The sequence below is a fragment of the Aythya marila genome (assembly GCF_965140915.1).
Source record: "Aythya marila genome assembly, chromosome: 1".
In the NCBI taxonomy this organism is placed as follows: Eukaryota; Metazoa; Chordata; class Aves; order Anseriformes; family Anatidae; genus Aythya; species Aythya marila.
The window spans coordinates 33,248,542-33,320,630 of NC_139042.1; positions in this window are offsets into that span (position 1 = coordinate 33,248,542).

Sequence of the window (72,089 nt, forward strand, 5' to 3'; positions counted from 1 at the left end):
TGTTGTAGACTGTCTCTATTTTGTCTGTCTCCCAAACTAAATTGACGGATATAACAGGACCTCTTTATCTTTTCATGAAAAAAAAATAAAATAAAATTTAAAAGTTAAAGTTTTTTTTTTTTCTTTTTTTTTCTTTTGTAAATACTGATACTACATGACATTTTCATCTGGTTTGGTCCAGTCACAGTAATTTATGTTGTAACACAGAGTAAGTTAACTTCATGAAATGTGATATATTTCTGCATGAAAAATTTAAAACATATACTCTCTGCATGAAAATTTTAAAACAAAATGTAAAAGAACAGAAAAATAATTAATTTCATCCTTAAATCTGTGTTATATATCTCTACTTTTTTTGTAATGGACAGAATGGACAAGTGTCCCTATGTTCTCAGAGTCTGTAGCTGGTACTAAAAAAAAAAAACTATTTGAATGTCTATCTCATTCAAATGCCACTTACTTTTTTCTTGTAATGGGTTTTGACAAGAAAATGTTCATGCTGTGTAACTTTGAAAATGCCCTTTTCTGGCAGGCAGCCTTTCTGCCAGTGCTACTGTTTGCTGGCTTTAACAACAGGAACAGAGGCCAATTTAAAGTCCAGGAATCAACCAATTTGAGATGCACAGCCTCCCCATGAAGCAATTATTCCCTTGGATGGGCATACTGTCTTCATTATTCCATAAATTTTGCAGAACTTAAATATTCAGCCACTGATGTACAGTCTTTGCACTGTTGGTAACATATGTGGTGTGATTGTCCAAAAAAAAATAAAACACATTTCTGTCTCTGAATGCATAGTGTGATATTTCGGCCCACAGGGATGGGAGTGGAGAAAACATACATAGATACTAGGATTAAATTATGTCCTGTGGATATGAGCTAGACAGGTTTAAAAGAAAGAAAGAGAAGTTTTCAATAGTCTTTGAACAGAGTAGTCTAAAGATTTGAGTATATGCTCTATTCATCTCTTGTTCAAAATATGGTGATTCATTCTCTACCTCTTTTGAAGTATTTTCATATTTTTTACCCTCGCCACTTGCAAGTAGCTTGTTTTTATTCATATGAATGATTGGGTAACCTCAGTACCTCTTTACCAAGAATCTTGCTTAAGTGTGCTAGCAATTTTTCTTATCTTTCAAATATACTCCTTTTAATTGCTATTATTATTATTATTTTAACTATAAGGGAGCAATAGAAGACCATGAAAAAAAAAATAAAGAAAAAGAAAATAAGATTTGTGTTGTATTATTTTTGTGTTTTATAAAATCTGTGGAATTATTCCAACCTTAATCATTCTATGATTCTAAGAAATTCCTTGGGGGAAAAAGTAGTTTTTGTTTGTTTGTTTGTTTTTTAATTGTAAATCCTTTCTACTTTCTAATTTATTTCTTTCCTGAGTTTCTGGTATCAATACACACTCACCCTATAAAGTGAGGATCTAGTAACTGGTACCTGAAATTTCTGAAAATGTAATCTCTAAGTGTTAACAGAATTTGTATCTGAACCTGTTTTCCCATACAGACTTGTCTTGCATGCACTCCATTTCTTTTGAACATGGATGTAAATTAAACTGCAGAGGTCTCTGAGATGGGAGAGTCCTTGCCGCTTTATCAACTCTAATTTGTGCTGTTAAAGTAGACTTTAAAGCACAAGTAGAATCATGGAAAGTATGTCATCCATCAGCACAGCCAAAGTGCAGCTCTTGCAAAAAGACTGAAAGAAACCTTGAATTCCATCTACATCCCATCAACAAAATATGTGAAAACTTCTGGTTGATGAGGACCCAGAATTTTTGTACACTCTTACAGATTAGAAATTTCCAAAGAGTTAGAATGTGTTAATATAACTGTGGATATCAAATTTTAATACACTGTTGGGATTATACTTTGACCTATTTTGTCAAGTATAGAAATAAGATGGACACTTGAGGGTAAGTCAAATAGGGAATGCAAATGTGTATGACAATATAAAACTATTTTTGTTGGACAAAAGACATAGTTTCTAGTGACTACCATGCTAGACTCTACAGAGATTTTCATTAAACAGAAGGAGAGAAGGAGAAAGAGATACAGACTGATGATCTGATAAGTCTGCCAACTGCTTCCTCAGTTCTTTTAATAACACCTAAAAGTAACAATCTGCTGTCTAGCTAGCACTATACAGTTGCATTCTGTCACTTCCTCTACTGGTGTGTTGTGTCATATTAAAATAATTAGATGTAAATCTGTGGTCTTGATGATCTGTGCTTGATCTAAAAAAAAATAAAAATAAAAATCTGCAGTACTGACTTGCTCAGGATAGTTCCTAGTAAATCATTTATGGAATCAGAGACCACAGAGCTAGTGAAGGAGTAGAAATAAACTAGCTTTACCAAGAAATGAGTCATAGTATATTGGTTCGACATATTGCTACACTATATTTCAGGTTCTGATATCACAGTATCACAGAATGGTTGAGGTTGAAAGGGATCTCTGGAGGTCATCTGGTCCAACTCAAGAAGCAGACTGTCCTGGACCGTGTCAAGATGGTTTGAGTATCTCTAAGAAGGGATACTCCATAACATCTCTGGGAAATCTGTTCTAGTGCTCTGTCACCAACATGGAAAAAAAATAAATAATAATAATCCTTATGTTCAGAATGATACTCCTGTACTTAAGTTTGTGCCTATTGCTTTTTGTCCAGTCACTGGACAACAGTGAAAAGATCCTAGCTCCATCCTCATTGTATATTCTTTTCAGGTACTTCCACACATTGATTAAATAACCCTGGACCTTCTTTTCTCTATACTAAAGAGTTCCATCTCTCTCAGATTGTCCTCATAGCAGCTTTGCTGCAGTTTCTTAATCATCGTGGTGGCTGTTTGCTGGTCTCTCTCCAGTATGCTCAAGTTTCTCTTGTTTTAGGGGGACTAGAACTGTACATAGTGCTCCTAGTGTGGCCTTACCAGTTTTGAGTGGAAAGGAGAATGTGATTATATTCAGAAAGGAGAATTGAATTATATTTGGACTTCCAACATGGAAGGAGAATGTGATGCTAAAATGTTTTTGACAAAACAATGAACTTAAAGCTTACGTGGCAACTTCAACAGTTCAATGACTTCCATTATATAGTGTAAATGTGCTCAATTTTCCTTAGCGGTTTTTATTGTTGCCAAACAGTGCATTTTCTTTTCTAACCATAGCATGCATATCCAGCCTGCCAAACAGATTATTTCTACATGCTTAAAATTTGACTTGATATTGTAGATTTTTTTTTTTTTTTTTTTTTTTTTTTGCTTACTGTATTTTGGTCTGAAGCATCCAGATAGCTCTCCAGACAAAAGCCATGTGATTTTCTAGTGTTCAGAACCACACATACTCACATTCAGAACAGCTTCTAACACATGATAAATGCATTGATCTGCATTTGCCTCTCTCTACCCTATACAGTCCTTCAACAGAATCTCAGAGCTTTGAAATTTCAGATATGTCTACATTTTACACCTTCAGACATGAACTAAATAATGTAGCTTCATTAGAACATGAGTTTGGTGGGATAGAACACATCCTTGCATTCTTTCAAGCATTTGAAACCACAATAAAACTTCCATGTAGGTGCCACTACGCATATGCCACTATGTGTGTTCCTATATGCATAACCATGTGATTGTATGTCTGCCTCCAGTAAATCACTTAATGACCGGGATAATTTCAGCTAAGCTAAAGGGTGAGGGGTTAAGCTATGGAACAAATATATTACTCATGAAAATTGTCTCTTAGTTATAACAGAAACTGTTAAATCTCCATTTTGTCTTCATTAATTAAAAGGCTGAAATCTGAGCTTTATTCCACTTACACTCAAAGTGATCTACAAAACAAAGTGAGACATTAGAAACTCCCTGGCTGTAGCAACATTTTTCTTTTTAAAACATCAAAGGATGAAGGAATGAAATGCATGAAATCCACTGGTAAATAGCTTAAATCATTTTACTGCTTCTTTACTTATTACTTTGAATTCTCTAAAGGAAGAGAGTGAGATGCTTTTTCACATCTCTTCATTGACTGATCTCTTGCTGGTGGTTTGTACCACCAGAATACACATATATTTGTGATAATGGTTGGTTTGTTCAAGGTTTCAAAAGTTTCAGCAAGTCTGAGGTCACCAACTGTTCAGCAGCTGTCAATTTGTATTAATTAGTTGTTTCTAATCTTTATCTATAATCAGTAGAGAATTATAGTCACCCACCAGAAAGAGATTTTACCTAAAATATTTTGGGAAGTCCAGTGGTTTGCTACAGTTTCTAAAGGTTTCTTTTTTGTAGAATGAGCCTTCTTAAATTGTTTAATTTGTTATTTTTTGGACAGTTGAAAGATTTTTTGGTTATGATGGAAGTAATATGAATCTCATTTTTGCTGCTTCAGTGTATCTTGCTTACTACAGTTATGTACAAAGACAAAACTCTGGGAGAGGTTTTCAGGCTACTTTATTTTTTTTTTAAATAAAAATATGGAATACATCCTAACAATTCAATGGGCTTTAGATTCTGTTAATATTAATATTTCTTCTATAACCCTTATTGCTTATTCTCAGTTTTGGATAGCAAAGACTGGAACTTTATTATTATTATTATTATTATTATTATTATTATTATTATTATTATTATTATTATTATTATTTAATCTAAAATTATTATTTGCATTCCTCTCCAGCAAATAACTTAGGAGAAAAAATTATATGTGATAAGGTTTTATTTATTTATTTATTTATTTATTTTGTGGTGATCATAATATACACATTGACAGTGAGAAATTAAATGTAAAATGGAAAGAAATACTTTCTTTAATAGGATAAACAATTAGAGACTCACAAATAACCCTTTAGGTTAGAAATTTTTCACTGGTACTCAAAAATTTACTGATTTACTGATTGATTAGAAGCATTATATACTACCCATGTGTACTTCAAGTACATAAAGGTCTGGCTGGTAATGCTGTAGCTAAGATAGTGTTATATCTGCTGAAAAAAATCTTTTTAAATAAAGATCTTCTCCTATAATCTGTTTGTTTTCACACAAAAAAGAAATTGAGCCAATAGTTTCTTGAATATATATATATATTTACCACAATTGAAACAGAGTCATGGTTACAGAATTGAATTATATTTGGACTCCATTATTTCTTCACACAAATTTGGAAGTGAAAAAACAAGACATTTTGGCATGATTTGAAATTCTGCTGCTCATCTGATAAAGTGCTCATAGCACTCCCACTGAAATCCAGTTATGTTGCTCAGCCTAATTACAGATCAGTCTTTAATGTTTTAATCGTTTTTCCCAAGCTATTGGGAAAGTACGACACTTTTTAATAGATGAAAAGGGGAATTGCTTTGCTTTGTTAAGATTTTATTCATAAAAATCTGTTAAGGTTTCTTTTTTAAAGAAAGAGAAAATGAGTTATAGATATGATGATGAGTTATAGATATTAAGATGTAATGGAAAAAAAAAAAAAAAAAAAAAAAAAAAAAGTTGATAGTAATTTCCCTGAGCAAAAGGAAAATAAAGTGTGAACTGACATAAAATATTCCAAAATGCCTAAAACCTAAAACTGGTATCTAAAAGTGTCTAAATATCTTAGATTCTACATATCTGGAAAACAAGAATTCTTACTTGTTTTTGGTCTCTTAATAGTCATTCTGGATTCCCTGAATGGGATTCATCTCATCTTCATTAAACATCTACATTGAAACTGAATTAATCAAGCAGGACTCCCTTTATAGTTGGTAGAAAATAGCCATTCTCAGGGCGCAACTCATCTGACCTACTTCAGATACCTATTTTAGCATAAGAGGAATTGTGACCTAGAAGTGCCTGTTTCTCCTTTGACTACTAGTGAGCCTAAAATGATTAGCTCAGGTACAGGCATTCACACTCCCAATGTATACATTTAGCAAAATGGATTCCACTTCCACTCTGTGTTTTATATCTTAGGGAATTTTCCACACCAGAACTCATGTAAATAATTTTACCTGTTTTTACTTCTTGAAAAACTTGTATCCATGCAAAGTATTTTTTTATGTTAGCACTTGTGTTAATGCTTGAGCTTTCAATTGCTTACCAGGACTATGCTTAGTTTGTAAATAAAGAAAATATAGCTATATACTTATCTATTTCTTCCAGTAATCAAAAACTCTTAAAATATAATAAGATATGAGATCTCAAAGACAACGTGACTTTATAAGTTAACATTAATGCAAATGGACTAAGCACCCAGGTGAAGGTTTACCTGGTGGGAATAATGAAGAATTAGTTCTTCATCCAACTCCCCATTATCTTTCTTAGATCTAGTTCCTGAAAGTCACGTGCCAAAGGCAATATTAAGAGGAAATCCCATAAAACAAAGAAAGAGGAAGTATCCATATTGCAGGGAACTCAACTTGCATGTTTTCCACATGTCAAGCAACACGACAGAGTCATGCTGTGGCTGATATAGGAGGATTGGGACCTCTGGAAAATGAAAAGAAAACAAACAAACAAGCAAACAAAAGAACAGGAGACAATGGAGGTGAGTGTTGTTTCAGTGAAGAACTAAAAGTTATTATTGACTTTTTGTGCCTTTTCTTATACGCGTAACAATATTTACCTCCTGCTTTTTACTGTTCAACCTGCTTTTAAAAAAAAACTATTTACATGTGACATGAGAGAAGTAAATGACAAAAGCAGACACAATAATGAACTTAGGTAGAATGCATCATGTTGTACAACACATTTTATCAATTAATTTAACCACTTTTACAACTGACTAACTGTGCTGAGGATGAGATCTGACAGGACTTTGCATATAGGGTTTTGTAAGTTTCAAAACACTACTATTTGGTCAATATCCCAGTTCAAAGATGGCTATTAATTTAAAAAGCAAGCAGACCTAGTAGACTTGTATAACTGAGCAAGTTTATTTCAAAGATTTTAAAAGATGGTAGCCTGCTTTTATGAGCTTTTATCTTTTCAAATGATTTTTATTTGTTTATTTATTTACTTATATCTTTTAATTTTTGTGTGTCTCTCTCCCTCCTCTCCTTTCCAGTTTCTTTCCTTGTGCTCAGTTCCATTTGCTTGCTGGAAGGAGAAGGGTATGCTTGTCTGTATTATTCTCATGACTTACTGATTCATGATTATATATTGAGAGGGATCATGGCACAGGATGATCTCAACCCTGCCCTGTTTCCATGAAAAAGAGAGCGTGGCATGTGAGCTGAATGGGAACCTTGGTACTCTCCAACAGTTCAGTCTACAACTCAGCCTTTCAGCAACGCACGTGACTAGTTAAATAAAACAAGCAGAGAACAGTCTGTACCTCCTTCCAAGACGAAAATTATTTTGGCAATTTCCTACTAATTCATTGTTTGCAGCTAATCCTCCTCAGACTCTTCAGGCCATTTAGTTGCAATACAAATCAGTATTTAATTTTTATTTTGAAAGAACTTGCTACATCCAGTCATAACTTGTTTGGGAAAAGTAATTGCAGCATTTTTATTATTATTATTATTTTTTTTTTTTAAATTACCTACCCTGGAAAGAAATAGGATAAGCATTTATGTGCTTTATTCTTTCCTAATATAAATGTATTTATTGTAAAATGTTATACTATTTTAATCATTGATACAAGAGTAAAATTAAAAAATATATTTGTTATTCATAATAGAACATATGCACATGCATCATTTTGGTAAATTTTGCTGTGATCATAAATTTTATACAAAGGTCAAGAGACTCTGTCTGGTAAAGGTAACTAACATGAATCTGAAGTTTAAGATTTATTCTTCCCTGAAATGATTAATAATAATTTTTAAATATAGTACAGGATTCTCATATGCATTTATATAATAATAGTATCTATTTAGAAAAAAAAAAAAAATTAAAAGCATTTCTTAAATATAAATTGGTAACCAAAACCCAAAATGTTAGTTGAAAAGGCTTATTAAGCCTAGTCATTCCATTACATTAATCCTTAGTAAATTCTTTTAATGAAGTAATTATTGCTGTTATAAACTGAGGAAAAAAATCTGTGCAAAGTTGGAGACAATATAATCAATAATGAAACCCTGCATCCTGCTTTCTTTTATTTTTTTTAATCAATGTTGAAACTCAAGGGAAAGATTAAAACAGCATTGGTAACCATATATCAAATGCACTGCTAACTACCATTATTCCTAGCCCAACACATGCTGCTGCTTTTCTATTTAGATATTTGTTTTATGACTAATTGGACAGCCAGGTTAACATCTTTATAAATGAGATAATTTAGGATGTCTTCTTACTGCTTAGAATCAATAAAAAATAAAAACAGTTTTTTTCTTTTAATTGAACTAATTAAATACCTCTTGATTTTACCTGAAATGCTTAATAAACAGAATATTTTAAAGGATAATTTCCTATATTATCCTTTTGTATTTTGATTGTAATTAGTAATTTATGAATTACTAACTTATATATTAAGCCATAAGTATTTCCATTGTATTTCTATTTTATATTTCTTAGCAGCTTCTTTGCAACGTCATCAGTCTTTTAAAAAGATATTGTGTTTGGCAAACATTGCAGTTTTTCTCAGTGAAGAAGTAACATCCAGTTTCTGTACCATTGCATACAATTATTTTATTCCAAATAACTGTGTGACTTTACATTTTCCTTTATTAAATTTCCTAATGTTTTTGTTAGTCCGTTTTTGCAACTTTTCCAGGTCCCTCTGAATAGCCTTGCTTCCCCTGTATGAACTGCTCCCCTAAATTTGGCAGCCCCTCCTTGGAGGAGGGATGAGTACACTCATCCCATCCTACAAATCATTAATAAAGACATTAGAGAGTACTGCATCCAGTATCAGTCCCTGAGGGAAACCACTGTTAACTTGTCACCAGTTGGATTTCATATATACTGATTATTGCCCATCACTAATGATTGTCCAGCCAGCCTTATCCATGCCACCAGAAATCTCACCATGGTAGGTAACAGGTAGCTGAAGCACAATTTCTTCTTGGTAAATCCATGCTGACTGTTCCCAGACACCTTCAGGTGTCTGGCAATGGCTTTTAGGAGGGTTTGCTCTATCCTTTTTCCAAGAACTGAAGTAAGGCTATCTACCTGTAGATATGGGACTAGGATGCTTACCTTTTTTGAATCATCACAAACATCCCCTAATGACTCTGTTATTTCAGAGATCATTACCTCTGAAAACAGTCCCAATGACTTTGGCCAGCTTACTTAACAGCTTTGGGTACATCCCCTCTGGTCCCAGGGATGTCTATATTTTCAGCTGTTGTAAATGTTGTCTGATGGTATCTTGTTCTTATACAAGCAATGCTACATTCCCACAGACCCTTCTAGCAATCTTTGGAAGCTGGAAGGCCAGATGGCAGAACTTAACTGTGAAAATCAAAGCAAAAACTACAATAAAAGCATTAAGCATCTCATCCTTTACCATATCCTTGGTCACAAAGTTCCATACCCCATAACCACTGGATCCACATTTTTCTTAGACTTTGTTTTTCTGCCAGTGCATTTGGAGAAACCTTTTTTTATTGTTGGCCTTCACATTCATTGTTGATTACAGCTCCAGGTGAGCATTGGCTTTCCTAACTCTAACTCATTTCCACATTTTGTGTATTTCCTTTCTGTGTTTGAACTCAGTTATGAGGTCTCTGTTCATCCAGTCTCTTTTTCTGCCATGCTCATTTGATTTTCTGTCCACTGGAAGAGAGACTGCTTTTCTGATTTGAGAATAATGTCCTTGACAAATAACAAAGTTTTGCAGGCCTTTTGCCCTCCAGGACAGTCTCCCATGGAATAATGCTAAGAAGATCCCTGACTGTTTAGAGCTCATTATCAGGCTCGTTTATCTCATGATCTTAAACTTGATTATCTTGTCACTGAAGACAAGGCTTTCCTCAGCTTTCATGTGTATAGCCAGTCTGTCCTGCCTAGCCATGTTGCCCTTTCAACACATATCAAGATGCTTGAAGTCTTCCGTATTTACTAGGCCTGTTTACTGAAATTTTCCTCTGAGGCATCTAAAGAAGGCTTCATGTACTCTGAAGCTTTACTCTTCATCCTCCCTGATGTTATGTAGCCTTCTTGCTTCCTTCTTCAGCTTTTTTTGGCCCAGGATTTAGTGTCTCAGCCAGATCATACTTCCTACAAGTGAGGCTGCCACAATTCCCAGCCCCAGGGAGAAGCAAGAGGCAATCTTTGCAGCTCAAAACCCAGACAGTAGCAGCACCTCCCGTTTGTCTGAATCTAGGTCTTTTTAACAGGCCAGGAATAACTGTTATAGGAGACTATGCACTGGAGTTCCTCACTGCAGAGATTATAAATATCTTTACACCCCTAATAAGACACCTGCAGTGTATAAGGTGCATCTGTTTGCTACAGAGTGAGGGCTGAGCTCCTGCTTATTGTTAATATTAATCCCTCCCACACACTAGTTGAACAGGTGTTCAGTACTTTCTGTTCGACAATCTATTGTAGATAATTTATGTCAACATCCCCTTATCAGGAAATTGCCAATAGCGTATGGCTGTGAGAGCTGGCAGAAGCAAAAGCCTACAGAAGATTTTAGGATATAACCATTCCCAGAAGCAACTGGTCCCACGAATTTCCCCGAAGAAGATTCCTGAAGATCCTTGAAGAAATCATCCAATGAATCACCCTGAAAACTGTTGTGACAACTGATGATATCTCTCCATCTGAAATCTCTAACATATTAAATCTGGCTTCCACCTGCCAGTCCAAATGAATATGTTTCCAGTGTGACACATATATCAGATACACAGGAACACCTCAAACATCAACAATACATGTTGCAGTGGGTTTATGTGCCACCAAATTTTTTTATTTTTTTTTTGGGGGGGTGGGGGATTGGCAACAGGGAGGGGCTACAGGGGTGGCTTCTGTGAGAAGCGTTCAGAAGCTTCCCCATGTTACATAAAAGCCAGTTACAAATGGCTCAAGAAGTTAGCAGCTTCTGGCCAGACCTGGGGCAGTGAATGATGCTAGTTGTTGTGATAACACATTTCAGAAACAGTAAAAAACACTGCAGCAGCAGCTTGGAGAGAAGGAAGAGAAGCAAATCTGCAGACACCAAAGTCAGTGAAGAAGGAAGGGGAGGAGGTGCTACAGGCACCAGAGCAGAGATTCTCAGTTAGCTCCTGGAGAGGACCATGGTAAAGTAGATTGTCCTCTTTGAGCCCATGGAAGCCCACATCAGAGAAGATAGAACCATATAATCATTAAGGTTGGAAAAGACCTTCAAGACCATCTGGTCCAACCATCACCCTACTACCAATATCACCCACTAAACCATATCCCTAAGCACAGCCCTTGGAGGACTCCACACCACAGCAGGTGGATACTGAAGCCCATGAAGAGAAGCCCACACTGGAGCAGGTTTTCTGTTAGGAGCTACAGCCCCTGGGGAACCCATGATGGAACAGTCAATTCCTGAAATATGAAACTTATGGTATGGAACCATGTTGGAGCAGTTCTTCAAGAACTGCTGTCTGTGGGAAGCCCACACTGGATCAGTTTGAGAAGAACCGAATTGTGTTTGAGAAGAAACAAATCCTGTGGGAAGGATGCTGGAGCAAAAGAAGAGTATGAGGAGGAAGGATTGGCAGAGACAAGGCATTATGAACTGACCACAGCTTCCATTCCTCACACCCCTGAACCATTCAGGATGAGGAGGTCAAAGAGGGGTGGGGGAAAGGTGTTTTCAGCTTGATTTTAGTTCTCATTGGCAATAAATTAAATTAATCTTTCTCAAGCTTAGTCTGTCTTGCCCATGATGCAAATTGGTGAGTCATCTCCCTCAATCTGTGAGTTGTGTAATCATATTTTCTTCTACTGTGAGGAGGGCGAGTAAGAAAACAATGTGATGGACACCTGGTGGCCAGCCAAGCTCAACCCACCACATAGGTATATCTGATGATAACTGAAATTGGGCTTGGATGTATAGTATTTTATTTTCTATGCTTTATTAATTACGTTCCTTAACTTTTCAGTTTACTGTCATGGAATCATTTTATCCTAGACATTAATTCATTTATAGTCTTCACTATCTAAAGACCTTAAAACTATGTATCATATTATAGAAACAAATTTTATCCAAGATCATAGTTGATATCTATCCATGCATATGCTGAACATCCCAACCATAGCAAGAGACAATTAGGCACTCTTTCATCTACCTGTTTTAGACATTTACATCAGGAGGAGATGAACTTCATCAGAATGAGAAGTGCACCTCTTTCAATTACAAAGTTATAAAGATAATTATTTAACTAGTTTAGATATGCATGGCCATATTGTACATGTGTAAATATAGGTAAGATTAATACAACAATGACGTGTTCACAAACACCTGATTTTGTAGCAAATCCATAACCTGAGTCCTGAGTATTTGACTATGCCAGTGGCTCATCTTGTCAGATTGGTTTACCCATCTGAGATTTCTGACAACTCAGCCTGGCACTTTTCAGACTAAATTTACACCAGTAGTTTTCATGTTTTAGTCACATTTTCTCTGAGTAAAGAAGGTAACATTGAACACATTTCTGTACCTTAAAGTTTAAGTGAGAAGTAAACAGACTATGAGAGATTGAACTATGCTATATGAGATGGTAGTCACTTGATCTCGGCTGATATAACAAAATTATCAGAGAAAAGAAAAGAAGAAAAGAAAAGAAACTAACAAAGTCTTTGGACAGAGAATAGATTAAGATAGAGGCCAAAACCTTCACTGTAGAAGAAAAACTGCTACCAAAAGTCCAACTCTGGATATGGGGAAAGCAGACTTCAGGCTGCTCAGGGAAATAGTAAGGTCCTCTGAGAAACTGCTTTTGGTGGTGATAGGGTCCATCAGTACTGATCACTTTTTAAGCACCACTTCTTAACAGCACAAGAGCAGGCAATTTCAAAATGTCAGAGGTCAATCAAGTGGGGCAGAAGGCCCTCTTGGGAGAGCAGGGATATTTTTTTCTAGAGATTAGGCAAAACAGAAAATGTATGGCCACCTGAAGTGAGGTCAAGCAACATGAGAGGACTACAGTGATGTTGTTCACCATTTATGAGAGAAAATCTGTGTGGCCAATTAGTATTGAAGCTGGCCAATATCATGGGGGACAATAAAATGAATTTTTGAAATATATTTTAACAACAAAAGGAGGACCAGAGAACATCGGCCTGTTACTTGATGAGGGATCATCAAGTTTACATCCCTCACAAATAGGGATGTAAACAAAGCAGACATCCAATGCCTTCTCCACCTCTGTCTTCAACACTGATTATAGGCGTTGGGTCCCCTGGAGTCCTGAGTTTGAGGACCATGATGGCAGGAATGATAAACTACCAGACAAGTCTGAGTTTATGAGGGATTTGCAGCTCCAGCTAAATGCATGTAAATCTACGGGGCTCGATGGGATCCCAGAGTACTCACAGAGTTGGCTTATGTCTTCAGAAGACATTTCTCAATTATTTTCCAGTGGCCTTGGAAAACTTAACAGAAAGTTGGCAAATATTTCCCCAGTTTTTGAAGAAGGGCAAGAAAGAAGACTCTGGCATTACAGGTTACTCAGTCTCACTTCAAGTGCCCAGTAAAATTATGAAGATTATTCTGAGAGTTACTAAAAAACATTTGAAAGGCAATGCCGTCATTGGTCATAGCCAACACAGATTCATGAGGTGAAAGTCTTGTTTAATGAAATTAATTTTATTTTATAGCAAGGTTATCTACTTAGTTGACCAAGGGAAAACAGTGGATGTAATCTGTATATCAGCAAAGCTTTCGATAGTGTTTCTTACAGTATCATTGTAGACAAAACGTCCATCATACAATTAGACAAATACACAATACAGTGCATCCACGGTGCAACAACTGGCTGACTGTTCAGGCTCAAAGGGTTATAGTAAATGGGGTTACATCAAGCTGGCAGTCATTCATTAGTGATGTTCTGCAAGGTTCCATTTTAGGGCCAGTTCTCTTCAATGTTTTCATAAATGACCTGGATATAGGACTTGGAGGTATACTAAGTAAGTTTGTGGATGGCACTAAATTGGGAGAGATTATGACAAATTAGAGGGTTGGACAATCACTAACCACATGATATTTAACAAAAGTGCTAGATTCTGCCACATGATATTTAACAAAAGTAAGTGCTAGATTCTGCACTTCAGACAGGGTAACCCTAGATAGACATGTATGTACAGACTGGGGGACGATAGGTTGGAGAACAGCCCCATGGAAAGGAATTCAGTGGTTCTGGTCAACAACAAGTTAAGCATGAGTCAACAAGTATGCACTGGTAGCCAAAGGGACAACCATATCCTGGAGTGCATGAAGCATAGCATTGGTAACTAGTCAAGAGAAGTGAATGTCCTGCTCTGCACTGATGTGGCCTCATCTCAAGTACTGTGTACAGATTTTGGCACCATGATATAAGAGACAAAAAAACTATTAGAGACTGTCTGGTACAAAGGAGAACTATGATGATAAAGAAGGTTCTAGAGAGGAGCAGCTGAAGTTATGTGGCTTGTTCAGGCTAGAGAAGAGGACACTGAGGAATGACCTAATTGAAGCCTACAGATTCCTCAGAAGGGGGAGAAGAAGGGCAGGCACAGATCTCTTCTCTCTGGTGACCAGTGAGAGGACCCAAGGGAGTGATATGAAGACATTGACGGGGAGGTTCAGGTTGGATATTAAGAAAAGGTTCTTCATGAAGAGGGTAGCTGGGAACTGGACCAGGCTCCTCAGGGAAGAGGTCATGGCACAAAGCCTTCTGGAGTTCAAGAAATGTTTGGATAATGCTCTCGGAAATGTGGTTTGAGTTTTTGGTAGTCCTATGTGAAGCCAGGAGTTGGAGTTGTGGGTCCCTTCTAACTTAGGATAGTCTGTGATTCTGTAATTCAGCATGACTGATACATTTAAATTTGGAGTTCTGCAGCTGCAGTCTAATGTATATCCAAGTTAAATCAGGCTGGAGGACTATGCTAAGAATTAGAGTAGTGAATTGTTATGGAGAAAGTTTTGCCAGAATGTCGATGATATGTTAGCTATTCAGTGCAGTGGCAGTGGCATCACTTTAGCAGAAGAAAATCTAGTCAGTGCTCATCACTTAAGACAAAATATCCACAGGTGAGCAAGTGAGACTGAGCCATCTAATTTATTGGTTAACACAATCTATGGCATATTCCTTTATAGTTGCATGAAGACATATATAGATATATATGGAAAATGTATGTCTATGATAAAATGTTCTATACTTATATTAAAAAAAAAAAAAAAAAGTAAGAGTAGGAGAGTATTCTTTTTTTTTATATATATATATGTATTTACTTTTGTTTCAGCTGATTTTGTTGTTGTTGTTGCAAATATTTGATATCTTTATGAAAACAAAACAAAAAAAAAAAAAAAAAGAAGACCAGTCTCCATTAAAGTTGATCAGTTGTGAATACACATCTCTGACAGAAAGTGGTTAACTAGGTGTTTTTACCTACATACCATCTGTGGTGTACTATGTTGGAAGAATCAGGAATATAAATTAAAAAAGAAATTATCTGCAAAATCAGCTGATAAAACAAACATACAGTTTTAGCTGGCGGATCAAAGGCCTCTTTCATGACAAATAAAATTCTGCAAAGAAATGTATAGAGAATAGAAGAGAGAGGTTTTTCTACAGTTGGAAGAATTCCAAACTGATATACTACTTCATTTTCAATACCCAACTTAGATTATGTTTGCCATAATCCTCAGAAGAAAAAGATACTTCAGAGATATGGTGAAAGAAAAATGACAATGGAACTTTGAGAAAAGGAAAGGAAAGGAAAGGAAAGGAAAGGAAAGGAAAGGAAAGGAAAGGAAAGGAAAGGAAAGGAAAGGAAAGGAAAGGAAAGGAAAGGAAAGGAAAGGAAAGGAAAGGAAAGGAAAGGAAAGGAAAGGAAAGGAAAGGAAAGGAAAGGAAAGGAAAGGAAAGGAAAGGAAAGGAAAGGAAAGGAAAGGAAAGGAAAGGAAAGGAAAGGAAAGGAAAGGAAAGGAAAGGAAAGGAAAGGAAAGGAAGAAAGGAAAAAAGAAAAGAAAAGAAAAGAAAAGAAAAGAAAAGAAAAGAAAAGAAAAGAAAAGAAAAGAAAAGAAAAGAAAAGAAAAGAAAAGAAAAGAAAAGAAAAGAAAAGAAAAAAGAAAAGAAAAGGACAAAGCAAATCAAAATTACTAATATGGAGCAGGTATTTAACAGCCTTTTTGTCTGAATACTGAAGTTTATCAAAACATCAGGCTAAGTAGATGAGGAAAGTATTACAGAGAGGGGATCAAACTCTTCCTATGTGTACCTTCTCTCCTGGATATAGCACTAGTTACAGATTTAGCCTATAAACTTTAGGATTACATATGAATAAAGAAAATGAAGTTAGAACAGCTTGTAGATGCAGATAGAAAGTTTTGTGACATCTGAAATTTGAATAATGGATGATCTGATTGAGTGAAGAACTTTGAAGGAGATTGAGCAAAGTGAGTGATTAAAAATTAACACTAAAATATCTTGAAAAATGTTTGGAGGAATTAAAGTCAACAGGAAAAATAACTCTGGAAGTCTGATTTTAAGTTCTGCTACTGTTTTTAAACAAATTTCATAAATTTATGTTCTGAGATATCAGCCTGAACAAATGATATTCTCCTTCTGACCATGATCAATACCAGTTTTCAATCCCCAAACTACTCAGAAATTAGTTTACTTAGCTAGTATTTGGTTCAAACTCAGAGCTAAACCAAAATGAAAATTAAAGTAAGAAAAGGTGTTTAATAGAACAAATTAATTAAAATGATCATGCCTACCAGAATATTTAAAGAGAAAAACAAACAAACAAAAAAAACAACAACCAACCAACAAAAAAAAAAAAAAAAAAAAAAAAGTAAAGAAAGCCTTTGAGCTACTTTGCCCCTGTGTTTGGTAACTGGATTTTATGGGGCTGAGAATTGCAAATAACTTGAAAAATCTGTTAGTTTTTCCAGAAGGAAGAAAGATAAAAGCTATTTAGTCAGTTTTAATGTGCACTTAATGTGTCATTTCTTATTTTTTATTTGTTGCTTGTTTTAGAATTTATGTATTTTAGATACTGGATTTTATTCTGGGCTTAAGGTAGGATTCAGATGAACCAATTTTGCTTAGCTTACAGTTATAAACTTATATCACAATTGTACAAAATTAAATAGAATTTTCTCAAATGTCAGCTGAAATTGAAAAACAACAAAAAAAAGTCTAAAAGTCTTTGGATAAAGTAGTTTTTGTTGTTGTTGTTTGTTTGTTTGTTTGTTTTAGTGTAACCACATATAACATCATTTTCCAAGTTTCAGAACTATTGTTTTGCAAGTATCTGTTCGTCAATAGTTTTAACAGTGTGGTTGAATTTAAGTGAATAAAGCATGAAAACACTTCAGCATAGAGAGCTTTTTTTTTTCCAGAAAGTAAAAATGCATGGATGTAACCCATATGTCCAACAACATTAGAGGGAAACAGAGAAATTGTCATGCTAGTCAGGTCAACAGGAGGAAGAAATTTCTAAAAAACTTGGGAAGAAACACAATGTAATAAGGAAGAAGTTACCCTGGAAAAAGGTGAAAGAACAAGGACAGGACAAGACATGTAGACTCACAGAAATGTGTTAGAAATTTGAGAAGCTTACGGAGAACACATAAGTTTTGTGTTCTACAGTCCATCAAAAACAAAACAAAACAAAACAAATTTGAAAAATAAAAAAGCATATTATTACAAATTGAAGTATGCTAGATTTAGTATTACTATAACCAGAATCATTACTAGCATGGCTATCAATAATTAAATAAAATGGATATATTACCTCCCTCATCAGAGCATCATTTTTAAGACATATTGCAGCTAATACCTTTTTTTTTCTACCTAGTACTAAACTGCATTATATTTCAGTACAAATATTGTCACTTTCATTGGGCACTCACTGTTCCTCCATAAGCCTGTAATTTTCAAGGAATTCTGAAGTGGAATGGATTTCTGTTACAAGTGTCAGGAATATGCTTTTGGCATATGCAAGGCACGAGATGCAGAAACAGTGAAGTGACTTTTCAGTATGGTTTTCTTTTCAGTAGATAAAGTGTTTTTGTTGTTGTTTCTTGTTTATTTATTTAATTAATTAATTAATTAATTAATTATAGATTAGTTTGCAAGATGGTAGTTAAACAAAACACCTAAGGTAACTTCCAAACTTTCAAAAATAAAAGTTGGTACAGTTTTGTTTGGTTGTTTTTTATTATGTTCTATGAAATAGAGTTGAAATTTACAGTCAGAGCTCTTTTAAAGAGTGACATTACTTTCTGAGTAAAAATTTATATGTTTAAAAAAATCCACTCTAGAACTGTCTTAATATAAAGCAGAACTATTGAAATGGGGGCAAGTGGAGGCTAGTAACTAGCAGAGTACCCATATCCAACGGGTCAATATTGGGTCCAGTCCTATTTAATATTTTTTCTAATGATCAGGATGATGGGGTAGAGTGCACCCTCAGCAAGTTTGTGGATGACGCAAATAGCAAAATCACCAGAGAGCCATGCTGTCATCCAAACGGATCTTGACAGACTGGAGAGGAGGGCTGACTGCAATCTCATGAAGTTTTACAAGGATAAGTGCAAAGTCCTGCAACTGGGGAGGAACAACCAGTACATGCTGGGAGCCAACCAGCTGTACAGCAGCTCTGCAGAAAAGGACCTAGGAGTCTTGATATGCACTAAGGTGAATGTGAATCATCAGTGTGTTCTTGCGGCAAAGGAGGTTAACATTGGCTACATTAGGCAAAGTATCACCAGCGGGTTGAGGGAGGTGATCCTTGGGGATAGAGAAGGAAAGGAGCACCACTCCTTTGAGGAAAGGCTGAGAGAGATGGGACTACTTGGCTTAGAAAAGAGGAGGCTCAGGGGGGATCTCATCAATGTAAACCTGAAAGAAGGGTGTAGTGAAGACAGAGCCAGACTCTTTTCAATGGTGTTCAGTAATGAGACAAGAAGCAGAGGGCACAAACTAGAACACAAGAGGTTCCTTCTGAACATCAGGAAACACTTCTTCACTGTGCTGGTCACTGAGTACTGGCACAGACTGACCAGAGACATTGTATAGTCTCTGTCCTTGGTAATATTAAAAAGCTGCCTTAACATAGTCAAGTCAAATTCCACCTTACAGACAAGTGGCTGTAGGTGTCCCTGGCTGAGCAGAGAAGTTGGACCACATGACTTCCATAACTCTTTTCCAAACTGAGCCATTCTCTGAGTTCTGTGAAAATTGATTTCCAAATATAGACAATATTTAAATTACTATACACTTGAACTTTATGGTAACTAACTATAACTGAGTGAAATTAAAAACCTCCATTCTAAAAGTAAGGATTACTGTATCTCTTTCTTGATCAAGTTTTTCTATTTAATTGGAGCTCTGAGAAAGAATTATTTCCACAGAAAGTCAGTTTGTATCTTGTATCTCATATTGTGTTTTTATTCCACTATAAACAAGGATTTAAATACAAATCACTAAGTAAACCCAGATGACCAACTTTCAGGAGTTTAGGGCCAAACACTGGCCCTAAAACTATGGCCCTAAACTAAAACTATGGGAGATGGCAGACATGTTTCTTGTCTACAAGAAATAACATCTAAGGGCTTTCAGAGGTAATTTTTGTACTCACCCACCTGAACATGCTGAAACCCAGCTAATGTTGCAAAACTGATGTGACTGCTACTTCTGCAGACCAGTATAAACAGGGTCGGAAGAATAATTATGCTTTTAGAAAAAAATTAGCAAGATTTGATTTTGTTTCCCTCTTTCAGTCCTGTATACTGATGCCAACAAAGAATTGACTTGTATATCAACTATCTAGTGGTGATGCCATGCCAGCTAGAGTCAAAAGTTGTGTCTCTTCAGCCATTTGCCATTTACTTATCCTGTTCTCGGATCAAAGAACATGGCTATGTGAACTATCAAAACAAATCTGTATTCACTGTATATTTGTAAGCTCCCCAAAGAGCTTACATGAAGAGTCATGTTCTGACTGTCTTGGCTGGAAACATATTTTTCATTATGTGAAACTTTGAAAAGGTTTGTGGGAAAAAAGAAAATATGGGAAGAGCAAAGGGCTGAACAGGAACATCTTTCTTGTCTTGTGCTATAACAAACTCACTTCCAAAAAGAATGTTTATCATCTCAGTGAGCCATGTAGCAAAAAATGTTTTGTTTTACAGTTAGTGTTTCACTATCACTGAAGTTGTAGTGCTGTCAGAGAACTGTATGTTTATACAAAAGATATTTTTTTATTTTTTATTTTGATTTGATTTGATTTTTTTTTCTTTCTGTTTCCTCAGTTTTAAAGTTCTTCCATGTTCATGGTTCAAAAGTGTTCTATTAAGCAATAAGAAAAGGCAGAATTTGGGGTCTTTACAAGGTACAAAACTCTAGACAAAACTCTAAAACAGGTGTAAGAGGTTACTAACCATATACAGTTTTTGTATAATCATCTGCTTACATTAGTAGAACCTTGTAAAAAAAAAAAAGGTAAAAGTGTACAGATTCATTGGTTCTATACTCCTACAAAGGAAGCAGAAAGCTGTAGTAAGTGAAAAATAGAAATTTCCTTTATGTGTAGAAAAAGAAAATTACTTTACGGGTAAGGACATGTGTTTCCAGTCTCCTTAAATCCTTATTTCAATGATTTTTTTTTTTTTCTTTTTTTTTGGTAAAACATTGTCAGTACTGGCAAGAACAATGTCCGGCTGAATTTTCTGCTTTGAAAATATCACCCAGACAAATTAATTTTACCTTAAGGACTAGCCTTACCTGGGCATCTAGATTTGTTGTTGTTGTTGTTTGTTTGTTGTTGTTGTTGTTGTTCCTTTTCCCTTCCTGAATTCCCTTCTTTTGTTCAGGTGACACATTCTGTTTCTGTATTTTCTCTGCTACTTTCATTTTTTATCTTAATGCTTGTGATTGTTACATGGAAAGAGGTCTAAGAGATGTGTATATTATTATTATTTTTATTATTATTATCATTATTATTATTATTAATTATATAATGTACTACAACAATAACAGTAACAATGAAAGTAATATACATTCTCAACTTCCATTACCCTCATTTAAGTTTTCCCTTTAATGCACTTGACCTCATGACATATCTGTGAAACATGAGACATTGAAATCACAAACTTACAAATGTGAAATTTATGCACAATGACTATGAATGTATCAACAGATCCCTAGGAACACAGCAGCGATTACATGCTTCATGGTTGCCTCTTAACTCCACAACTCTTAGTGAGAGAGATGCATTCTTATTCCCTTCACCCAGCTATATGAGCAGAAAGTTTCCATTAAATCTTTAAAATAATTGAAACTCAAATTTCAGTTAGGCCAAAAATATACATTAAGTAGGGGGAAGATGTATGTGCATTAAAGCTTTCAGTCAAAGTTGTGTCACAACATGACACATAGGACTGTCAAAAAGAGGGTAAAGACCATGCCAGTTTTTTGTGGTTTAACCCAATAGGCACCTAAGCACCACACAGCCATATTGGTGTATTGAGTTTGTGTGGCAAGGCTTTGGTGGCAGGGAGGCTTCAGGGGTGGCTTCTGTGAGAAAAGCTCAGAAGGTGCCACATGTTAGATAAGGGCCAATTCCAGCCAGCTCCAAAATGGACCTGCTGCTGGCTAAAGGGAGATGCTGACAATGGGAGATGCTGGTTGTGCCTTTGTGAGGGAAAGAAAAGGGGCTGGGGGTGGAGGGGGGGGTTGGGGGGGGAGGTGCAGCATTAATGTACAGTCGCAGCTGGGAGATAGAGGAATGAGAACTAGCCCTGCAGACCCCAATTTTTTTTTCAGTGCAGGAAGGAGGTCAGTGCAGGAGGAGGGCAGGAGGTACTCCAGGCATGCAGCAGAAGCTCTCCTGCAGCCTGTGGAGAGGCCCCTGGTGGAGCAGGCTGTCCCCCTGCAGCCCATGGGTCCCACATGGAGCAGATCTCCAAGCTGCACCAGTTTAGATCATAGCACATGTATCCGTTACCTAGTGGTGTGCCTACTTTTGGCTTATCTGCCTTTTTCTGGGCCATCTGTAACATATACCGATAATTTCAAAGTTGTCTGAGGTAATGGAGGGTGATGCACCAGGGGAAGTTTCTAAAGCAGGAAAGTCCTGTATATACATGTACAAACTTCACACAGAACAGATGTTCAATGCCTGGCAGAGTGAAAGGACAGATTTATGATTCCTGAAAGGAAATATCATTAGGGCTGGAAGATGATTCAGGAAGAATAATGTATTTAATAAAATTGTTCTCTTTTTGCACATAAGAAATTATGTACCCTTTATTTGTTGGTTGAAGTTACCTGTGGGGATTTTTCCAGTTAGTAACTCCTTGACTATAGCTAGGAACTTTCTAATTGTACATATTTCAGATACAGGTTAAGAATAACCAAACTGAAATTTACAAATGATACATTCATTGTTCCTGACCTCTGGAAAATTAATTGCAATTTTTGAAATTTATCACCAATAACATGAAACTGAAACTATGTGTTTTCTTAACATAAAATTCAAATTTTTATTCAAATTGAATCTCTTAATTTTGACTTTTTTTTTTTTTGGCAGAAGATTATATTTGCTGTATACAATTTTATATGAATCTCCTAACTAAAGCAATTTTTTTTCAGTAAAGGAATGCAAATAATTTAACATGGAGAATGTATAATTGAAGAGAATCTTATTTACAGAGTACAAGTCACCTACTGATGCCCATTATGATGTCATGTTCTCTTTGAGGAGATAAGAGAGAAAAGCATGAAGAACAAATCTGAAAACAGTTTGTTAGGATAGTCATTTAAGGAAGGGAGCTGTGTGGAGAAGAGTCTGAAGTGTCTGTTACATTTGTAGTACTTGATCCAGGTTTGGAGCTCCCAGCACAAGAAGGATGTTGACCTGTTAGAGCAGGTCCAGAGGAGGGCTACAAAGATGATCAGAGGGCTGGAGAACCTCTCTTATGAAGAAAGGTTGAGAGAGCTGGGGATGTTCAGCCTGGAGGCCTGAAGGCTCCAGGGAGACTACATTGCAACCTTTCAATACTTAAGAGGAGAAGAACTCTTTACTCATATAGATAAACATAGAACAAGGGGGAGCGGTCTTAAACTAAAAGAGGATAGATTTAGACTAGACATTAGGAGGAAATTCTTCACTGTAAAGGTTGTGAGGCACTGGAACAGGTTGCTCAGAGAAGCTGTTGATGCCCCATCCCTGGAGGTGTTCAAGGCCAGGCTGGATGGGGCCTTGGCCAGCCTGATCTAGTGGGTGGCATCCTTGCCTATGGCAGGGGGATTGGAGTTAAATGATATTTAAGGTTCCTTCAAACCCAAGCCATTCTATGATTCTATGACAGAATAAGGAAGGTAGAAGCCAGAGCAACTAGGAAAAAAAATTACTTGGCAAGAAAGTAGAGAATAATGGGAAGAAGGACAAAACAAACAAACAAACAAACAAACAAACAAACAAAAAACAGGGGACGTAAAACAGGGAATGTTAAACGTAAAACAGGGGAAAATGTTAAAAAATATATTTTGGAAATTATTTAACTTTGATAATGTATGATATGAAATTATAACTAAGAATGCCTTCATCTGACAGAAGACATGTCTTGGTTTACTGCATTAGCTGAGTATCCACAATGAATGCTGTATATCATATATATATATATAACACATATATATATATAAAATATGAACAATATACATTATATATAATATGTATGTATAATATATATACATTATATAATATATATATTTTATATACATACATACATATATATATATATATAGATTAAGCTATAAAATGCAATTCTTAATGAAGAGAATTTAAGTATGAGAGCCCTCAGTTATAGGTCTGTGGATTTTATTGAATAAATAATTTCAGTAGGGAAATCATGCAAATGTATCCAGCTTTGTTCGTTACAGATAAGTATAATTTGCTATATTTGGAAGAAAGATTTGTTTAAATGTTTTATGGAAGGTTTCACTTCGGAATCTATGGAAACTGAAAAATGATGAATTCTAGAGATGGGTTTAATGTTTCTGCCTGATGAAATGCATTAACCACAGTCATAAATGTCACCATTTATGTTGCTTAAATTTTATAAAGTCTGCTTTTCATGTTGTCTATAGATCACGTTCAGCCTCTCTAAATCAAAGGTATTCTTACTAACAAAAAAAAATAATAATAACTCTGTGTCATTTTCTGCAGATGGTTCTGCTGTGGAATTAGGAAACATTCTGAGTGCAAAGATTAGGGGAAATACTGGGACCCAAAAGGGCAAAATTTTTTTACAAGAAGAAATCTTCTTACTAGACCTTTTGTGATTCTTCTGATGAGATGCCTCGTGTAAGATCTGAATCTGTATTGCAATGGATGATAAAATTTAGATGTAGTGTCAGGAATGTTATTTTTTTTCCTATAATTTTTATCAGTATTTTTTTCTTCTGGATTTTTTCAAGTATTCTACCAGGCTAGAAAAAAATCATCCCATTCATAAATTTACCTTTCTGAGGCCAAAGCCACTTAATATCCAATGTTCTGGATAACCAAGGACAATACAGTTGTATTGTAAGCCTCACACTGTTAAGCTACATAATTTTCTGAGCCTGAAGCGTGGGCACACTGCAATGTTATGTTTCACTGTGTGAGGTGAGTTTCTGCCCTTTTTTAACTTAAACCTCACCCATTTAGCTGTCCTTATAAGTCTCAGAGAAAGAAATTTTAACTCAAATAGAAAAACAAAACACACCGCCAACCAAACAAACAAAAAACTGTGTAAGTTACAAGAGAATGTCAAAAAGCAGTCAGAGGTAGTTCACCACCTATTCTATTCTACTGTACACCACTTAAAGGGAAAGTTTGTATTCATGGGCAGCCTTCTTCATATCTCAGGTGAATAGACTTTGAGTTTAAATTATGGATTCTCCCAGACCTTCAAAGTTAAGAAATATCTACGTATATAAATGAAAAGCAACTACCATCTCTTATAATTCTTTGAAATATTCCAATTTTAATTATAAAGATTCTGAGGTATTTTTTAATGTGGGTTATAATAGATGAATTAGACATATATAACTAGAGCAGAGGGATCAAAATTTATGTGTGATAAATTAAAAAAAAAAAAAAAGATTTAAATTTCAAATTATACCACATGTTACATACAAAAGATGGAAAGATGGTATTAGAGCATAGCAGACAAACTAAATTCACTTTTTCTGTTCCTTCTCTGTCTCATTCTTTTTGAAACTCACAGTAATAAACATATACATGTGCCTATGTTAAATCCTCAGAATGTTTTCAGGACTTTTATTTATTTATGTATTTTTTCCTCCTATAGCTTCCCAGTTCATTTCAAACAGAAAAGGGCCAATTCACATTTTACAATCAGATAACTTTGTTCATTAGTTGAGTATTTTGCAATTAAATCAGTAAATGAAGTGGTTATTCTGTATAAACCATGGACACACCCTCTTTGGCATTGGGAAAACAAACAAACATACAAAAAAATAACAACAGCAAATTTTCTAGAATTAATTTTTTCAGATATTTTCCTTTCAATATAAGATTGCACAGACAATTTTAGTCATTCCTTGCTTCCCAGTTTTCTTGTTTTCTTGCTTATTTCCTTTTTTGCTTTCTCTTCTGTATATCTGTGTTAGGAAAGGAGGATTATTTTGGGAAAACAAGTTCAGCATTGTTCTGGCCTTCCTTGCATCCTTTTTTATGAGTGATTGGTCTAGAAAAGATGATTATTTTTATGTGGTTACTTACAGAACCATCATCAGTACAACAGCTTGGCATTAATAATTTTAGCCTATCTCAAAAGAAAATGTATTTGAAGCAAAGTAGTCTAGAATGTATGCCCTTTCCTTACCCTAGATTTTTAGAATCTCTTTACTGGTTATTGTCTACAAATAAACCAGTAAGGATATATGCTTAGCATCTACTTTATGCTGCAAACAAATATGTTTCTACTTGATGTATATTTATTTGCTGAAGTGCATTTGATTTATATATTATTTTATGAATCATTGAAATGTCTTATTTCCTTTCACACTAGCCTGTCACATATCTCTAGTCTACTGATGTAAGCTATGCACTGACCTATATAATTAGTACTACATCACTGAATAGTTAGAGACATTAAGATTAGGATCTAAGGCGCTTCTCTAGATATGCCAACATGTCCTGAAGAGCTATTAGTTGTGATGGGACTGTTCACATGCAGCTTTAAATTGCTGAAATTCCACTTGCTCAAGGAAATTAAAAAGAAAAGACAGTGATTGCAGAGCTGTCAGCATGGGATCCTACAAAGTTCCTAGATCAATATTGATTTAAAATCTACAGAGAAGCACACAGACACTTGAAAACTAAGAGTGGTCATTGTAGAAAAAATATTTTCCAGATTTATATCCTGTTCCTCTGGTCCATATATTTCTTTTACACTAGATATAGAATATGTATATACACACACATATTCAAATGTACCATACTAGATAACACATCATCTCCTGTATACATGTTCCTCACCTTAAACATATCACCATAAGAGTGAAGTCAAAGTCTATCAAGAGATGACAGAAATTGTGTGTACCTCTTTTAGAAGAGCCAAATAGCACTTAAATACATGCAAATTATTTTATTAAGGAAAGATTAAATAATGTGTAGAGGACATGAGATTTGAGTGTGATTTCTTTTTAACTATTATTTTTTCTTAATTGTAGAGGAGAGTGTAAGTGAGTCAGAAAACAAAATTAAAACTTTGAATAAAAAAGTTTTACTAATATTTTTGATCTAAACATATGATCTAAAGACATGAGGCTCTGGGTGTGTCAGATGAGGGATGTGAAAAAAGAGAAGAAGAGGCATCCATGCAAGTTCTTCCTCTAAGGTCAAATAATCATGGGGTTTATAATCATGGAAGAGTTTCTGGTCTTCTGGGGCCAGACAGGACTCACCTGTCTCAATGGATGAAACATTTATTGGCCCACAACCTGGTAAGACTGATTGAGAGGGCTTTAAACTAGGATCAGTTGGGGAGAAGGAACACTGTTAGGAACACTAAGGTTATGTCAATGGATGGTGCAGTGCGGTCTGAGGGTGGCAAGCCTAATGGGAGCATCTGTGCCACTCCAGGGAGTTCTGCAATTTCAAGTATTGTACATCTAAAATACTTACATATTGATGCATGCAGTATGTGCACAGAACAAACTAGAAGCCTTGGTCCTTTCCCAGAGTTTTAATATCATTGCTATTAGTGAAATTTGCTAGGACAAGTACTACAACAGGAACGCTGGAATGGAGGCCTATTGGCTGTTTAGGAGAGACAGACAGGGCATGCTAGGTGGAGGTGTTGCACTGTGCATAAGAAAGCAATTAAACTGTATGGCCATTGTGATGATTCAGTAAAGACGGTCGAGGTGAGGATTAAGGAGATGCACAGCAAAGCAGATGTTGCTATGGGTGTCTACTATCAACTGTCCACCCATGACAGTGGCACGAATGAACTATTCTACAGTCAGTTGGGGAAAACCTCAGGATCAGGTGCCCTTGCCCTTATGAGACACTTCAACTTCCCAGACATAGACTGGAAATATCATATTGACACTATCAAGTCTGGAAATTTCTAAAACATGTTGAAGATAACTTCCTGTCATAAGTACTGAATGAGCCAAATAAGAAAGGAACCCTCCTGGATCTGATGTTTGAGAATAAGGAAGGCCTTGTGGGAGAGGTAACAGTAGGTGGCTGTCTTGGCCAAAGTGGCCATGAAATAGATGAGTCAAAATGTTTGGTGTAAGGAGAAAAAAAGGTGAGAAAAGCTGCCACTATGGGCTTTAAGAGGGAAAAAAAATAAGATTTTCAGGGAGCTTGTTAGCAGTGTCCCTGGGAATCAGCTCTAAAGGGTTTAGGGGCCCCATGAGATCCAGATACTTTTCATGAATCATCTTTAAAAAGCCCAAGAGCAGGCAATCCCATTGTGCCACAAGTCAAGTAAGTGGGGCAGAAGACCAGCCTTGCTGAACAGGGAACTCCCCTTGGAACTAGGGCATCAAAATAAAATACAAAACTTCTGGCTTCACAGGGAGAGTACAGAGCTGCAGTTCACACCTGCAGGAAGAAAACAAGAAAAGGCAAAGCCCAGCTTGAGTTGGCAGTGGTCACTGTGGAGTCAGACAACAAAACATGCTTTTTCAATTATGTCAACAGCAAGAGGAGCTCAAAGGAAAACATTGGACTTATACTTGGACTGGATGGTCACATAACAAGTAAGGAGGAGAAAACAGTCGAGGCATTTAATGCCTTTTCACCTCAGTTTTTAAGAGTAATGACAGATCTTGGGCTGCCTGAACCCTAAAGTTGGAGGACCATGACTAGGGGAGCAATGACTTTCCATCTGCAGCCACTAAAATTATAAAGGAACAGTTGCATCAGTTCAACATTCATAAGTCCATGGGACCTGATGGGGCTTACCTCAGAGAGCTGAGGGAGTTAGCAGATGTTATAGCTGGAACCCTCTCAATGAGTTTCCAAAAGTCATGTGATTCTGGAAAGGTCCCTGATGATGGGAAGACAGTCAATGTTATACCCATTTACAAAAAAGGCATGAGAGAAGACGCAGGAAAATGCAGACCTATTAGTCTAACCTCAGTACCTGGAAAAGTTATGTAGATGATTGTGGGGGATATTAAAGAACATTCAAAGAATAAAACTGTTATCTACCATTGTCAATATGGGTTCATCAAGGGAAAGCCCTGCCTCAGTGATTTGATCTCCTTCTATGATAAGGTTTTTCTCTTGTTGGATGAAGGGGAGGCAGCAGATATAATCTTTCTGGATTTTAGTGAGGCCTTTGGTATTGTCCTTTACTACCTCGTTTTGGACAGATTGTCCAGCTGTGAGATAAATAGGTTCACACTACACTGGGTGATGAACTGACTCAATAGGACTCAAAAGGACTGTAGTAAATGGGGATACATCTGGATGGCAGCCTGTCAAAAACCGTGTTCCACAGGGCTCGATTCTAGAGCCACTTCTTTTCAACATTTTTATCAGTGGTCTGGAGATCTGGATGCAGGAGTGGAAAGCATCTTCAGCACGTTTGCTAATGTTACTATACTGGGACGTGTTATGACTCCCTGGAGGGATGAGAGACCTTGAAGAGGAATCTAGATAGACTGTAGCACTGGGACATTAGCAATGGCATGAAGTTCGACAGTGGAAAATACTGGGTTCTGCACCTGGGACAGAATAATGCCAGATACAAGTACAGACTAGGAGATAAGCGACTAGAAAGCATCTTAACAGAAAGGAAGATAGTTAACAAAAAGCTCAACATGAGTCAACAGCACGCCCTGACAGCCAAGAAGGCAAACTGCATATCAGGATGCATTAAACACAGTGTAGCCACCCAGTGAAAAGAGGTGATTTTCCCACTATATTTATGTTTGCTGCAGCCTCACCTTAAGTATTGTGTGAAATTCTGATCTCCACAACCATAAAAAGGATGTTAAGGTACCTCACTTTCTTACCACTTCATGCAGCTTTTCTTGGATTTTGTGTTCTAGAAACTGCTACTCTAACTGTGAGTCTTATATTGGAGGCTATGTTTTTATACTGTATTTTTGTACCACTTTTTTAGAAGTATTAGTAAAGAGTTTGCTAAATGTATATAAACTTGAAAACATCCAGAGGAGGGCAAGAAAGCTGGTAAAAAGTCTGGAAGGCATGTCCTATGAGTACTAGACAACATTTGAGTTGTCTAGTATGTGGAAAAGAAGGCTAAGAGGTAACCTCATTGCTGTGTACAACTTCCTGAGGAAGGGAAATCACAGAATCACAGAATCACAGAATTTTCTAGGTTGGAAGAGACCTCAAGGTCATCGAGTCCAACCTCTGACCTAACGCTAACAGTCCCCACTAAACCATTTCCCTAAGCTCTACATCTAAACGTCTTTTGAAGACCTCCAGGGATGGTGACTCCACCACTTCCCTGGGCAGCCTGTTCCAGTGCCTCACAACCCTTTCAGTGAAGAAGTTCTTCCTAACATCTAACCTAAAACTCCCCTGGCTCAACTTAAGCCCATTCCCCCTCGTCCTGTCACCAGGCACATGGGAGAACAGGCCAACCCCCACCTCGCTACAGCCTCCCTTGAGGTACCCATAGAGGGCGATAAGGTCGCCCCTGAGCCTCCTTTTCTCCAGGCTGAACAAGCCCAGCTTCCTCAGCCGCTCCTTGTAGGACTTGTTCTCCAGGCCCCTCACCAGCTGGAGAGGGATTTCCTGATCTCTTCTCCCTGGTAACTGATCTGCACTTGGGGAGGTTCTGATGAGATATAAGGAAAAAATTCTTTATTGTAAGGGTGGTCAAACACTGGAATAGGCTTTCTAGAAAGGTGGTTGATACCTCATGTCTGCCAGTGTTCAAAAGACAGTTGGACAATGTTTTCAATAATATGTTATAACATTTGGTTAGCCGTGAAGAAGCCAGACATTGGACCACATGGTCTTTGAAGATCCTTTCAACACCTTAACTATTCTATATATTCTTTAAATTACATATTTTATTAAACTGATTATTTTCTTACTTCAATTACAATTTAAGGACATCACAGTTTTCAAGGCGACGATTTGTATCAGTATCTGTAATGTACCTAATTGGGAAGACTGGTTCTTACTACTGTACGAAGGGATGGCATATTTGTTACTGAGTGTAGCCAAAGTTGCCTTGACAAGATATGCAGACAACAAGTCATAGAACCTAGTGCATAGATAAAACATATTCTAGCCTACCACAGTCTGAGCACATACATGTATTGGTATTTATTGAGACTTAGAACTGGATAAAATTTGCTCATTGATATCTTAAGTAATGCAGACTACCATAATGAAACAGATGGAAATAATAATAATAATAATAAAAAAGCTCTAGATGGCTCCGCCATGAAAAATATCCGGATACTTTTTGTTATATGTCTTATTTCCTTTCTTTCAAAATATTTTTTTGATGTTTTTTAATATTAGTAAGCAATGGAATAACTTTAAACCCAAGATAAACATACACTCTACATTGTATTTGATAATACTGTGGTACAAATGGTATTTGCTTTCCTGCCTTACATGATCTGTTTGAGGTGTACATAGAGTACATGTGCTGTATGGCACAAAAATACAGAGTTTGACAGCTTGATACAGGGTGTAATCAAAACATGCAAGATGTCTATTAAATGATTATTATTTTTTAATTCTCTGTTGTGGAGAGAAAAGAATGCTTCCTTATTAACAAGAGCAGGGCTATTTTTATATTTAAGGCATGCACATAAAATCATGAGCTTTGTTAATGCACATTGCTGTTTAAATGTGCAACTGTAGTGTAGCTAATGTAGACAATTATAACTTCTCTTGAAGGCACTCAGCTCAGACACTACTAGCAGTTAACAAGAATAGCTGCCTTGTCTTCTCAATTCCTTTGAACAGTAACTTTTGCACTTCGGGATTACAATACATTAGACATTATCCTCTGAATTCTTACCCAGTATTCTACAGATCACTCACTTTGCCATCTGTGTCATCATGGCCAGAATGTCAAAAGTATCAGAGTTAGTTAGTCTTTTTCTCGTATGTTTACATGAACCTCAGTTGCACCTTTGAACTGCAATAGACATAACTTTAGAAAATAAGTAAAAACCTGCAGTCTGGAATAATACCAATCTTTTTTTTTTTTTTTTTTTTCTTTTTCTGAAGTAATGTTGGACCTATCTTAATTTCAGAGGCTGTGGAATTCTGTTGCCATATAATTAGTTTTTGAAAATGTAATTAGTTTTCATAACAGTATGGGATTAAACGCTAAATGCAGCATTAAAATATCAAAGGTCATTGGGTTTTGCATTGTAAATCAGGATATTTGACTATTCCTACACCACACAATGCAATACCATACAGGGGATGTCCAAACAACTTTGTATGTATAAAGAGAACTATGAAGCATTATATAGAAATATACACTTGGGTCTTGGCATTAGGATAGCCTCCTAACAGGATTAATTAGCTCTGGCACAGCACAATGTTGGCACAGCAGTGTTAATTCTAGTTCCAGATTTTACTTGTCTTCCAGTAGCTTGAATATCTCTGTATTGAACTTAACGATGCAGTGTAGATGTCACTTCTGAATCTCTACAGTTCATGTAACTATTCTTGATTTGTTTACGTGAAGGTACATGTACTAGAAGTGATTTACTGGTATACTGTTGTACTGTACATGACTATAACATAATTCTGTATATATAATTAAATGATTCATCACATGGTGGCTCATAATAAGCTTTTAGCAGAAACCTCTGGGAGAAGATCTTTCATTATAACACCTAAATGTTAACATCATTATATGTTTCAGCAGAATGAGTGAACACATAATTTTCTAAGAGTAGCCTAAATGGCGATGAGTGGATACCTCATTTACTTAAAAATAAGAACAAAATAAGAACAGATTTTTTTCAATACATTGTCAAATTCTTAACTATGATATCCTCCTTTTTTAATTATTTTTGGGGTAGGAACTAATTAACTGTTTTCACTCTTTCCATCCCTCCAACAACCCCTCCCCACCTTCCACACACCTAGAACAGCTGGAAAGTAGTGTCAATATTGAAAAAATAACTAAGGGATAGTAAAGAAAAGATAAAAGATAAAAAGACAATACAAAAATTTCTAACATAACAACATACATACCATTTTACTGCAGTGGTAAAGAAAACATAAACCAAAGCTAAATACTGTGAAAAATATGGACATATAAAGAAGATATTTTAAATCTGTCTGTGTAGTTAATTAAAACAAGTAGCATGTTAGTTACCTAACTACTCTGTAACAACCTCCAGATGTATTCTTTACCATTTTTAAATATGAGCTAAGTGGTATGGAAATATAGATGAATAAGCTGTATCACAGTTGCTATGTAGTAGGATCTGTCTTTAACTTCCTGTATTTGTAATCAGATATATTATAACACATAGTTTAAATCCTATTAACTCACACCTTGCTTGTCTTATGTTGTTAGAGTAGATGCATGGTAGCAGTCAGACCTTGACTAGACCTTCACACAAGATTTTGCAGTCTATTCCTAGTTATCTGATTGACTGACCATTAGGTTTGGATCAATCATCATAAATGTCATTATGCTGTTTTAGAATGGTGAATAAAAAGAATTTGAAACTTTCCCAAGTACACAGTGTTGGATAGAGGAACAGAGCTTTGTCTGTTCTTAGTTATTAAATTCCACAAAGGTCTAGTAGTTACACCACAACTCAGTGGCTGTGCAGCTAATGAAATTAAGTCTTTTTAAACTCAAGATTTCTGGCAACTGTTGACAATGACCTTTATGCAAAGGATTAAAACAAACCTTTGTTATGATCAATAACCTCTAAACTAACTTTTTCATAGTTGCAAGTGTTTATCGTGAAATATAAAATAATGCAGCTGTATAAGTTAGCATGAGTACATGAGGCAGTTGATCTTGTAATTGTGTATTTTACACATGTTGCTGAATCTATTGGAACTAATAGCTTTGCTTGTCATTTATCCATTTTGGAGGCAGTGGAATACAATTTGAAATGTGATGTGCACACAGTTCTGTTAACAGATAAAACCTGCCTCACTATCGACAATAAATTGTTTAATTCTTATTTTAAAAGAAGGCATTCTTTTCAGATCTTTTTCCTATCCTTTGTTCTTTCAATAGTTGTTGAAACTGTAAGAGCCTCATGGCAGAGAAAGTCTAACAACAAGCTTGTAAAAGAGGTTTAAAAGTGGTTACTCTCTTTTGGATCTCTATGTTATTTAGGCTATTACTGGCATTTAGTATCCAGCATCTGTCATAATTTTTTTTACACTTTTCATACAGTGTCCAAAGGAGGGCAACAGTGGAGAAAACGTAAGAGGAGCAACTGAAGTCACTTGGTTAGTTCAGCTTAGAGAAGAGGAGACTGAGGGGAGACCTCATCATGGTCTACAGCTTCTTTACAAGAAGAAGTGGAGAGGGAGGTGCTACTTTCTTCTCTTTCTTTACCATCAATAGGACCCAATGGAAGTTGTGTCAGGGGAGCTTCAGATTGAATATTAGGAAAAGGTTCTTCACCGAGAGGGTGGTTGGGCACTGGAACAGACTCCCCAGGGAAGTGGTGTGGTGGTTTTACCGTGCTGGGCAGCTAAACCCCACAACCGCTCTCTCACTCCCCGTCCTTTAGATGAGGAGGGGGAGAAGTAAAGCAACGAACAACTCACGGGTTGAGATAAGGATAATTTAATTAAAGGGAAATAATTATAATAATTAAATAAAGACTACCATGAACTAAACAATTTAACTAAGGGGAAATAAAAAGGGAAAGGGGAAAAGGGAGGAAAACAAACAAACAAAATAAATGAAAGCTATATGGAAGTGCAGAGGAAAGAAATTACTCTCTACTTCCCACAAATGAGCGATGATTGACCACGTCCTTGAAGCAAGGCCTCAACGCACGCAGCCGGTGTTTGAGAGGAGGACTGACATCTTCTCAACAAGAGCCCACCCCTCCCCTCTTCTTCCTGTTTCCACCTTTTATTGCTGAGTGTGACATCACATGGTATGGAATATCCCTTTGATTGGTTTAGGTCAGCTGCCATAGTGATGTTTCTCTCCTCACTTTTTGCCCACCCCCTAGGAGGGTTAGAGAAAGGCCCAATGCTGTGCCACTGCTGCTCAGCAGTAGACACAACACTGGTGTGATAACACTGCTGTTCCAGCTACAAGGACAGAGTACGGTACTGTATGGGCTGCTGCCGGGAAAGTTAACATTCCAGCCAGACCCAGTACAAGTGGTCATGACAACAAGTCTTCTGGAGTTCTAGAAGCATTCGGACAATTCCCCCAGACATATGGTTTGATTTTTGAGTATTCCTATGTGGAGCCAGGAGTTGGACTTGATGATCTTCATCGATGATCTGGACGAGGGCATCGACTTCATCGATGATCTGGACGAGGGCATTGAGTGCACCCTCAGTAAGTTCGCAGATGACATCAAGTTAGGTGCGTGTGTCGATCTGTGTGAGGCTAGGAAAGCTCTGCAGGAGGATCTGGGTAGGCTGCACCAATGGGCTGAGGTCAACTGCATGAAGTTCAACAAGGCCAAGTGCCGGGTCCTGCACCTGGGGCGCAATAACCCCAAGCAGAGCTACAGGCTGGGAGAGGAATGGTTGGAGAGCTGCCAGGCAGAGAAGGACCTGGGAGTGATGGTGGATAGTCGGCTGAATATGAGCCAGCAGTGTGCTCAGGTGGCCAAGAAGGCCAACGGCATCATGGCTTGTATCAGAAACAGTGTGGCCAGCAGGGCTAGGTAGGTGATCGTCCCCCTGTACTCAGCTCTGGTGAGGCCACACCTTGAGTACTGTGTTCAGTTTTGGGCCCCTCGCTACAAGAAGGACATCGAGGTGCTTGAGCGGGTGCAGAGAAGGGCGACGAAGCTGGTGAGGGGCCTGGAGAACAAGTCCTACGAGGAGCAGCTGAGGGAGCTGGGCTTGTTCAGCCTAGAGAAAAGGAGGCTCAGGGGCGACCTTATTGCTCTCTACAGATAACTCAAAGGAGGCTGTAGTGAGGTGGGGGTTGGTCTGTTCTCCCACGTGCCTGGTGACAGGACGAGGGGGAATGGGCTAAAGTTGCGCCAGGGGAGTTTTAGGTTAGATGTTAGGAAGAACTTCTTTACCGAAAGGGTTGTTAGACATTGGAACAGGTTGCCCAGGGAAGTGGTGGAGTCACCATCCCTGGAAGTCTTTAAAAGACATTTAGATGTAGAGCTTAGTGATATGGTTTAGTGGGGACTGTTAGTGTTAGGTCAGAGGTTGGACTCGATGATCTTGAGGTCTCTTCCAACCTAGAAATTCTGTGATTCTGTGATCCCTGTGGGTATCTTCCAACTCGGTGTAACCTATGATTCTATGATTCTAATTTCATTTCTATTCAGCAGCAAGATAGGATTGCTTTACTATTTTGGTGCTTTTGCCTGTTTTGTTGCTGCTGTGTGTGCTATAAATTACATCAGTGGCAAATATCTAGTAAGAGAACTATAGCATGGTATACTGTACTCTGGAATGATACAGTGTTAATTTAATACAAATAATCCTTCTGGTGTTAAGAAATCAAACAAATCAAAATTATGTTGCTATCTTGAAGGCCTCTCAACAAGCACTCTTTAACCTTTCTTAAGTGTCTTGTGTTTACCATGCATCAGCTTTAAAGATCTAGATAAATGAATTAATTCACCTTTATCCCCTTGAGAATCAGTATTGATTTTTATGAAAATGAATTAAACATTCACTATCAATTAAGTTCTGTGTTTGCTTTTTTTTTTAGAAGAGCTATCTCCTCACGGAATGAGAAATTTACCTGCCAGCAAATCCAATAGACTGTTGTACTGTCCACATATTGGCATACATATTGGATAAACAAAACACAATTACATTCCTGCTTATACTGCATCAAGATTACACATTATGTTTAGACTTCTTTTGCAAAGAGCAGTGCCCAACTAAACTTCATCACTTATCCTAGTTTTCTTTGTTGCTTAAACATGTAGAAAAATGAAGTTATTAAGAAGCTTGGTCTGGAAAAATAAATAAATAAATAAATAAATAAATAAATAAATAAATAAATAAATAAATAAACCCCCCCCACACACACTATCAATCAACATTTTTGGCTAGATGGAGTTTATATTTTATTTTTTCCTACCAACCACACCAATTTGCCTTTTTTTTTAATTTATTTTCTGTGACAAGTAGCTTATTTGGATTTTACATCTTTTTCTTTTTCTTTTTCTTTTTCTTTTTCTTTTTCTTTTTCTTTTTCTTTTTCTTTTTCTTTTTTGTTTTCTTTTTCTTTTTTTTTTCTTTTTCATTTTCTCTTTCTTTTTCTTTTTCTTTTTCTTTTTCTTTTTCTTTTTCTTTTTCTTTTTCTTTTTCTTTTTCTTTTTCTTTTTCTTTTTCTCTTTCGTTTTCTTTTTCTTTATTTTTATTTTTGTTTTTGTTTTTGTTTTTGTTTTTGTTTTTATTTTTATTTTTTTCTTCTTTTTCTTCTTTTTCTTCTTCTTTTACTTTTCCTTTTTTCCTTTTTTCCTCCTCCCCTCTCTCCCCCCCCCCAAAGGATACATAAGTACTTCCTTTTTTTTTTTTTTTCTCTTCTTTAATTTACACTATTAAATTTGATCTTACATGTCTCTTTTACTCATTATTGTGCATGAAGTAACAGAGGTTAGAAGTCTGGATGCAAAACACAAAAATAATATCAGCTTTAAAAGCCAGTGATTAATATAAAAATGTTGACTGGAACGAAAGAAAATATTTTCTGAGACTGAAATAAATGCATAAATTACTAGGGCTATGAAGATGATGAAAGGTCTAGAGGGCAAGACAAAGGAGAAGCTGAAGTCACTTGGTTCAATACATAGAAGAGGAGACCAAGAGGAGGCCTCTTGGTGGTCTGAGGCTTCCTCATGAGGAGAAGAATACAGGCAGACACTGCTCTCTGCTCTCTGCTTGGGTCCCACAACAGGACCAAAGTATGAAGGGCATGTGACAGGGGAGATTCAGACTGGATATTAGGAAAAGGCCCACGCAGAACGTGGTTGGGCACTGGAACAGGCTCCTTAGGGAAGTGGTCACAACACCAACCCTGCTGGAGCTCAAGAAACATTTGGACAATACCCTCAGAAATGTGGTTCAAGTCTTGTATGGAGCCAGGAGTTGGGCTTCATGATCCTTGAATGTAGGATATTCTATGATTCTAAATTAGAAAGAAATCACCAAAGCTCTAAACACACAAATCCTGTAGTAGATCATAATTTGTTGATGTAACCTCAATATGTGATACATGAAAAGAACAGAAAAAAATAAAATCCCACGGGATGAGTATGTACTGGTCATGGACACCATTACCATAGTTTTTTTCAGAGCTACTGAGTTTTGCAAGCTAATCTTTCAGTAAGTAACTTATATAATTCTATAATATAACTTATATAATTCTATAATTCTTATATTATTCTACTTTGACGTGTCCTGAACAATCATATTTTCCCATCTATTATCATCATTTAATGCTTTTGTATCTTACTTTATTCTACTAATATTTTCATATTGTGTCCATTGTTCTTTTAAAATTTTCCATTAATGCACAAAGCAGAAGAATTTATAGGGTTTTACTTCTTAACTATTCACTTTTCAATGTTCAGAAGCGTATCTCAGTAAAGAAATTTGATTTTTATACTTTTTTTGTTCATTTGTTTTTAGGTTCTTTTAAAATGTACACTTCCTACCCAAGTGTGGTGGTTTTACTGTCCTAGGCACCTAAACACCACAACTGCTCTCTCACTCCACCTCCCTAGATGAGAAGGGGAAAAAGTAAAGTAAACAACTCATGGGTTGAGATAAGGATAATTTAATTAAAGGAAAAATATATATATATTAAGGAAAGATTATTATTAACTAAACAATTTAACTAAAGGAAAAAAAAAAGGAAATGGAAGAAGGGAGGAGAAAATGAAAAAAAAAAATAAACAAAGCAAAACAAATAAAGGCTATGTGGAAGTGCAGAGGAAAGAAATTACTCTCTACTTCCCACAAATGAGTGATGCTTGACCATGTCTTTGAAGCAGGGTTTCAACCCACATAGCCAGTGTTCAGGAGGAGGACTGATGTTTTCACAATTTCACAATATCAGGGGAGCCCACTCCTCCCCTCTTCTTCCTTTTTTCCACCTTTTATTGCTGAGTGTGACATCATATGGTATGGAATATCCCTTTGGTTGGTTTAGGTCAGCTACCCTGGTGATGTTTCTTTTCTCACTTTTTTGCTCTAGGACGGTTAGAGAGAGTCCTGATGTTGTGCCAGCACTGCTCAGCAGCAGACATAACACTGGTGTTATACCACTGTTGTTCTAGCTACAAGTGCAGAGCACAGCACTGTATGGGCTGCTGCAGGGAAAGTTAACATCCCAGCCAGACCCAGTGCACCAAGTATGCAGGTTAATTTGAATCTTTGTTTCCTTTCCCTATTGCCTTCCAATTACTGAAGACAAAAAAAAAAAAAAAAAAAAAAGCTCTCTCACAAATCCAGTCTTCATCTTATTTGTGTACAAGTTCATTGTGTCACAGAAGTGTGATAGTTGACTACAGGGTTTGTCATAAGGTTTTCTGTTGTCTTTCAGGTTACACAGTAACTACTGATACTCTTAAATCAGTATCAAGGATATTCTGGGTGGAAGTTTGAGAAGAAAAAACAGTGAAATGTTTGCTTCTGAAAAATTTCTCTGCATGAACGATGGAGTAGAATTAGTCTCCCAACTTAGTTGTTTCAGTCAGTACCTGAAGGTATGTGAAATCTAATCTGGGACATCCTATTTTCTCAATTAGTTCCATCTGCCCTAGGGATGTACTCCATTTCTTATTTATAGGTTTTATCTGTAATCATGAATCAGAATAAATAAATGAATAAATATAATTATCTTTACTTTTGCTCAGAATTCAAACACATGAATTCAATAAGACATGGGAAATATCCCTATGTATTTCTGTATAAGATTCTTTCAGTTTTTAAAAGCTCTTGGAATATCTCTTAGGTCTTGAGGGATTCAAATTACTTGATTTTTCCTAAATTCAGAGGACTGGAGCATGTCTCCAGTGAAGAAAGCCTGAGGGAGTTGGAGATATACAGCCTGAAAAAGAGAAGGCTCCAGTGAGACATCATTGCAACCTCTCAGTACTTAAACTGGCCTTATAAAAAAGAAGGAGAAGGACTTTTTACTCAGGTAGATAATGATAGAAAAAGGGAGAATGGTCTTAAACTAAAAGAGGATAGATTTAGACTAGACATTAGGAGGAAACTTTTCACTGTAAGGGTAGTGAGGCACTGGAACAGGTTGCCCAGACAAGTTGTGAATGCCCCATCCATGGAGGTGTTCAAGGCCAGGTTGGATGGGCCTTTGGGCAACCTGGTCTGGTGTGTAGCATCCCTGCCTTTGTTAGGGGGATTGGAACGAGATGATCTTTAAGGTCCCTTCTAACCCAAACCATTCTATGATTCTGTGTTTCAGGCTAAGAAATACTCGGTCTTGATAGCTACTTATGTTACTTAGTTATTTTTGTTATCACATAACTATAACATCCTGGACAGAATACTAGGCTTGATTCTATGTTCTATTTAAGCAGTTTATGATAGCATGGCCTTTTGAAGTTGGACTAGATGAACTTCTGAGGTCTCTTCAGACCTAAATTATCCTATGATGTGCAATTATTGTTAACAGGAGGAGGAGAAAGCAGCAATAACTTCTAATATCACTTAGAAACTTTCCAAATCATAATTCTGATTACCAGAACAAAAAAATGGTATAGCTAAAAAATGAATTGAGTCTATTTTTATTTTTTTTTTACGTTGATTGTATTCAAAGTCTTGTCTGTAAAGAAGCTGTGACTTACCTTCAATTGGATGTTGATCAGTTTGCCACTTTTTCTCAGAATGGCTTTTGAAATACCAACTAGAAAACAATGTAATTTAATCTTCACATAATTCTATATTTATTTATTTTAATTTCTGTGAAAAAAAAAATAAAAATCATCCTTATAGTTAAATGTTAGATTTTTTTTTTTTTTTTTTTTGGAGCATAGAAGCATACAAGCTCATCAGATATTACACTTTTTACAGCAGTAATTATGATGGGCACTGTTAGATCAATTCTGCAAAAGCACAAAATGTCATGATCTTTGTTTCTGTAAAGTCATAAAGTTAACAACTTACATTCTATGATAGAAAAATATTTTCAGGAAGAAAGAAAACAATTTGATTTTTAATCATAACACATAAACTTTAACTAGTGAACCAAGAAAACAAGCCAAGCTGAATGAAAACAAACTGAAGTTAGTAACAGGCTAGCAGCTTGCCCATTTCCTTAGGAAACGCGGCTGACAGTTGATGTGATGTTTAGTGACATAAAAATTCTGATCCCCTTTCCCACTTTTAAACTCTACCCACTGAGAATAAATAAATAAATAAATAAATAAAATCGATATCTATAGCAGAATCACATAGGAGATATTCATGATTTAAAAGAAGTGAGAATTACTAACTCCTGTGATTCAATATCTGATACTAGTGATAAACAGGTAGTAGTAGAGGTAATAGTCAATGCTGATTTCATGATTTAATTTCTTATTAATACCTAACCTGATTTGCATTCTGTATCAGAAAACTGTTCTTTATGATATTGGAAAATAAAATAAATGCCATTCAAATATTGCCTCATAAAAATCCATAATTGCATTCCTTTTCCTAGGAAGAACTGTATGGTGTATTTATTTCTATGTATGTTTATTACAAAAAGCAACTGAATTTTCAAATCAGAGAACTAGCACGAAATAAGCTATGCCAACTTATTTTATCCAGTTATTCAGTCTGTTCCCTTCTGATGCTTCTCTACTTATGACTGACTGTATTCTTCTTTTGAGGTCTTGTGACTGATTATAAGAATTGTACTCAAAGTGAATGCAACTAATGCATCGCTAAGCATCTTTACGTCTCCTGTACTTCAATACACAGCTCTTTTTCATCATAGGACAACTAAGTGGAAAATACTTTTATTATTATTATTTTATTTTACTTGATAAGTATTACCTTTTATTTTGATTTATATCATGGGAGTGGTTCAAAGGCAGGATCTGTTCTGCAAAGAAATTCTATAGCCAACAGAGTTGATGAACCCTAGTTTGTTATTCATGTATGTCCTTCATTTTCATCTTTCACAGAATTATTTCTCTTGCTCCTATTACTCATCTCACATATGTCACTTCCAACAAGAAAATTTGGCATGTGTGTGGCATGTCCAGAATGGCATGCTTGCCTGCAGGTTAGCTGACTGCTGCCAAATGAACTACAAATGGATTTGGCATTTATATCTTAGCTCTCCTTCAGCGTAGATGCACGAATAAATTTACTAATTTGAATTGTTCTTCTTCCTCAACTAAAAAAGCCTAATGCAATTATTTAAAATATTTTTCATCCTGTCAGATTTGGTAGATACTCATCAATAGTTAAAAATACTAAAAATATTTATATTTGTGTATATATATGAAGGCAGTAAGAAAGTCTAATCAACAGACAAAAATGAACGGAGGAACAAGCAGAAAGAATTATCAAGTAATTTTTATTTTCTTATGAAATTGAAATGAAGAAATTTTCATATCTGTAGACATATTGTCCTGATTCTGTAAATTCATACATCTATGCTTAACATATATACTGTAAATAATCCTATTTAATTGTGTATTTCATAAGGACCTTAAGGTCTTACTGATTCCCTCTTTTTTTACTTTCATAATGTTGATAAGTGTTATACAGCTAACACATTTTTTCAATCCTACAATCTCCTTAGTTTAAACCTTTGCTCCCAAAAGAACAGACATTTATTGAAAGGAGGCAAGGCTTGAGATGATGTACCCTTCTTACAGTGAGGGAAGGTTAGATGATGAAATACCAGTTTTTTTATTCTTTTATATTTTAGCTTGAGCAGGATCTGATTAAGAATACACGTACACTTTTTATGACAAAGTAATAAAAAATACTATGCATTATTCCTACATTCCCTGTACTAAAATAAAACACACACAAAAAAAAAAATAATGTCTTACCAAGACATTAACATGACAGAGTAAGATAAGTAGACCAAATATTATAAGTCTTGGTACAGCTTTATCTTCAATTTATAATATAAAATTATTTATAAATTAAAACTTCATCTTTCTGATAGGATATAAAGTTGAATTTGGTTTCCTGAGATTCTGGGCTTAAAGTTGTTTTCCCCTAAATACTGTTCAACAGAAGTTCATCCCAACCTTTCATTCCCTTTCAGGTGATCCAATTGCCACACACTTTTGCATCTTTAAAGACATAGATTTCCTTTTAGTTTTCTTCTTGTCATTGAATCCTTAATAGTTTTTGAAAATGCAATTGAATGTTTGGTTTAACTGCAAGTCAGGTATAAGCTATTCAGATATTTCAGTAATTAAAGAGAGTTAAAATCATTCATTTCCAGAGCTACTAGCAGATTGGCAATTAATCCCAATAGTGTTTTGTGCGTGTGTGCGTGTGTGTGTTTCTCATTCTCCATTTAAACTTTTGGAATATCAAAATGCTTTAATTGCTTCCAAGACTTTTATTTTAATAACTTTCATGCAAGACGACTTTATGAAGAGCAAGAATGTTCAAACTCACTTGCAGATACTTGATTTGTCCAAAAGACATTAGCAGCTGATCACCTGAAGCTCTCTGTTGTAAATAGTAAGGGAAAGGTGTGTTCTTCAGAGGAAGCCTTGAATAAAGTAGTTTCAAACTCTGCTCTGAGTGACTCTGTAGAGTTTGTGTGAGAGTAAATTCTGTCACTGTGACAGAAAATAATCCTGGATGTGCTGGATTTACTGAGCATATATATTAGTCATGATAAACACAAAAATGTGGAAGAATGGGCACAGTCCTGACCAATTTGTACCAACAATGATGGGCAGAGTAATTTAATCAGCAAAAATGAAGGACTCGGACTGAATGATTCCCTAAGATCATCAATGGAGAAAGATCTGACCATTTTCCTTTTGATGAAACCCACCAAGACAAGCCAGCCAAACGAAAGGTGAAGATCAAGGTGGGCTTAGGAAAAACAAGTATGGGAAAACACAAGTAAAAAGGGGCCAGCCAAATGTAAACAGATTGTTATAATCTTTTTTTTTTTTTTTTTGCCTGAGTTCTTGATGACCACATTCTGTCCTATATTCTCATGACCAGGTCAAGGGAACTAAAAAAAAAGGGAGATTTATATTAGATATAAAGATGAAATTCTTTACTCAAAGGGTGGCAATGTACTGGAATAAGTTGCCCAGAGAAGTTATGGCTGCCCCATCCCTAGAGGTGTTCAAGGCCAGGTTGTATGGGGATTTGATCTAGTGGAAGGTGTCCCTGCCTATGTCAAAGGGGTTGGAATTGGATGATCTTGAGGTCCCTTCCCACGCAAGTAATTCTATATTCTGTGATACTATGATTCTTGTTGTGCTGAGAGCCCCAAATCTAGGTGGAGTCTCACAAGAGTAGATCAGAGAGAGACAACCACCTCCCTCAAAATGCTGGCCACACTTTTGAAGCAGCCCCAGATTTCTGAGCTGCAAGCACACATTGTCAACTCTTGTCTAGTTTTGTACTTGGATACACAGAGTCTAGTTGGAGGCCAATAGCAGGTGGTGTCTCCCAGGGATCAGTACTAGGTCCAATTTTGTTCAATTTATTCATCAATTACCTGAAGGATGAAATAAGAGTGCACCTTCAGCAAGTTTGTTGATGACACAAAACTGGGAGGAGTAGTTGATACAACAGGGGTCTGTGCTGCCATTTAGAGGAACTAGAATGGATTAGAGAGTTTTATTGTGAGGAACCTCATGAAGTTCAACAAGGGCAAGTGCAGGATCTTTCACCTAGTGAGGAATAACCCCACACACCAGTAGAGGCTGGGGACTGACCTACTGGAAAGTAGCTCTGTGGAGAAGGACCTGGCGGTTCTGGTGGACAGCAGGTTAGCCATGAGTAAGCAATGTGCCCTTGTGGTCAAGAAGGCCAATGGTTGCATTCAGAAGAGTGTTACCAGCAGGTTGAGGGAGGAGATCTTCCTTCTACTTCCTTCTGCTCAGCTCTGGTGTCACCACACTTGGAGTATTGTGTCCAGTTCTGGGTTCCCCAGTACAAGAGGGGCATGGAGTTACTGGAGCAAGTCCAGAGGAGGGCTACTAAGATGATGAGAGGACTGGAGAATCTGTCATGCAAGGAGAGGCTGAGAGAGCTGGGGCTGTTTAGCTTGGAGAAGAGAAGACTAGGAGGGTATCTTATCAAGATGTATAAATATCTTATAGAAGGGCATCAAGAGTTAAGAGCCAGAATCTCAGTACTGTCCAGTGACGGGACAAGAGGCAACACACACAAACTGAAAAACAGGAAGTTCCAGATGAACATGAAAAAACACTTATTTACTGTGAGGGTTACAGAGCACTCTAACAGGTTGCCCAGAGACGTTGTAGAGTCTCCTTCTCTGGAAATATTCAAAACCAGTCTGGATGGGATCTCATGCAATATGCTCCCTTCTTATCAGGGTTGTTGGACCAGACAATCTCCAGAGGGCCCTTCCAACCTCAATCATTCTGTGATTTAGTGATTTTCATCAACCTGCACCCTCAGGTCCTTCTCATCAGGGCTGCTCTCAATCTATTTGCTGCCCAGACTGTATTTGTGCTGGTCCCTACCAAAGTCCAAAACAAGCAATTCTATGAGGATTCCTTTTCTCACAACTCATTTTAATGAAATTGTGTTTTGCATAGAATATTTCTTTCTTCCTTGGCTGAGAGAAGAGAAGATATTCATGACAGAATAGTTTACTGAGAAGGCTCGGGCTGTAAAGGGAAAGAGACAGAAAATAGCATTTCCTTTTAAAACATGGTTTGGTGGGTGTTGAGGGATTTCTTGAAACAGCAAAAATCCCATGGCTTGCTGTAGCTGAGCAAACCAAGCTACCAGGGCAACTATGAGAAGTTCCCATGACAGTGTTCCCACATCGCCCAATTGAGGAATTCAGGAAAATATTGTTACCAGTAGCTGGCCTCAAGGACAAGGTCTATGTGACTGCTAATCACAAGGGGGTTGTTTTCTTGCAGGTGGGGTTGTTTTCTTGTAGCTGTTTGTCTGAGTGCTTTTGACCAATAATCTTGTGTGAAACACTGTCCACCCCTGTTAAGTTCTCTATAAAAGTTAGGCTATTCGGGCAATAAAATGGAGCATGATCTGACTCTACTGGTGTCTGTCGTGCTTTCGGCCGTGCTTCCTGCAACAGGTGGGAAACTCTGTCTTTCTGATACTTAAAAAAAAAGAAAACACTGAACGTTTTCATTTCTGTGTTTATAGCATTCCTTCACATTTCTGAAACAAAGCTGTGAGCTTTCATGATCCCTAGCATGCCTTAATGGTAAACAAAGTATTTTAATTCTGTCATTTTTTTTTCCTTCTACATCTGTTTTTATTGCTTCCTTTAGGGATCCATGCTGCTGTGTCTACTGTCTGCCTATGGACAGATGATCTACACTCCTTTTTGGATTCATCACTGTTCCTAGACTAGCCAAAAAACTGGAGTGGAGCAACAGGACATCTCACCTCTCTCAGCAGTACAGCTCTCTTCTGTTCACTGGGCCTTCAGTGCATTTGATCTGTTATATTGTATATAGACTAATCACTTATATGTGCTAAATATACCAGTAAAAATGTGGTGCTATTCAATGATCAGGGCATAACTTATTTGTTATACTAGAATGGTACCTGTTTAGAAAAAAAAAGAGATGAATGATAAGTAAATCATAGAGTTAGAGACAGTGAAAACCTTCTTGAAAGTATAACTGAGGCATTAGAACTTTTACATATATAAGCCACAGCAGAAATATCAAGCAGCTCTGATAAATGGGTAATTGGGAATCTGGAGAGTTGTTCCTTTTCAAAGTAGATGAGAGATATTTAAATTTTGGGCCATAGATGCAAGTAAAATTTGTTTCTATATTGTGTAGTGCAGTAAGTATCTTATAGTCCTTCATATACTTTTTTTTTCTGATACATTGGGTTATACTGTTTAAGTAGCATTTTATATACTGATGTAACACAGTATAATATGATTTCATTCAATATGACAGTTTCAGCTTAGAAGAAAACCTACTTTGAATCAGACACTTACCATCAATTTCAGCCATAAGTATCTGAAATGATATGTTGAGTATGAAGGAATTGGATGTCTCTGAATAGCAGGTCCTTGCAGATAGCCATGGCATACCATGAACAGTAATGCCTTTTGGTATTCCCATCTTTTGAGGGAACTCATGGTGCAATGACATTTGTAACATATATTTTAGTATGGATAACTGTGGGATTTATGGGACAGAGATAATAAACTAACATCAGTAACGAGCATCAGATCTTTGACATGCAATGAAACTTTCTCTTTGCTGGCAGAAGATATATGAAAACTATAATGGTGCTGAGGCTAATTGTCTTGGAATACTTTAGAAATAAGTGTAAGGTCCCAGTACTGTGGGCTGATTACCTTTTATGATATTGATAATGTGATAATGGAGCCTGGAAGTACCATTGATATAGAGTTAAAGAACCTCAAAGTGCATGTGTTTTGTTTGTTTGTTTGTTTGTTTAATTAAAAAAAAAAACAAAAACAACAACAACAACAAAAAAAAAACTTCAAACAATTTTACATCCTCCTGTAACACCATTTTCTGCAGAAGCTGGATCTTCTACAAGGACAGCTGGTACTGACCTAAACCAATAGTGCTTAACATGAAGAACAGAAGTGTTTTTTTGCCCTGAATACTGTTGACTAAGCAGTAGCAATGACTTGTATACTATTAAAAATACTATATTTTCTGGCATCACAGTCTTCTCTTACTATTCTTAATCCCCATTTAGAACAATTGATTCTTTTTTGAGAGTATAACCACTTGTAGTTTCAGAGTCCAGTACTAACTAACCAGGTTCTTTTAGATATTCCACTATTCCACATGTGAAGGATGTAATATTTAATATCACATTTACTTATTTGAAGTTATTTGATGTTACACAGTTTTTTTGAGTTAGGAGAGTGAAAAATCATATACTGAAAAAACAATGCATATGTAAGTTACATTTAGCAAGATATAGCAATTGTGATATACAGTTCAACTGCAATCCCAATGTGATCTCCTTTATGGGTTACTGTTATGCTCACCATCATGACACTATCTCCAGCTTCCATAAAGGAATACATGGGTTGAAGCCAGCTCAAGCCTGTTATTCTATTTGGAATTCCTTTGCTAGTTGTTTATTTTTCATACTCTGTGTTGGACAAAGCCATGTATTCATTCTCCCTGCGTTGTTCTGGCTAAATCAGGGAGACATTCACACGGTTTTTATGAATTCAGGGAGAAACATCCACAGCACCAGCTGATCCATGCAACTGTGATATAGGCAGTTGATCCACTCCACTGACATAGCTGTTTCTATAAGCAAAAGCCACACTCCCTTGACAATCTTTGTATTGAAATGAAGTCAGCTTTCTTTGCAACATCTGTGGTCAGTCACACTCTGCATTATTCTTTGAGCTTCACAGGCACATCAACCTTGTCCATCTCCATTGAGCTTTCTTTGATTTCAGGGGCTTATTGGTGACTTGTAATAGCTTAGAATATGGCAATGACAAGATATGTCATTGTATTGAGGTTTAATATAACCTATGGAAGATGAATGCAGAAAATATAATACCACTTCTAGGTTTGTACACAGTGAGTTTTTTTAGAATTATAGAATGGACTGGGTTTGAAAAGACCTTAAAGATCATCTAGTTCCAATCCCCCTGCCGTGGACAAGGATCCACTCACTAGATCAGGTTGACAAGGGCCTCATCCAATCTGGTCTTGAACACTTCCAGGAAATGCAAATTTTGCATCTGCAAATTACAAAGGGAATGCTCTTTTTCTCATTTGCTCCAATGAAAGAGGAGGTCTCATGATCATGACTAAACTTTAGTAAAAACTTTGTAAATCTATCCTTGTGTCCTGTTTTCTCCTCAGCTGTGGGATATGCCAAGTCACTTTTGTGACAAGCTCTACCAGTGAAAAAGAAAGAGGACAAATCAAGTGGACTGATAAGTTTACATAATAAGGAAGACCCAACAAGCCTTTCAGTTGATAAGAGTCCTGGAAGTTACAAAAGAAGTCTTTCACAAGCTTTTAGAGAAATAGAATGGAAGGAAAAAGAAGAAAACAAACAAACAAACAAACAAACAAAATATATCCAGGAATATCTAGATGACTTGCTAGTATCCGATAGAGTGGTTCAATAGCAAACAGACATTAATTTAGCTGTAGTGACATCCATAAGTATTGTGCACATAATACTTAACCAAAGACATCTTTGTTTGTGTTTTTGTTGTTGTTGGCATTGTTGTTTTGTTTTGGTTTGGTTCTGTTTAAAACAAGATGTAATGTTTTTTAAGAGAGTCTTACAAAATCTCTATGTAACTTTTCTTTTATTCTTATGTTTCATGAAAGACCAAAGAACTCTAGAATTTAGTTGCCACAATCTGTGAATATAGATTGAGGATTAGGAGCAGTGGCACAATGCAAAATTAAGATTAGTAGGTAAAGGCACTGGACCTATGTAAGGGTTAGGCAGCATTAGCAGACCAGATGTACGAGATGAAAAAGAAAAAACATCATGTCTAGAGTTATACCATTTATGCTAATTATGTTATTTGATTCTTGGCCCCATTTAAAAGGTGTTCACAATGTTCTATCTGAGACTGAAAAATGTAGGCTATATTATTTCTAACACAAGTTTGCCCACCACATGAAGAGAAATTCCTATGCAAATTCCACAAATTCAGATTTCACAGTCCAGGTGTAGATTGTTTCTGTACTGTGCCTTAGATTTGATGAAAGTTTGTCAACTTTGAGGTGGTTCAAACAAAACGTTTTGGCGTGAATGAACTAACAGTTCCAATGAAAGTAACAGCAGAAGGTGAGCCTTACATTTAAAATTTCTCTCTCTCTTTCTCTCTCTCTCTTTTTTTTTTTTTTTTTAATTTTATTTTCTAAAGAAATCTAGAGAAATAAAGCAAGAAAATCTTCAAGCTTTAATTATAAAGTCAATGACAAAATCAGCAAAGAGAAGAGACAGAATGTTCTGTCATTGTTCTGGACTCATGATTTTTTTTCCCTTTCTGATAAGTTTATAAAGTTAAGTTTAATAGCAGTGAAATCACACACTTTTGTATGCAATCCTACTTTACATCTTCATTTACAGAACACCAACATCTATGTGTTTAAGCTCAACATTGTAAGTCAAAAGATCGTCCACATTAACATAAGGAATATAAATACAAATTCTGCTGGATTTGTATTAAATGTTAAAAACCTCTATTAATCTGTAAAGAATAACGGTACTGTATCTGTCAGACATTTGGCATTGATGAAAGCAACATCTCAAGTCACATCATGGGCTAATGTTTAAGACAGGAGAAGGGGAAAATATTATTAGATACAGATGGAGATACGTCGACTTTGTTCTGTTCAATCCCATGACACCTTATAAACCTTATAAACAGGATAAAAGCAAGGTTCATGTTTCTGAATGGTCGGTAAGGGCACACATTAATTTACAAATTTCCAAGAGTTGTTTTCTTGGCTAATGTTGTTAATGCACTGACTTTTATGACCCGAATCAATTATTTCTGTATTTTCTAAAAGTAGAAAGTGCAAGCAGTTCTTACCTTTCCTTAGGTTAGGATCTTACCATAGATCAAATAAATAAATAAATAAATTTGCATGTCTATCATGTAATTTTCTGCTACAAAATTAAATTAATATTTTATTCCTGATAGATTGTTGTTAGTTGCTATATGCTATGACTACCTAATGGGGTTGGATTGTATAACCTTTTACAAGGGAACAGAGAGCAGAAACTTTAAGAAATGTTAAGCCATAAAAAGGATGCACACAGTCGATTAGATCTCAGTTTAGATACATGCTGTATCAATGTGTACAATTCAAAATTTATTTCACTTTCTTGTGGCTTTCTGGGAATGTACTTGGTGAAAGTTTGCATATTGTGTTTTACACATATTAATATAAAAAAAAAATAGAAAAATACAAGGTCATATTTCCAGTCTATTTTTTTCTCTGAGCTTTGAATAAAATCAGTAAATGTTCAAACAAACTTCTTAGTATTATCTTAGTATTATTTATTTGCATCATGTATTTGGTTAATGACAGTTATGGATCTTCTTCTAGAATATAAACAACTGTAATTGTCTATTGTAAAGAGTATATAACTATCTGGAGGTTTTCCTTTATTTACCTATTTGTCAGTAAAAATAAAATAATAAAATAAAATAAATAAAATAAAATAAAATAAAAAGGACTACCTACAGCCTTTTACTTAATTTGATTTCTGTGCCTTCTCTTAAATGGTTCCTGTGACTACTGGTGATATGGTATTTTGAATGTAGAAGTTGTGTCCCTAAAATGGATAGTCCTAGGCTTCTTAATGTATCTTGAAAGCCAACATAAGACTATTTCATCCTAATGTGATGAGGACTGACTAACTAACTATCAGTGATGGTGATTCACTGTCAGTGAAGACAGACACCAAGGGAGAAATCCAGGGCCAGCAGGTGCTGTCACACAGTACACAGTGAGGCTAGCAGAAAAGAACCAGAGATGGTGGCCAGGGCCAACCAAGAGTCCTAAGAACCAAATCCAACCTTTCCTTAAACACGCCCAGGGATGGTGACTCCACCACCTCCCTGGGCAACCTATTCCAATACCTGACTACCTTTGCTCAGAAGAAATTTCTCCTAATTTCCAACCTGAACCTTCCCTGACATAACTTGAGGTCATTCCCTCTACTCCTATTGCTAGATATCCGTGAGAAGAGGCTGAGCCCCACCTCCCCACACCTTCCTTTCAGGTAGTTGTAGAGAGCAATATGGTCTCCCCTGAGCCTCCTCTTCTCTCTAAACAACCCCAGTTCCCTCAGCCACTCCTCAAGAGTTGGATTACAGGCCCTTCGCTGGCTTTGTTGCCCTTCTCTGGGAATGCTCCAGGGCTTCAATGTCCTTCTTGTAGTAAGGGGCCAAAAACTGACCACAGTACTCGAGGTGCAGCCTCACCAGAGCTCAAAACAGGGGGGCAATCACCTCCCTGGTCCTGTTGGTTACACTGTTCCTGATAAAAGCCATGATGCTATTGGCCTTCTTGGCCACCTGGGCACACTGCTGGCTCACGTTCAGGTGAACGTCAATCAACACCCCCAGATATTTTTCCTTTGCCCAGCTTTCTAGACACTCTCTCCCAAGGCTGTAGCATTGCATGGGGTTGTTGTGGCCACAGTGCAGGACCCAGCCATGTGGAACCTCATCCCATTGGCCTCTGCCCATAGACCCATCCTGTCCATGTCCCTCTGCAGGGCCTTCCTACCCTCCAGCAGGTTGACACTGCCCCCCAACTTGGTGTTGTCTGCAAACTTACTGCAGATGCACTCAATTACCTCATCCAAATTACCAATAAAGATATTAAAGAGAATGGGCCCCTACATAGAATGGGGAACATGACTCATGACCAGTTGCTTTTCACTCCATTCACCACTACTCTCTGGGCCAGGGATATATCATAGTTATGAGGTCATAGTCTGAGGTCAAGCTGTAAAGCCAATCAAGTCAGGACTAGGATCAGACCTGGTGGTGGCCATGCAGGTCCACAGTGATGGGATGTCCACAGGAACACAGTCCACAGGTTGGGGTCCAGATAAACAGAACCCATAATCATTAAAAAAAAAAAAAAAAAAAAAAAAAAAAAAAAGATTGTGGCAGAGAAACAGACTTGCATTTCTACAGCATTACTGAGTCAGAGGATGATGGCCTAAAGCTGAGCTGAAACAGGGCTCCTGCTTTCATGGATAGGGTGGGGGGAGTCCTCAGAGGAGGCTGGGTAGGTGCAATGTCTTTTGCTGCCTTCAAAGCCTTTGTGTATGCCAAGGGAACAAAATCCAGGGCTACCGATTTGGGAATCCATTACATTTCATAAGAAAGAAAATAACCAGTATATCTGAAACTTCCGGTTTCCAGGGAGCAGTGAACATTTTCAGTTTTGTGAGGAAAATTATGGAATGGATGGAATGGCGACCCTTAAATTTGGCATTAGCATTTCATAAACTGAATATGTTTCAAAATGTCCAAGAAATCTCAGTAAAATATTTGCTTATGTTTTCCAGAGAACTGTATTATCATGCATTTTTAATCAACATTACCACAAGGAAAATGCTCAATATGCTTTTTGTTCATGCAGTGGATGCATGGGCAATCCTCTGGAATATTACAGACAACATGGTGACCTCTAGTAATATTTCTTTTGGTCAGCAAGAGTTCTGCATTTTAAAAAAGAATTATATCTGCTTCTAGTACAAGTCTTTCTAGAAGTGATCTCAAGCTATTAACAATATAAAATACACAGCTCATTGAAATGCCTTGAATATTAAAAATAAAAATCTTCTAATCAGGCTGAGAAATAAAATAAGAAGTAAATGCAAGGGTAAGCAAAGTCTCTTGGCATCTTATTCACCAGACATCTTATTTGACTGGTATATATTAAACTGTTATTTAAATCTGCAGCAAGTTATTAAAAGCAAAGTCACAGGTTCACTAGTGCTTTCTGTCTATCCGTTCTGAATGTATCAACTGCTCCCTTTTATTTTACAATTATTTCTGCATTTTGATCCTATGGACTCCTCATTATAATTCTCAATTCAAGGGGAGTAACTCTCTAACTAAGGTAAATTAAACAGAGTGAGAGTTCTATGCTGTTCTTACCATCTCAGGTCAGATGTGCAACTCAGCAATTTTATGCCTCTGTTGCCAAGGCAGTTCTAATATATGGTGCACTCTGGAAAAGCATGGGTATAAATCTTTGTGGTTTGCTACATTTATTCTTTTCTCCTTCAATAATTTTAACCACACACTCTCACTTAACAAATAGCATATATAACATCTAAGAATTAGATGAGTGTTGGAACACTGCAGTCACCATGTTGAGTGTTGGGAATGATGTCAGAAGCACACAAAACACTAAGTACTAAGGATGGGATTAATCTTAATTAACTTTAACCATCTATCCATTCAATCTAAAACAACTTTCCAGTTTGCCTTTATAGCCACAGGCCCATATAGCAAAGCAGTCCCATGAATCCTTAAAGGTGATTCATCTGACCTACTGTAATTTCCTGTCTCAGAATGAGATGAATTACTCTCTGAGAGTAACTACTTCTTTCCACTGACAAGGGAGGAAGCTAATAAATACCAACTCAGATTTAGAAATCATACTTTTGGTTTTAAGGTTGAAGTGAGTTTGAACTTACCTTAATTTTCATAAAAGTTTCTTAACTTTTCTGGAGTTTAAGGTTAGAATTTTCCTTTCATCTAATTTTCATTTTCATCCTAGGCATGAGGTGGAAGCAAGGGAGACACTCACATGGCTGTGATGTAGGATATCACAATCTGAAGGATGCATTGGATTTATGTGGCAAGATTTTGGTAACAGCAAACGGCCTCTGTGAAATGACACACAGAGTTACCCTCATGTCAGATGTAGCCCGTTCCAGAGTTCCAGACAGCTCCAAAAGGGACATTAAAACTGAGTAAATATCAGCAATGCTGGTGTCACTTCTGTGATATTTAAGAAACAAACAGACAAACAAACAAACAAAGCACACACACACACACACACACACCACCAACAAAACCCACCTCTGCACAGAAGCTTTGGAAAAGAGGAGTAAGAAAAATATCAAAGAAAAACCCTGCAGACACCAACAAGGGAAGAAGAGAAGAAGAGAAGAAGGGCAGAAGGGAAGAAAGAAGAGAGGTGCTCTAGGTGCTGGAACAGAAGTTCCCCTGAAGCCCATGGAAGACCATATCAGAGCAGATAATCAATAATCATGCTGGAGTCTGTGTAGGATCCCACACTACAGCAGGTGGCTATGGCATGAAGGCATCTGCAGCCTGTGGAGTTCCCATGCAGGAGCAAGCTTATGGTATGAGATGTGACCTATGGGTTACCCACACTGGATCAGTTCATGAAGACTGTATCCCATGGGAGGAACCCCATGCTAGAGCAGAGGAAGAGTGTGAAGAGGCGACAAAGCATTATGGACTGACCACAACCCCCATTCATTATCTCCCTACACTACTAAGTAAGTAGGAGAAAATAGGATAGTTGGGAAGGAAGTTGAGCCTGGGAAGAGGTGAGGCTTTGGGGGGACGGTATTTTTAGTTTATTTTTATTATTATTATTATTTCTCACTACCATACTCTATTAATTGACAACATATTAAAATAATCTTTCCTGAGTTTATTCTGTTTTGCCCATGATATCGAGTGGGGGGTAATCTCCCTGTCTTTATTTCAAGCCATGAGCTTTATCACAGTATTTTCTTCCCCTGTCCTACAGAAGCATCTTGGTGGACACCTGACAACTAGCCAAAGTTAGCACACCAGAAAAGATCAGATGACTTATTCAAATTTTATTTTGCTTCTGGGCAGTATGTGAGCTGGAGAGCAATTAGAAGAGAATATTAAATGCCATTTTTCATTAAGAGTAGTTATACTGAACTTAACATTATGAGATGTGAATGATAAACTTTTGTGAAGTTTAAAGTACCTGACAGTAGTGTACTTCTTACATTTTCAAATATTCAATATAATTGTTGTCTTTGAAGTCAATCAAGAGAGCAAATGATTATTTCCTTCCTAAATGCACAGTAACAAATATGTATTAGAAGCATTTTAATATTTTCATGGTTTGGGGCATTATAGACTTAGGAAAAAAAATATGTCCTTTTTAAGTTTTCAACTGAAAGAGGAAAAAAATACTTCTTGACAATAAGCAAAGCTGTACAATATGTGAAAGTTAGAACATATCTCTTCAATTGACTTTTAAAGTGAAATGCTCTACATGGATGCTGGTAGGCAACAGTATGATACATTCTAGTCATTTATCACAGAATCACAGAATCACAGAATTTCTAGGTTGGAAGAGACCTCAAGATCAAGATTTAATGGAGGCATCTTCATTTGATGATGGACTGCTACCAGAGCTGCCACTGTCACTGTCATGATCAATTTGTGGACTGTAAATTAAGAAAATAAAAAATGACTTAGACTCAATATTCTATTATTGTGTTTCTGTACATACTTCACTAACTGGTCCATAGTGAATGTACACAAGTTTTGTTTATTACAGAAATACATGTATATAATGCTCCCATTAGGTAAATTAAGGTTATTTGCAAAATATTTTTAGACTTGCCTTTTATATATATATTTCAACAGTAGCTGATGTCTACATATAGATTTCCATAACATACTTGCTTTTTTTCTATAACTTTTGATAAGTTGTAAAACTGTGATTCAATATCAAAACTCACAGGCTATATCTTGAGTCATTGCTGAAGATTGCTTAGATTTCCTTGCTCAGACTTTGCTGGAGAGTGATCACTCATAATAATCTCCTTAGAGTCTTTCCCAGACCTTTCCTTCATCCCAGTATCCACACAATAACCTCACAGCTAGATATGAAAAAAAATGTATGTCTATTGTCTCTCTCTCTGACAAAATTTCCAAAATGTTTTTTAAGCTAACAAGTTCATGATTTCTCTTTCAATTTTCACTGTATGACTCTATAGCCCTTCTTCTGAAGTCTCCTGTACAACTCAAAGAACAAAATCCAGAGAATTTTGTTGCTCAGTTTTGAAGGGGTTGGGTAAAGCTAAGTGTTCACATCATTCCTAGCAGTGCTGCCCTGCCTCCATGATGTAAATTTTTATGTTGTGCATTTTGTTCACTTATCTTATCCAAAAGCATCCCAGTGGGGGGAAGAGAGGCTCAGCCCGTTGACTGATCCCAGAAGTCAGAATGTATCCTTCCCTAGTATCCTCTTTCTCATAAGTCAATTTATATTATTCTCCATCTTTTAGGTGGAGCTTGAGTGACTCTAGACATGCATATCTTTGTTACGTTTGATGCAAAATTTTCTCACTTTTCTTTAAAGGTATTGGCTCAGAGAAATTCTGGGCACATGCTCAGTGTGGGGTGTTTACACCTCTGCGACTGGTATCTTTTTGGGATGGAGGTGTGTTTTGGTATTATAATGATATTGTAATACAAAAAGTTCACCAAAGTACAGCATTTTGTCAAAAACATAAGAGGATATTGGCTCAGGGTAGCAAATGTGCAGCTTATCAGTTTTGGTTGCACAAGAACAATCAAGTCCCCGTCTGATCACTGAGCCTAGCTGCAATGTCTCCACTCTGCTCCACACTCCTTACTGTTCCTTTCAGAGTCAGCCCACCAAGTTCCCCCAGTATGATTAACATCTAAGGTTGAAGACCTAGGGAACTTCTATTTAGTGCAGCTACACTCCACACTGGAAGCTTTTTCAGTGCTGTACCTTTTATTTAAAATGTGAATATCAGTTTAATTTCCAAATCACTTTAGGCAATTATTCCACATAATCCACCCTGAATACTCTACTCAAGCTTCATGACATTTAGTATATATCAGGTGTATCACGTATGTTCTTGTGATGTGTATTATAGCGTATATATGCATCTTGTAGGGATACTAAACATTTCATCATAATCCAAAGTTTAACATACAAAGTAATTGTTAGTATAAAACATAATGCAGTGAGTATTAATAATACAATAACAGGGTGAAGCATCTTGTTGAAGATTCTTGTGGCAGTTGGTGACCACCCAAAGTGTCCCACCTGTGGTGTTTTTCATCCTTCTTTACTCTTTCCAATGCTCAATTTACTTCTATATCAAGACGGATCATAGTCAGAGTTTTTTCTCCATTTTCTTGAGTTTGTTTCACCAACCGCTTCAAATCTTCATGTGGTAGTAATTTCTTCACCAGTGTAAGGTTCATTCCAACAGGTGTAGGCAGCAGGTCATAGAATATATTGTAATTGGATGTAATAAGTTGGTAAGAAGTGACAGGAGCTGAATAACTAAAACCACATCCTAGAATTTTTGCAAAGTTACAAACACAAACATTGGAGTGATTACTTGTATCTACATTAATATTATCTATGAGTATGGAATCACAACAGGTTCTCATGCAAACACAGCTTTTTCCAATATATACAAGTACTGTTTCACGGATTTCATTGGGATACATCTGAAAGTGTCATGACAAATGTCTTGGGTCTCAAGCGTGTGTGTTACTTTCACAAATGAAACCTTTTTGTTCGGGCACAATACATGTATTTATATTAATCATCTGCCACTTTCCTTCATTTTGATGAGCCCATTCTTTATGCTCCTTAGGATAAAGTATAGTTCCATTATGACTGAATCCTAATATAATGATTGGATATACATTGTATATTGTGGCATTGCTTATGGTAAGTATAAGGGGTAAAGACCTGAAGAGAAGTAGTTGAGGGTTCTAGGGGACAAAAACCTCAACGTGCACCAGCAGTGTGCACTTACAGCCCAGAAGGCCAACTGTATCCTAAGCTTCATCAACAGAGGCGTGGCCAACAGGTGGAGGGAGGCGATTGTCTCCCTCTGCTCTGTACTTGAGAGGCCCCACCTGGAATACTGCATCCAGGCCTGCAGCTCCTAGCACAAGAATGATGTTGATCAGTTAGAAAAGGTCCAGAAAAGGGCTGGAGCACCTCTTCTACTAAGATAGGCTGAGAGAGCTGGGGCTGTTCAGCCTGAAGAAAAGAAGGCTCTGGGGAGACCTCTTTGCAGCCTTTCAGTACTTAAAGGGGAATTATAAAAAAGATGGAGAACATATTTTGCTCAGTCGGATAATGACAGGACAAGGGGGGATGTTTTTAAACTAAAAGAGGGGGGATTTAGGTTAGAGATTAGAAAGAAATTCTTCACTCCAGGGTGGTAAGGCTAGGAAGAGGTTGTTCAGAGTGGTTGTGGATGCCCCATCCCTGGAGGTGTTCAAGGCCAGGTACTGAGTCCCTAAGCAACCTGATCTAGAGGGTGGCATCCCTGTCTATGGCAGGGGGATTGAAACTAGATGATCTTTGTGGTCCCTTCCAACCCAAGCCATTCTGTGATTCCATGATGGCAGACAATGGCCAGTGTTTAGGCTTCATGAACAGCTATATTTAAAACTGAAGGCAAGCTAGAGGCCCATGATTATACCACAGCATTTTGTATAACCGATACAGTTGTAGATTTAAAGATGGGATTCTAGCAGTGATGATGAACTTCATATATAAGGAGGAAGGAAGAAAATACAGTTTTCTAGTATGATAATTTCTTTTAAATTGGGATGATTAGATCTGCTCAAAGGTTTGAAATAGGAGTTGTGCCAGTGGACATGAATATACATTATGGAGTGGTATGATAGCACTTTTGAAGTGAATCCCCATAATTACACTCAAGAATATGTAATCAAACACAAGAACACTCATTTGCACATCAGTCTCTGTACTTCTATTAATTAAAGCTCTTTTTGAGATGTTTGTACAGAGCAAAATCTGTCTTCTAAATGTTTGCAACAAGCAAGAACACAAACAAACAAACAGAACAAGAGATACTGAATTGAACAAGCAGTTTTGAAAGCAAGATTTTCCAAATCACAGAATCAGAGAACCGCAGAACCACTGAAGCTTCAAGGCACTTCTGCACCTAGTCCAAGCCTCTTCTGAAATCAGGGTCAGATACAGCAGATTTCTCAGAACCGTTTGTTTTTGAAGGACAGAGACTCCACAATCTCTCTGGGAGGCTGGAATCTCTCTTCCAGAGGTTGACTACACTCACAGTTTAAAAAAAATAAAAATAATTTTAAAAAATCCTCATATGTTTAAATAGAATTTAATATAATTTCAGTAGTGTGACATTGTCTTCTTCCTGTCAATAGGCACCACTGAGAAAAACCTGTCTCTATCTTCTCTGCTTACCCCATCAGCTATTTATTCACAATTGCTAAGATCCCTCTGTGCCTTCTTTCCTTCAGGCTAAACAGACCCATCCCTCTCAACCTCTCCTCACATGACAGATTGTCATAGATGAAAATATATATACTTCACTTCTAAGAGAAAGGGAGCAATATATTTATTGATATAGTGTAGTAATCTAACAAAGCTTAATCAGAAATAAGACAGTGACTTAAGATTCGCGGTGGCAAAGTACACTTGATTATTTGTTGCATTGTGGACACACTAAGTCTGATGTGTAGGGGTCACCATCCCATTCATGCACAAGGTTCAGAGTACACCGCCTTGCTTTCTAAACTCCTTGAACCAGAGGTAAGGGACCTGGGTGTGGCTGGACCTACTCCTAGTCCTAGACCTGGTCAATAGTTTATATCTAAGGATTATATGTGCATAATCAATTTAAGATATAAACTTGGTGCAGCTTGCAAAATTTAGCAAGCTTTTAATCACTTACTGAGGATTTGTTGTAGCAAGGAATCTCTCACAAGGAATATAGGATCTCTGCAGCAGGAGTGACCTTGAGAGGCATCCCTGCTCATGGGGAGATCCTGTCGTGCAACAAGCAGAAGAACTCAAAAGGCTCTTGGCCTGCTAACTATACATATGGGGTAAGATGATGGATTGGTAGTCATATTGTTTTGTTTTGTTTTGTTTTGTTTTGTTTTGTTTTGTTTTGTTTTGTTTGTTTGTTTGTTTGTTTTTTAATGCATGTAAGACACGTATCTGTCTGATTTAGGAGCAAAAAGATCACTTGATGTTTATATGTTTTACTGGTCTTCAGAAGTCCACTAAAATATGTATTTGAATTATACTTGGCTTATATTTTCCCTTTTGTGTGTGTGTGTGTGGTGCATATTTGTTTTTTAAGCAATTCTTTGCATTTAGTGGAATAATCAATAAAACAACATATATATATATATATATTTGATACTTGAAATATGAGGAGGACTTATTAAAGTGGGTTTGATTTCCACTTTGTATATTAAGCCATATGAAACTTTTTATTTTTTATCAAAATCTTGTGTACATGTGTGGGCAAGGGAAACAACCAAAATTATTTGCTCTCTTACCAAATATCAGAACATGTTATTAAAAATGTATGTAGGATAAACCAAGCATTGATTAATTAAATTAGAAATCTTTTATGGGGTTTTAAACACTTTACTTACTTCAGAGAGCAATGCTACTGGGAGAGGGGTTGTTCATCATTATGATTAGGACACCCATAATTTAATTTCAGTCCTATGCAGACAAAAACATAAAGTAAATATATATGCTAATTTATACCATTTTTTTGTTTATATATATTGCATCATGTATATAGTTTATGTAATCCCTTTAATATCACTGGAAAGTTATGAGAATCTGGCTCAATATGAACATTGCACATCAATATTTTCAAAGAAATAATCATATGAATGCATTTTAAAAAACAATTCACCAGTTTGTCACAGAATTAAACTTAACGTTTACATTTTCAGGAAAGATTTTGCTTATTTTTTCCTTTCACTGATAGATATGTATGTGTGTGTATATATATATGATATATATGACACATAAATATGATTAATAAATTAATATATACACACACATACATATAATTAATAAAGTTTTTAGCATTCAGGTTTTTAGCAAGTCTCAAACTGAGTTATTTTAATTATTCACATTGGAGCTGAATGCAATCTGCTGACCTCTACAGATTACATATCACCTTTTTGCACTGTTCATATGAAGAATCTAATTGGCCTCTCACTTCAGAGAATAAGAGGAATGCAACATATTGTCCAGAATCCCAAAAAGTATGCATCACAGTTTTAGTTATATTATCTGCTTCAGCAACTATTGTAATTCTATTTAGTTTTTCATTGCATGTTGCCAGCTGCTGAGAAATAACGATGAAGCTAATGAGACTACAAAGCTAGAGGAAGAAAAAAAAAAAAAAAAAAAAAAGAAAAGAAAAAAGAAAAAAAGAAACAACCCTCAGTTAAAGCTGTTGTACATTAAACTTCCCATGTATCTGTTAATTTGCAAAAAAAAAAAAAAAAAGGTAAATATTAACCTTTCCATTGATCTCTAACGTCTACTTTTTCCCAGAGGAAGTCACACTGCTTCAGGCTTTCTCTGCTAAACAATTTCTGATTCCAGGCAAGTTGGAATGTCTTATTTCTCTATCGCAATTCAATGGAGAGCTTTATGTGTACAAGCTTCATTTGTTATTAGTTTTCTGACAAATCTTCATGGAATCCTGGATTCTCCTTCCGAAAAATAACTAACTATCATAAATCTGATTATGAAGGTGAAGCATTTGTATAAGTCTAGGCTTCTGTTTTAAAGAGTAAAGGAATATGATTTCCCTATTTTAACTTTCATAAACAATTGCTATTGAAAAACTTTGGCTAAACTGTTGGTTTTTCAGTGAGCAGATGTTACCCTAACATTTGAAGATGACACTTTCCACTGGAAGAACGATCATGAGAAATTCCTCTATGATGATATATGTCATCACTTCTTACTTAATCAATGTAATTTATCATTAAAGACACTGATTCAACACAGTTATTCTTCAGGGCATATAAACAGTCGCATTAACTTCAGTAGCTGCAGACCACAAAACTGTTCAAAACAAAGCAGCTAATAATAATAACAGCATGAAAATTTGATGCCCACAGAGAAGAATCAAGGAGGGGACTCATCAGGTCATATACAATAAAAGAGTATTTAATCCCAGATCTGGTTGAAGCAGGAAGTTGCTCGAGGTTCTTTCAGTTGCATCTTAGTAAATTAACTGGTCCCTTTCCTTCTGTACATGACTGTATAGCACATGCCCTGTTTCCAGTTACCATTCCAGTCTTGGATCCTGTGCTTGTTCTGTACCCAGTTTCTGCTCTTCACACTGTACCAGATTTTTTATCTTTGTTCTCATTCCCTTTTTTCAGCAACAATTTAATAATTAAAAGTTGTTCTTTACTATGGCTCCCAAGGGAACCAACTAAGACTAAAATGGTACTTGGCATATGAAGTTGCAAATGCCTTAATGGCTGTATATGAAACAACAGTCAGAATTTATAAATTTTGGCATTGTCTGAACACCATTATTTTCCACTTTCTTGGACATCAGTACTGTTGTTGTTGTTGTTGTTGTTGTTGTTGTTGTTATTATTATTATTATTATTATTATTATTATTATTATTATTATTACCAATTATTATTATTATAACCAATTATTATAACCAAGGCACATACTCTCAATCTGTGCAAAGCTAACAATTGCAATGTTTTTCACAGCAGCTTGTGCAGAAGACTGCACAGAAGGGAGTCAGGAATTCTGCTGAAGACAGTTTACACCTGCTCACCAATGATGGTGATCTGCAACAGGGCACAATTCTGAGTACCCACAGAAGCAAGACCCTGTAATGTCAGAGGCCTCTACTCAGAGCCATGAACTGTTGTGTTCTTTGTTTTTCTGGGCTGAATTAGGAAGAGTGTTGTCAGCAGGCTGATGAAGAGATGATCTTTTCTTTTTTCTCTGAATAGTTAAGACACGTCTGGAATGTTGGGGCCAGTACAGGAGAGACATAGTAATTTTCCAGTCTCTCTCTAGAATGAAGAAGCAACTATGTCTTCTCCATCTGCAGTATGTTCCAGCTTCCCATCCAGACCTTGTAATTCCAGAATAAGAAAGTGTAGCCTTTTTAGTGCAAGTAGAATGGTCTTTCTAAATAAATAAGCTTTAAAAAATAAAACACAACTGAGAGGTACCTCCTGTAACAATACATGTGTGGAGTTGATCTGGTTTCCTGTACCCTAAAGTTGCTAGAAAGGAACATAGTCCAGATAAGGCCTCATTTCATCATTGGCTAACTGCACAGTCCCAACAATCAATCAGTTACTCCATGATAAATATCTGGTCCTTTCAGAGCAACCTTTTCAAGAGACTGAAGGGACATTTGGAAATGCAGAGAATTGTGCCCAAATCTTTCTTATCCTAAGCTATTTGGGGAAATTAGAGGAAAGCCTCTCCTTGTCACAAGTGAATGTTATTTCACTTTCTTTAAATAATTGTATCTATTTATTAAAGTTTATAGGAGTGGAAGGATAGGGAATGTGATTGTTTTTGAAGACTAATCTATTTTTTATTTTTTTCCTCCAAAATTAGAGCAAACTAAAGCTTTTAAATTAAAAGTAAAAATAATTAAATTAAATTAAAATAAATTAAAATTAAAGTTTTTGTCCCAGGAATAACTAATTGTTCTTAGGTGTGAAACTCATAAGCATGATTTCTGACCATGAATCCAAAGAAAAGGCAGTAACTAAAATGCTCACCTTTGGAATTTCCTTTCCACTGAATGGACAGAGAGTTTATGCACATATTTTAGGAGTACCTGTTCACCAGTAATCTGAAAAGGTATAAATTAACGGCATAGCATTGAAATTATAGATGAAAAATGTCTTTGAAATTGCAAGTGATTTCACTAAGATAGTCTTTACCAGATAGATTATCAACTATAATGTAGATAACTGTATGTCTATATGTATTTTAATGACATTACAGACTCCAGAGGTAAAATCATCTCTCCACACCTCTGACATATTACTGGATCTTCTCAGTGTGACACTACTTGTATAAAATATAATGAAATGGAAGAAAAGTAAGGGTGGTAGGAAAGCAATGTTATTCTTTCTTATGGTTATCGTATAGTTATATGTCTACTTAAAGAATTTCTGGTACTTTTTTTTTTTTTTTTTCTGTTGTAATCTGAAATGCTATCAGATGTCCATCTATTCTGTAGACACACAGGTAATGAATGAAGTGAGAAATTCAGCTAGGAGCATAAAGCAAATAAAACTATATTACTTTGCTTGTTAAAATAAATAAATAAATAAATCTCCTGTTCATGAGGCTGTGTGAGTAAGAATAATAAGGATCATGGGGACTGCTAGTGTTAGGTCAGAGGTTGGACTAGATGATCTTGAGGTCTCTTCCAACCTAGAAATTCTGTGATTCTGTGATTCTGTGATTTTCCTGATTCTACGTCTGAATGTTCCTGATAAGTGTTGAGGTTTAAGGTCCTTTTCCTAAGGGAATGGATGCCAGCCTTCAACTAAGAAACCACTTCTTACAGTACTAACATTTCCTTCTCATCTAACATGTGGAGAATACACTGTGTGTTGCACTACTAAAAATTATTATCATATTGGGCAGGTTCAATATATATTAAAATATCATATGGACAAAAATAATAACATAAAATTACTCCATATCCTGGTTGTATGTTCACCCAGATATTTTAATGTGTTTTCATAGAGCAGCTAAGGGTATATATGTATATTTTTTTTTTCTTATTTTCTTCTTCTTCTTTTTTTTCCCAGAGATCACGTAAAGAAAAAAAATCAGATCATGGTGTAATAATGATTTTGCCAATAGCGGTGTCAATGTTTAAGACAACATTAAGTCTTAAATCTTTACCTCTCCTGTAGTGGAGCTTCACAACACCTCTGTCAAGCTTTGATAGCCATAAGCAGATTTCCTAAATAAAACATTGATACCACTATTTTGGTCTTTCAGTTTTCTCTGTTTCAACAGGTGATAGTTAACAGGTGACTCTCTTCTAAGAGGCACCAATTTGCTGACCTGACCCACTCTCAAGAGAGGTGTGTTGCCTACCAGTGTCTCATATTAGGGAGTACTGAGCCTTGTACAACCCACAGACTGCTATCCACTGCTGCTATTTCAGGTAGGCACCAATGACATTGTCAAGAGCAGGACAAGGCATATCATGAAGGACTACATAGCCCTTGGAGCAGCTCTAAGAAACTCTGGAGCACAAATCATTTTCTCTTTGATCTTACTGGTCAAAGTAAAAGGCATTGAAAGGAAGAATAGAATCTGATGGATCAATACCTGTTTGCAGGATTGGTATTATAGCCAGAGATTTGAGTTTTTAGACCATAGGACTCTCTTTGAGTAAGCTGGTCTACTGGGGACTGATGGGGTCCATCTGTCAGAGGAGGGGAAAAGCATCTTTAGCTACAGACTTGTAGCTACCAGCATCTTCAGCTACCAGTGAAGAGAGCTTTAAACTGAACTTGCTCGGAGAAGGAAACTTCAATCCATCTGAATCTTAATGGTTTGGTGCTATCACCATCAATAGATGCCCAGAGCCAGGAAAGGGATCAGAAGTCAGCAGGAGAGCACATGGAGAGCAACACAAAGGAATGCCAGCCATTGCGGCCAATAAAGCAGTCTCATCAGGGGTCAGATTTGAATGCCTCAATACAAATGCACATAGCATGGGGACTAAACAAGAAGAGTTAGAGATGTGCACATTTCTGTAGAGGTATGATCTTGTATGGGTATCAAAGAGATGCAGTAGGATAGTTCCTATGTTCCTATGACTGGAGTGTTGGAATGGAAGGATGCAGGTTTTTCAGAAAGGATAGGCAGGGGAGATGAGGAGGAAGGCGTGTCTGTGTCAATGACCAACTGAAGTGCATGGAGCTCTGCCTGGGGATGGATGAGAAGCTGACAGCTTATGGGTTAGAATTAGAGGAAGGACAGGGACAGGTGATATTATAGTGGGGGTCTGCTACAGGCCACCCAATCAAGAAGATGAAGCAGATGAGGCCCTCTATAGAAAGATAAAAGAGCCTCATATTCTCAAGGCCTGGTCTCATGGGGGAGTTCAATCACCCTGATATCTGTTGGAGAGATAGCACAACAGGGCATAGGCAATACATGAGGTTCTTGGAATATCTTGATTATAACTTCCTTCTCCAACTGATAGAGGAAACAATGAGGAGAGGTGCTTTGCTGGAACTTGTTCTCACCAACAAGAAAGGGCTGGTGGTGAATGTGAAGTTCATGGGCAACCTTGTCTGTAGTGACCATGAAATGGTGGAGTTCAAGTCCAAGGAACTGGTTGAGATGCCTCCACAGGTACTGAGAGAACTGGTGGATAAAGTTACTAAGTCACTATCTATCATATTTTAGAAGTCCTGGCAATCCAGTGAGGTTCCTACTGGCTGAATATATATATATCAATTTTTAAAAAGGGAAATAAGGAAGACCCAGAGGACTATAGGCCAGTCAGTCTCGTTTCTGTACTAGGAAAGATCATGGAGTGGATCCTACTGGAAAATATGTTAAGGCACACAGAGAACATGGAAGTGATTGGTGACAGCCAACATGGCTTCACTTAGGGCAAATTATGCCAGACAAATTTGGTGGCCTTCTATGAAAGGGTTACAGCATTGATGGATAAGAGAAGAGTAACTGACGTCATTTACCTGGACTTGTGCAAAGCATTTGATGCTGTCTCCCATGATATCCTTGCCTCTAAGCTGGAGAGATGTGGATTAGATGGATGGACTACTCAGTGGGTAAGGATTTGTCTGGATGGTCATACACAAAGATTCATAGTCATTGGCTTGATGTCCAGCTGGAGATCAATAATAACTGGTGTGCCTTAAAGGTCAGTACTGGGACCAGTGCTGTTGTGTAAATGTCTTTGTTGGTGACATGGACAATGGGATTGAGTGCACCCTCAGCAAGTTTGATGGTGACACCACACTGTGTGGTGCAGTCAACATGCTGCAGGGAAGGGATGCCATCCATCGTCACCTGGACTGGCTTGAGAGGTGGGCCCATCCAAACAACATGTGGTTCAGTAAGGCCTGCACCTGGGTCAAGGCAATCCAAAACATGAGTACAAACCGGGTGATGAGTGACTAGAGAGCAGCTCTGCAAAGAAATACCTGGGGGTACTGGTGGATAAAAAAAAACAAACATGAGCTGACAGTGCATACTTGCTGCCCAGAAAGCTAATTGTATTCTGGGCTGCACAGAAAGAAGTATGGCCAGTAATTCAACAGAGGTGATTCTCTGCCTCAACCCTACCCTTGTGAGACCCCATGTTGAGTACTGTGTTCAGCTCTGGGGCCCCCAATACAAAAGAGACATAAACATGTCTGAGTGGGTTCAGAGGATAGCCACAAAAATAATCAGAGGGCTGGAGCACCTCTCCTATGAAGAAAGGCTGAGTCAGTTAGGGCTACTTAGCATAGAGAACAGAAGGCTCCAGAGAAAACTTTTAGTAGTTTTTCAGTATTAAAGAGGCCTACAAGAAAAATGGGGAGGGACTATTTATCGGGGAATGCAGTGGATAGAATATAGAGTACTAGTTTTAAACTTAAAAAGGGTAACATTAGATACTTGGAAGAAATTCTTTACTATGCAGGTGGTGAAGTAGTGGAACAGGTTGCCCAGAGAAGCTGTGGATGCCCCTTATCTGGAAATGTCCAGGGATAGTTTGAGCAACCTGGTCTAGTGGAAGTTGTCCCTGCCCATGGCAGAGGGGGCTGAAACTAGATGATCTTTAAAGGTACCTTCCAACTCAAACCATTTTATGATTCTGTAACTAAATATAGATGTCCAGAGTGTACAAAATTAGGTTTCAGTACTTTTTTTTTTTTTTCTTCATAATTTACTATTATTAGGGGTAGCTCCAAATTAGGCATAAAAAAAAAAGTAATGGAAGGATATAATTCCCAGATCACACAAAGTCCCTTAGGACCCTCACAGAAATGAAAAAAAATGATGCAGGGCACAAAGGTGGCTCATAAGGTCAAAGTAGGGAATATAAAGGGTAACAGCTCTGCTCAGGCAGAGTTTGTTTGTGTCTACATTTTTATGCTTAAACAGAATACGGGTGTGAGGTTTTAGTCAGAATATACATACATCACCAGCTGTTCTCAGAGATTTAAACCTATCTGGCCTTTCTAAGATAGCTGTCTAACTTACTGCTGCCCTGTATAGAAATTAGTCATGTAGACTTGTGTTAAATCTGCTCTGAATTGTTTAATATATACATCAAGCAATAATGCAAAAATGTGTAAGTGCTTATGCATATTTGCTTATAGAACTGCATGTGGTAATGTATCAAATAACAAATTTTGCTTCAGTAGCCTACATTCTTTTTTAAGTCTATCCTTTTATTCATGGAGCATGTAGTTTCTCTCTAATCTTATCTGCTATAAGACACTGATTAATAAAATAGTTTTATCTACCTCCTTGATTTTTCTTTCTCTCTCTCTCTCTCTTTTTTTTTTTTTTTTTTTTTTTTTTTTTTTTTTTTTTTACCCTGGGATAGCATACTACCATGTGCATAACCTTCTACAATAATATCAATTTCCCTCTTTCCCCATCAGGCAATCAGAAACTTGCTCAGTAAAAATGTCATGCATAGTAACAGTAGTCACGATACAATCAGTGGGTGTTTTGTATGTGCTAAGAGCCTGCTTGGTTATAAGAAGTACTTTTACAGGTATTACAATGAAGGACAAGACCTTTAACTACTTTGACCTGCTGGAATTAACCATATATATACATGGTTAAATAGTTAAATAAATAGTGACAAGAATGGAATTTTTTCAGTCAAGACACTGAATTAAAATCTCATCATCTGAAACAGAAAAAAACAAAAATTAAAATCTTTACTATTTGTATTCTGAATTGGCATAGATTGCATTTTTGCTAGAAAACCTCTTTTTCAAATAAAGACAGTTTCAGTCTAAAGCTATTTTCTAGTATTTGAGATTTAAGGAAGAAAAAATGTATTATATGACTATATAACTAACTGCAATCTTTTTCAGATTTAAAAGACCTTTACAACATAATTTCACCTTTAGGGATATGGTGAGATTAATTTCTCATTGTTTATATGTCTAAAAGTTAGATGTCTGTAGACCAGCCAGTGAAGTCTTCTTTCACAGCCTAGCAGGAAAAAAAAAAAAAAAAAGTAATCTCCAAAGGACAACAATGTAATTTCAGCTGCCCATCCTAAGCTGGTATGAATTACCTTCTGGAGTTGGCTAACAGTATTCTACCATGTTTAAAAATAAAAAATAAAAAAATGCCCAAATCAAGGTAGGTCAGAATTTGAACTTCTGTATTTCAGGGTGAGATTTGGCTATCTCTTGTCATTTTCCAGAAATCTAAGAGGACCCTATAACTCTCCAGTGCTTACTTGTATCACACAATAGGGAAAATAAATAAATATATATATATATATACACACACACACGTGTATATATATATATATATATATGTTTCCTACCTTATATATGTTTTCTACTTTAAGACTGAGGGGGAATGGGAAGACAGGTTAAGGTAATAAAGGAGGATTTCTACTGTTCCTTCCCTGAGCCAGGCAGTGCAGCAATACAGACTGATAAAGAATTCTCAAATTAACCATAGGCTGTAACATAAAGTCAAAAGCTTGTGTACTGGGTAAAGATGATCAGCAGAGAAACATACAGCATTAGGTAGGTATGATTTCATGCTAAAATTTCACATACAGGTATCTTGGAACAAAGAAGCTACGATTTAATTTCATTCATTATATTTCACTCTACCTGCTCAGGTAGGAGACCTGACTACCACTCACTCACTTCAGAAAGTTTCTAATTAACAAAAGCATATCACAATGGTCCAGTTATTTTCCAGTTCATTTCAGTAATGTTATTCAATGCCCTAACTTAAAGCATTTTTGATTTAAGAAAATGATAGAGTATGAATGTGTTAAATTTATAAAGTGTGTCACCGTGTACAGTTTTGTAAATGGAATTAAAACATTGAAAATGACAAAGGACTTGGATGAAAGCTGTGATCTGAATAGCTGAACAGCATCCTAGACCCAGTTAATTATCTTTCAATGAAATCTCACATCAGGGCAATAAAACCTGTCTGCTAAGTCAATCAGTATACTATATCATAACATAGAGAACTTTAAAAAGTGTTTTTATAACATAGTTGTAAAATAATTTTCAAAAATAAAGTTACAAGTCTGAGTTGACTTAAAATAAGTTCCTAAACCTAAGGCTAAAAGAAGAAGCCTTGTAAATCAATGTGACAGAAAAGTTGTGAAGAAAATTAATTCATTTGCAGTGCCTTAATGATTTATTTGTATTTATGTTGTTTCTCTACCTGTGACTCTTCTCTACCTGTGACTCTTCTCACATGATCAAATTAATTCCTACATTATATTTATTATATAGATAATCTTTAGATTTTTCATAATGTTTAATAAACATTAAAAATAAAAATAGGACTCGATATAAATGATATAAATGTTAAGTAATGATGAACCATCTACTGTGTGTATAGTAGGAAAGTAAACGTGTACCTGGCTCATTTTCTACCCCTAATTTCAACTGGCACAGAGTAGGCCTTTAAATTTTTTACTCTTATAAATTATTTTACTCTTCAAAATATTGTGGTCACAACCAAACTGCTGACTGGGAGTGGTCCCCTGGCCTGCAGAATCACACCAAGGAATTCCTTTGGAAACCTCAAGCTGGATAGACCAATAATCTGAAGGTATCATTACATCAATTAACAGTTTTGGTAATCAAATTCTGTTTAAATAAATAAATAATAATTATAATAATAATAAAATCAATTTTCTCATAGTAGCTTCACTTTCATGTTTGAAATGTGTCCAATTTTTCAGGAAAAAACTTTTCCACACACTTTGAGGGTGGTGATGGTATTTTCCTTTTAATATTCTCTCAGATAATAAACACAGAATGAACATGAAAACTAACACACACACACACACACAAAAAAAAAAAAAAAAAAAAAAAGTGCATGAATTCATGTAGTTACAGCTAATTGGCCACTTTATGCACAAAGTTAAAATATACAAGTCTTTTTTAACAATAGTTGAAATGTAAGCAAGAATACATGAATATAGGAAACATAACACATTTTTCAAATAATTTGTAGCAAAAAGTACACCTTTGTACTATAGCACACTGTTGTTGAGGTAGATCTGTCTGATGATATTGTGAGAAACAAAGTTGTGTTTTTGCAATAAAAGTTGTTTTTGTAGTGGAAAATCCACTAATCTTGCATATTCAAAAGTGATTGTGCAGGCATGACAGTAGTATAGAAGTGAGGAGTACATTAAGCAGATAACAGGAAGGTCCCACTGTCCCAAAATAAGGAGGATAACTAAGAAAAACAGGATGAGAAGTATGAAATCAGTAAAAACAGAAATCACAGGCCCTCTAGTCATGAGAAAAGGGGGGGGAAAAAAAAAAAAAAAAAAAAAAAAAAAAAAAAAAAGGATAAATTAGCAGTTGGTCAAAGAAAAGTGTACATATGTGCTATAAAAGGGCATCGAGTAGGTTGTGAACCTGTAATACTCAGCCAACAGGGGAGAAATCAGGTGTCAGATACTAGGGAATATAAGTTTATGATAAACTTTTACTGTGCGCTCCTACTTGCAGGATTCCCACCATTGCAATTGCAAATAAAATAGGTTCACAGAAGATACAGTGTGAAT